At 39.6% G+C, this 64561-nt stretch overlaps 4 protein-coding genes and 1 non-coding gene across 5 annotated transcripts; 4 read left to right on the forward strand and 1 right to left on the reverse strand.

Moving 5' to 3' along the window:
* Positions 1–30872: 30872 nt before the first annotated feature.
* On the forward strand, positions 30873–31439 carry LOC147487860 (uncharacterized). The gene has a single exon (XM_086574157.1). The coding sequence runs from the start codon at positions 30873–30875 to the stop codon at positions 31437–31439; it is 567 nt and encodes a 188-aa protein (XP_086430283.1).
* A 6003-nt stretch (positions 31440–37442) lies between these two features.
* Positions 37443–38426, reverse strand: LOC147487861 (uncharacterized). The gene is made up of 2 exons (XM_086574159.1): positions 37634–38426; positions 37443–37591 (listed from the first exon to the last, which is right to left on the reverse strand). Exons 1-2 carry the CDS (start codon positions 38424–38426, stop codon positions 37443–37445), a joined length of 942 nt encoding a protein of 313 aa, XP_086430285.1.
* A 14741-nt stretch (positions 38427–53167) lies between these two features.
* On the forward strand, positions 53168–53271 carry LOC147487862 (small nucleolar RNA R71). Its single transcript, XR_015203414.1, has one exon. It is a non-coding gene; the product is annotated as a small nucleolar RNA R71 (small nucleolar RNA).
* A 6656-nt stretch (positions 53272–59927) lies between these two features.
* LOC147487863 (uncharacterized) lies at positions 59928–60668 on the forward strand. Its single transcript, XM_086574160.1, has one exon. The coding sequence runs from the start codon at positions 59928–59930 to the stop codon at positions 60666–60668; it is 741 nt and encodes a 246-aa protein (XP_086430286.1).
* A 2975-nt stretch (positions 60669–63643) lies between these two features.
* Positions 63644–64039, forward strand: LOC147487864 (uncharacterized). Its single transcript, XM_086574161.1, has one exon. It carries the CDS (start codon positions 63644–63646, stop codon positions 64037–64039), a length of 396 nt encoding a protein of 131 aa, XP_086430287.1.
* The last annotated feature ends 522 nt before the right edge of the window (positions 64040–64561 follow it).

The raw sequence follows: 64561 nt of genomic DNA on the forward strand, positions 1-64561 counted from the left end.
TGCTGGTGACATTTTCCTCGCTTTAGGCGAGGGGCGTCGCCGATATGACATTCCCGAGTTTTAGTCGCTAGTCTTAAAGAGCCCAAAGCATGAGGCGTAAGTATCTTCTTATGCCTGTTTTGGTAAGCCGAATCATGCGTAGTTGTTTACCTGTATTCTGTGCACAATTCACAGATTGGAAAAGGGTTGAAGTCATGAGACCCACCAATTGGGTGGTTCGTTCATTGCGAATAATGATTTGGCCGGGATGGCAGGTGCAGCCTCATTTGGTCGCCCCGTACATCCCATCAGACATAATAACACTTAACAGGTTAGCATTAGTAGATGATAAATGGGCGAGCTTGGCAAGTTATAATGAATTTGGCGGGGATCGCGAAGGAACCTCATCTCTTTAATGAGGAGGAGAATGCTTAAGCGGGAGATAAGGTAAGTTTTTAGTTTTGTTATTGTCTGCTTATGTCCCAAGCAATTTAATTCTATTAACCCCATAATGGGTGGAACTCTTATAGAGTTGCGACAATATTTTTTTTTTCTATATTAGTATGTTCTAACCTTGTTTTGTAGATGTTCCAGAATTTCACGCGTTTCCATGGTATTTTTTCTACCCTCTTTATTTAAATGCTTTGAGGACAAAGCATGTTTCTTGTTTGGGGGGCATAGAAACACGTGTAATTAAGGCATCTGCTAGGATATAGATATGTATAATATGCATTTGTTTTCAAGTTAAAAATTTTAAAAAAATATAAATAAATAAGTTTATGCTATACACTTAGGAATATTGGTATTGTTTTCTTTCTCTATGCTCTTAACAATCTAGAAGTCTCACGTAGCTTTTGCATCAGAATAATTGTTAGAAACTTAGGTTAATATGTAGGTAATAATCTTTGCATCTATCTATAAATATATTACATGAGTATCTATGACTGTTAGCAGTAAGTTTCTGAAATCTAGGTGACCAACCTCTTTTTGTGTGTTTAGATGGTGTATGGATGATGTAGATAGATGACGATCGTTGAACAAAAGAGAAGCGTATCAAAACCTAATTATCCCTCACTAAGTAAAGGATGAGTAGGGTATCGTTCCACTTTTAAGTGTATGTTATGTGAAGAACGAGATTTGGAAAGGGGTTTGAGGATTAAAACTAATGTTGTAGAGATTGTAGATTCTAATGCTAAACTAAGCTAAACTAACTAAACTATTGAGAATTTATAAAGAGAATTCAAGAGATTAGAATCCACCAATACTTTTAATCTATGACCTTACGCTTCATGGTTGTTCTTACAAGTAGACTACAATTAGGCAATCGGCGAGTGCGATGCCCTTTGGATGAAACATCGTTAACAATTAACTTCTACTTAAGGTTGTTCTTATGTTTATGCTATTAATATCTTCTTTCCTTTTATGTAAGCTCGGGCAGCCATTCAATGTATTACCAAGAGCAACATCAAGGAGTACTTCCTAATAAAGGCAGCCATTCAATGAATCACCACTTAAGGCAAAACACAAAGAATACTTCCACTAGGCAGCCACTCCACTGAGCTACCCTTCTAAAGGCAACACAAAGAATACTTCCCTAACTCTAAAGAATTACACTACTAGAAGAAAAGTAAAGAACACTAGCATGATATTAATATTGCAAAACATAAACCCTATTCTATACTTCCATCCCACGGGTGTGGGCAATGGAACTAATAACTACAAACATAAAGAACTAACTTTGATTGAAGAGCACCATGAACCGGAAGAATCATTAAACCTTAAGACTGGCTTCATCTCCTCCCTTGAAGGAGAAGATTAGCCTTCCATATAGAAGGAAGAACCACGAAGAGCGAGAAGAAGAAGAGTTAAAGAACATAAGACTAGAAAGACTAATTTATTAAGACCCGGCTAGTTAAAACCGATCTTTTTATTATTAATCTCTCTGCGCCTTAAGTTAGGAGACAAGAATATAAGTGAATTGGCCAATTACATGAGGCACTTAGGTCCTCTATTTATAGGGGTTACAATGAGTTCTAGAAGCATTCTAAACCGTCATTTGTTTCCTAATACAAATAGGTTTCTTTTCGAGTCCGACCGTCTTCAAAACCGAGAAGGAATTGGCTACGATTAATACGATTCATGCGTCTGGACGCATTATCCATCGTCCCGGACTTAATCAATGCATCACGGGAATTTCGATCTATCGTCCGGGGCGCGATCAATGCATCTGGGCCTTTCGATCCATCGTCCCATAATAAGATTTTTTTTCTCTTACGCTCTATCCTTCTATCCTCTTTTTGCGGGCTTTGGTCCAAACAACGAATCCTTTGGCCTTGGGCTTCCAAATAGACTTTAAAATAGGTCCAAGTCACATATTTAATAGCTCCGATTCCTTGGCCTTCTCTATGATTGTCCACGGACCTCCCATGTGATCATTAATGCTCGAATTGCCGTTTTACCCCATTTTTTTCTCTAATATTCTACAAAACTCTCTTTTTTCACTGTAGAATCTTAAAACACAACTTATAAACACTATTAGTCCACTAAGATGGCTAAACAAGAGGCATAATCGAGGGTTAAATAGCACTTTTGAGCACTTATCACAACTCCCAACTAGCCTTTTGCTAGTCTCTTAGCAAATAAGATAAAAATAGATAAGTGATCAAAATCATATCCTAATAACAAAAATAAAATCCTAACTCACTTTTCGCGAGCATCAGCGATTGCATTTACCATATGCAACAAGGCTTTAAACCTTTAAGTTCCCCAAAAAGGGCCGAGTTATAGTCTCGTGAGGGTTTTCAGGTGATATACCCACAAAATCAATCAATAGCATGTTTAAGAATGATAGTATTTATCCGAGAGAAATTCCTTACCCACTTAGTGCTTACTGATGATAGGCGGTCTCCATTGCTAACTACATTTACGCAAAGACTCATAGATTATGATGGGAGATAGTTAAAATTGACAAAATTCTCAATCAAGGCTTATGTGTGTACTTAGTCAATCTCCTATACTCTCCTATCCAAGAAGCGGAATCCCTAGTTTACCATAGGTAGATAATCTCGACTTTCAATCCTCGCGGTCATACTACCGAGGAAAAGAAATCGAGGAAGATGGTCTACTATTTTTACCTCATGTATGTGGGGAAAAGAATAATGTATATGAACATCCCACATACTACCTTGAAAAACAGACTTGAATAAAATTAGTCTCATGGAAAGAATGTCAATCACATATGAAGTGTCGGGTCCTTCACTTTAGCATCCTCTCACCTATTCTAGACTTAGGTACCATCTTGTAATGATAAGTCATGGGTTGTAACTTGGCTTGGGTATTGGTTTATGAAGGAAAGGTAAAAATGATTCTAAGGTTGTTTCGAAAACACTAAGGGTTTTGCTTCTTTCTTTGGAAGATTTCTTCAAATTCTGTATTGCGGAGAAAATTCTTCCTTTATCTTAGCTTTTCCATTTTTTTTTTTTTTTTTTTTTTTTTTTTTTAACTTAGTGGTATATCCTTGATTAGTACTGGATATGCTTGTTTTCCACTAGCTTCTTTCACTTTGAACAGAATGATGGGATTCATTGTATCTCTCTGGTATTTCCTTGTAATCTTCTTTTTTGGTCTTTCTTCCTCCTTGTGCCCCCTCGTATTCTCGAAACATATGGGTATGGGTGATAAAGATTTTGGCTATACTTCTTGTCATGAGTTGGGTGAAGGGTGAATGGTAGATGGTTTTATGAAAGAAAATGGCTTATTGTAAGGCTCAAAAGGGTTTAACATGATGGTCCTACTAGGTGGGATAAAAGGTGAATGGGTTCACTACTTGACTTATCGATTATGATACTCATTTTGAATAGACTACAAGACCTAATGGCTATCTCCCCAGTTGATGTCACTTAGTGATTAACCAAATTAAAGAATAATGAGACTATATTACAAGCGACATAAAAGCTGAAGATGATGAGTCACTAAGACTCGGATTTTTCGTAAGAACTCTCCAAAAAATGAGTATAAAGCTCAAGTCTCACGGGCTAAGTCTAAAAATTCTACTTTCAGTTTACTAGGGGTTTAAATCTCTCTTCTAGCAAAAGTACACAAAACTGACCAAGTATTATGGTGGTGCCTTGATAAAGAATTCTATCAATAAGAACTATGTCGAGGCATAATAAATAGTCTAAGTGGTAATGAAATCAATAATATAAACTATCTATCAAACTCATTAAGCGATTATAGAATCTATATCCCGGACTCATTATTAAAATTCATTTTTTCTCATCTTCTTGATATAGAAACAAAAATATTTTTGTTTTTGAAAACTAATTTTTCGAAATTCATTTCTCAAGTACACCCTCCCCTACTTATGCATGCATTGACCTCGATGTATAAAGAAGTAAATGAAATGGATGAGAAAAGGTAGGATATTACCATTGATGCGAAGAATCGAATTAGTTCAAGAAACAAATTTTTAGGTCTTTTCGTCGGATCCCCAAGACATAATGTGAGTCTTTTAAAAGTCGGATCCTCAAGACTAGAATTCCCATTCCAAAACTGATCTCTCAACAACATGCTTACTTCTATAGACATTTTATACCGATTCTACTAGAGTTATGAGACTTTGACTCCGTGACTTTGCAGCTCCTCTCGATGGGACAAAGTTATGAAAATCGAGGGGGCGGCTATCGGTGGCACTTATCTTAATGAGATCCTAAAGGAGTCAAGCTTACGACACTTGGCTTCCTCATGCAAAAAACTTAAACTAGATAGAGTAACAGGTTCAATAAGACATAGAATGTAATCTTTAAGGTGTGTAGGTAACTTACCCCGATTTTCGCTCAGCGGTGAATGCGATAAACCCGGATCCTTGAGAAAAATGGCCTCCACGTCTCCGATTGGGTAACTCGAGGAAAAGGCTTTAGTCGATGAGCATTGACTTTGAAGCGAGTCCTTCTCTTTATGTCTTCTACTTCCAATAGCTCAAAAGGTGTGACATGTCTTACTATAAGCGGTCCGATCCATCTAGATCTCGGCTTTCGGGGAAAATTTCTAGGCGAGTTGTAGACCGGAACCTTACGTCGGGGTTCAAATTCTCTTGAGAATTCTTCTATCATATAATGCTTTAGTCTTATCCTTGTAAATCCTCGACTTATCATAAAGCATCACTTCTCGATTCCTCTAATTCAGCGATCGAAGCTTCCTCCTTTCTCTGCTTGATCTAGGTTGAAATTCATCTCTTTCACCTTGATAGGCTTTATGTTCTAACTCAGCGAGGTAGATGACACGCTTTTCCATATACCAAGCGATAGAGGCGACATCCCTATGGGTGTTTTGAATCTTTGATGCGTATGCCCGTAGTGCATCTTGGAGTCCTAAGAGACCGATCTTTCCTAGATGGATTTCTTGTCTTCTCGAATACTCTTGATTTCCCTATTGAAACTTACCTTGACCATTAGTCGAGGATGATATGGTAAAAGCTAGCTTGTGAATTACTCCATACTTTGCCATAAGATTCCCAAATACGCGATTCTGAAGTGAGAGCCGTTATCGATGATGGCTCGGTGTTCCAAATCTTGGTAGAATGTTCTTGCCCCGAGAAAGTCCACGGCGACTTTATGATCGGTGATCTTCGTAGGGCTGCTTCAATCCATTTTGAAACATAGTCCACAGCAAGTAGAATGTAAGGTGTAACCAAAAGAAGGAGGAAATGGTCCCATGAAAATCTATACCCCATACATCAAAGATTTAAGAGATAAGGATCGGTTGTTGAGGCCACTCGAACCTTTCGAGGTTTTACCGAGAAATTGGCATCTCGGACATGCTTTGCAATAAATATTTGCATCTTTAAAAGAGTAGGCCAATAGAATCTAGCTTGTAATACCTTGTCTGCGATGCGTTCGCGGGCCAAAGTGTCCTCCGAAATTTTGATCATAATGAGAATGATAGAATGGATTCTGTTCCAATTGCAGGATGCATCTTGAATAATTTGATCGAACACTTCTTGAATAAGTATGGATCATCCCAAAAATAATATCGGCCTTTGGTAGAATAAATCTTTTTCTTGCTTGCTCCAATGTGATGGTACCTTGCCGGTCACAAGATAATTTGCAATGTAGGTACGTACCATGGCACTTACGATATCTTGAACAATTTGTTCATCGGGAAAAGTCTCACGCATTTGTAAATTGTCTTCCGTATTCTCCACTAGCAATCTAGAAAGGTGATCGACAAGCGACATTCTCGTTCCTTTCTTATCCGCGTATCTCCAAATCAAATTCTTGTAAAAGTAGTATCCATCGGATCAATCTTGGCTTGGCATCACCTTAGCGAGTAAATGGCCTTAAAGGCGGCATGGTGATTATAGACAATCACCTTTGAACCTATCGGATATTGTCGAAATTTGTCAAGAGAATAGGCGGCGGCTAAGAGTTCCTTTCGATTGGTAGAATAATTAATCGAGCTCCATTTAGAGTCTTGCTAGCATAGTAGATTGCATATGGCACTTTCTTGTCTCTTTGTCCTAGAGCGGCTCCTATTGCATAATCGGATGCATCACACATGATTTCAAATGGCTGGCTCAATCGGGCGCCTGAATGATTGGTCTTTGAAGTTAGTCTTCCTTTAACTTCATAAAGCTTCAACACATGATGTATCAAAATCAAAGACAATATCTTTCCCTAACAGATGTGTGGCGGTCTTGCAATTATTTGAAATCTTTGATCATCGGCGGTAGAATCAGCGTGACTGATAAGAGAAAACTATAGTTTTAACCTTAATAATCATCTTGTTAGACCAATTATGTAATAGAAGTAAGAGTTAATCTGATTACGTGTTTTTATGCATTTTAGGGCTTTAAAGTCCATTATCTTGTGAGAAATGTGCCCACTTTAAGCGAGATAAAGGGAGCAAAAGTGAAACCAGAACTTCGAATGCCATATCTTTGGACTCAGACCTCGGATTGAGGCCTACTGCTTATGTCAAAGCGACCGGCTCGGAAAAGAGCTTTGCAATAAGTCCAAGCCTTGACCCAATCAGAGGAGCAGAAGTGGACGAAAAGTCACCAGGGGAAGCTAACTGCAGCTGAAGAGGCCTTTTTTGAATTTGAAAGAATTGGGTTTTGGGCGATTCTCATGGCCCAACCCATGGCTCCAAGCCCATGCACGAATTTTTGGATCTGGATGTATAAAACAAAAGCTTAGATCTTTGTTAATGGTAGCTAGTTAGACCTAAATTAAGATATAGAATTTTAGATCTAGTTTTATTAATTAAATTAAGTTTTAGTTCCATTTAAATTCTTGTTTTAGATTAAATCCTTGAATCATTGTTCTTGATTAGATTAGATAAATAAAATAGTATTTTTATCAAGTTCGAAATTGTCATTTCCATTTTAGATCTAAATTCAATTCTTGTCATTGTTTTATTCGGCCATTAAATTAGATTCATTGTTGCTAAATTAAGTAATTACTCGATTTCTCACATTATGTTTAGTTTAGATTCAATGGTAAATGTTAGATTGATGACTCAAGGCTAAACCTCCATTAGAGGGTTGATGAAGCCTTGATGAAACTATAGTTGTTTAGTATAGAAACGTTGTAGCATCTATTCCCTCTAGAAGGTAAGCGTTTAAGCCATGAGAATGGGTGGGCGACCTCTCACATATAGTTAGTACTTGGTAGAAAATGCCATGAACACTAGGGATTAGACTTCGAATTCTTGCCGTGAAAGCGTAAGAATCGAGATACCACAAATCTGTACTAGGTCAAATTAAAGTTGGATTCGAGGTGGATTCAATTCCCTCTAATTCCTTTATCTAGAGTCAAACATAGTATTTCCATAGCATTTGTAGTTAATTTCTAGTAATCATCTTAATTAAGTATAGTAGTATAATATTTAATTAAAGCTCTCATTGACTTAAGAGTGACTAGTTAGACTTAGAAAACAATCCATGCTAGGGAACTAGGAGTGGAGCGAACTTAGGTACTCCATTTAGTGCAATTCGCATTGAGAGTAGAAGCTTTGATAATAGGCTTCATTATCTAAAAGTAGAAGTTTAGTTTACTTAATGTTTTGAATTCATCGTTTATCAAGTAGGTAAACTACTCATTTCTGATTATCAAATGGGCGCTTTTTAGTTGCACTTTAGCATTGTTTTCATAATATAATTAGTTATTTTAAGTAACATTTCACCCGCCCACCCTTGTTTGATTCATCGCGTGGTTGGCGTTTTCAGTTTTTGGAAAAATTCGCTGAAAAACGCAACGCCAGCGCCGTTAGGCGACCGCTATCTTCTTGGACTTCGTTTATACAGGAAGCGCCCAGCGCTTCAAAGGCGCGACCAGCTATCTTCTTGGACTTCGACTTACACCCCGCTTGGAAGCGACCAGCTATCTTACTTATTCGACTTTGCCTTGCTGGCCAGCCCCGCCTCCTCGAAATTCGGGATTTCCACGGTTTGATTTAAACCCGAATTGTCAAGTTTTTTGGTGTTCTAATCTCTTATTACCTTTGAACAGCATTACACAAGGCGCTATTCATAAAGCGAAGCAAGGGCTATCGGTATTCCTTTCTTCCATACCTCGCATTTCCTGGTTAGAGGTTTTCTACTAGTATATCGAGGTGTTTGGAGTGTTGCATGTTTAGTTAAAGCAACTTAGTCTTGCATGAGATTAAGGTGCAGTCGAACAAAACAACAAAGCGTAATTACACCCTGACAAACAAGTCTATCTAGTACACCACCCGACGACACCTCTAATCTACTATCACACACACCATACGACGACATAATGGCTGAAGAAGAGACTCCTCTCTCCGACTTCTACAAAGCTTTGGCGATAGCCCTAAGTCTTTGCATCGTTCTTAGCGGACTGACCAGGGATTTTTGAATCCCCAAATATATTTAATCATTACCCGTTTTTCATGGGTTAGGCCATGAAAAACCACTATCGGCTACATCGTAGGATTGAACAAGTCCTTACAACATTCCACCACCTACGGTTGAGTGCGAAACAAATTAAACTAAGAATATTTCCTTTCCACATTAGCCGATAAAGGGCGTCTTGATTAAGCGCCCAAGCGCTGAGATGCACGTGGACTAGGTGGGCTAAACTTGTTGTTGTTTATGGAACATTTTTACCGCTAAAAACGGATGAAATGCTTTCCAAGATTCATTTCTTCGAACCGGGAACCCTCATGAATCATTTTACGAGGCATGGAATCGTTTCACCGATCTCCTTATAGAGTGTCCACACCATAACCTAGCAAAGACCGTTAGTTAATTGCCTTTTCAAAGGACTTCAACATCACCATAAAGAAGTCTTGACATAATGATTTGGGGGTAGTTTCCTAAGTAAAGGAGCCTGAGGCTTACAAATTTTTAGAAGACCAAACTAAGCGGAATAATAATAATTGGGGGAGTGATGATATCCCCGCTCAAATGGATTCTTCTTCAACCGGTCAAGGCTCTAGTATGTTTGAGAATAAAACCGATCGAACTTAAAATTTTCGAATCTCTAACTAAAAAGTAGAGGCTATTTACGTTGACAAAAAGCTATCCCCCGTCATGAATGTAAACTCCAACCCATGTACTTTTCTGTTTGAGTCGAGGCACCACGACAATTATTGTCCTCTAGCTTATGAGCAACAACCACTAGAGCAAGATAATGTTTACTCATTAATAACTATCCTATTCTAGCCCCCGGGGAGGCGGCATCCCACTTGGTTGGAGAAATAATCAACAAGTAACACCTCCGAGTGTTTGATAATCAAAGCGTTAGGCAAAACAAACAATTATAACCAAGCTTCACTTTAGGCAGGGACAAGGACAAAGTCAAGGGGAATTATAATAATTATAACAACCAAAGCATGACCTAGGCAAGGTCGAAACACAAGGTCAAAATAATTATAATAATTATAATACCAATAGAGGTATCGTTCGGTTAATAATAACTATCCGCAACCCACCCATAAATAATCAGCGAGAGATAGTTCGGTCAGCACCACCGTGACTACTACACCTACCGACGGATCGTTAATTCCGCTTTATACAGGTTACCCGACAACTTTTCCAATCAATGACTAAATCAAACGAGCGGATCTTACAATCCATAAACGGGGCATACTGACGGTTAGCCCCGAAAGCCCAACCAAAGTGTTTCGAATCAAGCGATGCAAACCAAAAGCGGCAAACCACGACCTTTGAAGTAAAGCGGTAATTCTAGTACGGAAACTACAATACGTAAAGGTGACCTAAATGCCATCACCACTCCTCCGTTACGGAAGAGTGGTTGATAACTAAAGTAACTACGCTAGTTTACCCGTCGATACTCCTTACGGATATTGAACTAGATACGAAATAGAAGGCGAGGGCCTACCGGTAGAGGTACCGGTTAAACCCGCAACCAAAAGCGAAAGCCAAGGTTACCACGACAAGTAGAGCCATATCGCGAAATATAGAAGCCCGAAACCACCGTTCCCCCCTGCTTAGCCATGCTAACTAGGGATACAAACTTTGGGGAAATTAGGGGCGTTTTCAGAATCTAACGATAAACCTCCATTTTTCGAAGCTATTAAAAAACTTCCCTAACCAGCTAAGTTTCTTAAAGAGTTGTGCATTACTAGGCGTAGGCGAACATACCCCAAAGCGCCTTTTTAAAGCTGAGCAGTTCGACTTTATCCGAAATAATGGAATTATTAAGTCAAGGACCACTGGTCGTCCTCTTTGTAAAATGCACCTTAGGAGATTCCCACCACGGCTGACCGGCATTAGACACGAGGCAGTGTTAACTTACTCCCCTATTACTTATATAAACAAATGGGTCTGCGGAAATGCAACCTACAAAATAGCGTTGCAATTAATGCGGACGTCAATTAAGTATCCTAAAGGTGTAGTAGAAAGCGTGCTTGTTGGAGTTCGAGTTTCTACTATCCTGCTGATTTTGTTATCCCCGATCTGAAATTAAGCTAATGACTCTGTCTCTGCCCGTCATCTTAGGGCGCCCGCTTGGCAGAAGCTGCCAATGCGGCTTATAAATTATCAGCGATGGAAAGATGTCCTTATCTTTTGGCCATCTTTTACATACCGGGGTAAATGTTTTAAAATGATGAAAGCGATTACCCGATTAAAATTATAGATGGGGAGGTTAGCATGATTGAGAGTTTAGCTCAAGATTATTTTAACAACCGTTTCACGAAAACAATATGTACAAATTCCTTTCTTTTGGAACTTCTGGATTTTGTAAATGACTCCTCACTTAGAAGTCAACACCATCACGGAATCCACACCAATTGTAGACCGTCGGTTGCTCCATACACCGATTATGAAGATTTGCTGCACGGCGGGTATTCATTATGCAAAATGAGGACGGACCGAAATATCTATTGATTTTCCACCCACCCCGGTGCTTAAACCTCTTCCCGAATTAAAATATATACAACTTGATCCGATGGTAGTCATCCGGTAATTATATCTTCTTTGTTATCTAAAGATGAAGAGACATCTTTAATAAGGTGATTAGGGGAACATCGGTCTGCGATTGGTTGGTCCTTGCTTGGCATTAAGGGCATCGACCACAATGTCTGCACTCATCGTATCCATTTGGAGGATAACGCGAAGACTTCTCATGAACCTCGGCGTCGCTTAAACCCCCGCCATGAAAGAGGTGGTTAGGGAAGAAGTCTTGGCGATTACCTCGATCGGGAATTATATACCCAATCTCCAGATAGCGAATGGGTAAGTCCCATTCATGTAGTTCCTAAGAAATCGGGAGTTACCATGGTATCGTAACGGGAAGGGTGACTATGTTGTCACTCAAGGTCCTATGAAATGGAGAATCTGTATTGATTACAGACGCTTTAAATGCTATGACACCGAAAGGATCACTTTCCTTACCATTTATAGATCGATGCTTGAACGCCCGGGCGGGTCATGCCTTTTATTGTTTTCTCGGATGGCTACTCGGCTATTTTCAGATTATTATTGATATTGATGACCAAGAAAAGACAACCTTCACATGTCCCTTCGAACATATGCCTATAAACGAATGCCTTTTGGCCTTTGTAATGCTCCCCGTACCTTCCAAATGATGTATGCTTCATATATTTAGTGACATGGTAGAAGCTTTATGGAAGTTTTCATGGATGATTTTTTCTATCTATGGAGACTCCTTCACGCATCGTTTGTCTAACCTGCCTAAGGTTTTGACACGGTGTGAAGAAAAGAGCCTCGCTTTTTAAATTGGGAAAAGTGTCATTTCATGGTCAAAAGGGCATAGTACTAGGTCATATTGATCTAGTGATGGCATCGGCGTAGATAAAACCAAACTAGATAAGATAGCTTAATTCTACCTAAACCACGGACTGTCCATTGTGAGATTAGAGCCTTTCTAGGCCACGCAGGGTTTTATAGGCGGTTCATTAAAGATTTTTCAAAATAGCTAGGCCTTTAACTAACCCGCTTTTGAAGGATGCAATCTTTGATTTTAATTTTAACTATAAAACGGGCTTTTGAAACCTTAAAAGCCCCAACCACTTTACCTATTATACAGCCTCCCATTGGTCAAAACCTTTCGAACTCATGTGTGATGCTAGTGACTATGCAGTTTAGTGCGCCTTTGGGACGTAAACTAGATAATAAGTCCACTGTTATTTATTATGCTAGTAAAACTTTAAACGATGCTCAACGGAATTATACAACTACTTGAAAAAGAATTCTTAGTCTGCCATTTATGCTTTAGATAAATTTCGCCCTTATTTGGTTGGTTCTAAAAACTTTAGTTTACACGGACCATGCAGCCTTAGGTACCTTCTTGCAAAGAAGGATGCTAAGCGAGATTAATCCAATGGATTCTTCTCCCGCAAAGAGTTCACATTAGAAATAAAAAGGACAAAAGAGGGTCGAAAACGAAGTTGCCGACCACTTATCTAGACTTACAAATGACGATAGTAGTGATTCTCGAGTCCATACCGACTCTTTTCCCGATGACCATCTCAGATGCTATTTTTTTCATCACCATGGTATCGGACGGACATCGTGAAATTATTTAGCGGCTGATGTTATGCCTCATAATTGGTCAAGAAATGAACGTAAGAAGTTCTTGGCCGAGTCAAGTTATACTATTGGGATGAGCCCTACCTTTTAAGTATTGTCGCGGATCAGATTATTCGCCGTTGCATTCCCCAAAGGGGAATATAATGAAGTTCTATCCTTCCGCCATGACAAAGAGTGTGGTGGCCACTTTAAATGAATGAAAACAGCCGCTAAAAGTTCTTCAATGGATTTTATTGGCTACCCTTTTTAAGGATGCCCAAGTGCATTGCAAGGACGTGTATTCGCCGCCAACAACTTGGGCAATCAATCCGCAATATGATGCCTTTAAATCCAATCTTGATAGTAGAAATTTTTCGATGTTTGGGGTATTGATTTCATGGGCCCTTTCCTCGTTTCCCACGGTTATATTTATATTCTAGTTGTCGTGGACTACGGTCTAAAATGGATAGAGGCCCCAGCTTGTCGTAAGCAATGACCATAAGACCGTAGTATTTTTTTATTAAAGAATACATTTTCTTCAGTAGGTTTGGCATTCCTAAAGCCATCATTAGTGATGGGGAACACATTTTGGAAAATGAGTTGTTGCATCCCTAGTGAAAAAGTACCTGAGTTACACACAAAATAGCAACTCCTTATCATCCACAAACTAGCGGACAAGTAGAAGTTTCTAATAGGGAAATCAAAAGATTTTAGAAACAACAAGAAACCCGATAGGAAAGACCGGTCGGCGCCTATCGGATGCCTTTATGGGCATATAGAATCGCTTTCAAAACTCCTATAGGTATGTCTCCCTTTAGACTTGTATTTGGGAAACCATGTCATTTGTTCGATTGAATTAGAGCACCGCGGCTCGTGGGCTATAAAAAGCCTTAATTTCAATATTGATGAGGCGGGCCAAACGCAAGTTACAATTAAATGAGCTTGAAGAAATCCGCAATGCGATTCTTACGATCTCGCTGGGCAGGATTATAAAGCCAATATGAAACGTGTTCATGATAAGCATATCTTTGCAAAGAGTTTGTGGTCGGACAAAAGGTTTTGCTTTTTACAACTCCCCGCTTACATATTTTCCCGGGGAAACTAAAAACCGTTGGTGCGGTCCTTTTCTCGTTATCAAGTCACCCCACGGGGCAATTACCTTGGTAAATCCCAATGACAAAATTATCTTCAAGTTAATGGTCAACGGTTAAAACATTTTCACGGAACTTTTGTCCCACGATGTGGAGGAAGTCCTTTACAGGACCTCGCCTATGAGGACTCGACCGTGTCATTTGGTGTACTTAATTTCATTTCCATATACCGATAAGTACACCATTCAGTAACCGGCCCTCCTTATGGAGTGTGTGTGGCTGTAAGTACCGGATCCTAAGTCCACAGTTCACATAATTCCGTTTTCCACTTTTCGCATGTTTTTCTCGATTTTTGAGTCATGTTCCTCTATGGAGTGAATTATGTATTTATTGTTTTCGTGTTTCTTATAGTAAACAAATAAAAATAAATTAAAATTCATAAAAATCATAGACATAGCAATCCAACAAGTCTTGGGAATCGACTTTAAACGACCTGACGTTGTAAACAAATTTTGTGGTTAAAAATTTGTTTGGGGTGGGAAATCAGTCTTTCCATCCGGATTGCTCGAACTTTCTAGTTGTGTTGTTTAGGTCCATTAGTATAGTTCATTTTGGGTTGACGTTACCAAATTTAGTGTTCATTCGTTAAGCGATAACTTACGTCATGCACGCACTACGAGGCGTTTTCCACTATCTTATTCGTCACCCCCGGTTGGAATCGAGTGTTTTATGGATCATTGGATTGGAAATTCTCTCCTGATCATTTCCATATCTCATTCGCAAGAATCGGACCGATAACGGCGGAAATCTAGTTTGAAATTGCGTTAAAAATCGACAAAGTCGAAAAATACGAATTGGGCTTGGGCGACTCATTCACCGAAGGCCGCGCTAATCAGAGCGCGACCAGCTCAAACTCTGTAAGTTCAAAAATCAAAGAGCGACTGACTCTATATCAACAGCGCCAGCGCCCTCTTCCAAAACCAAATCGCGATCTTCTTCTTCTCCAAATTGCTTGACACAAAGTATAAATCCAAACCCTAGCGACCCAAATAAAAAATAAAAATAAAAAATAAAAAATAAATAAAAATAGAATACATTCAAATAGAAAGACCACCCAACCCCATTGTCAAACACCAACACAATCTCCAACCGTTTCCACCAACAAACCACCAACCAATTCGAGTTTTCGAACTCACCGCCGAACCTACCATAACCACCACTGTTGGTTTGGTTAGTTTTCATCAAACTCGCATCCACCACCATCTACAAACCCAAAATCAGTAAAAAACTTCAATGGCGAACGACGAGAATTCTGCCGAAAACGCGTTTGCTTCCGATAGCCAAGCCATTTTATGACGCTGAGATGTTTAAGCGAAAATTGGAACGGACTGTGGTATTCGACCAGGATTCCTACCACTATGATTTGGTGGAACAGTTTTATAAGAAACGAAGTGGAGGGAAATAGGATTTTCATTAGGATAGCAAGAACGCTGGAGGGAAGTTACGAGACAGTTGTTGGCTGAGCTATTAGGAATCACCCCCAGAACCAACCTAGATATTTACCAAACAGAAGCCCAAGATACCTGCGGTTCTGTTTTGATGAAAGATACGGTCATAGAGGGTGAATACAATACGATATCTCATTGCGTTCGCCCAGGCGACCACGAGAACCAATCAACTGGGCAACCAACCCGATTGGATTGGTAAGAACGCCCTCGAAAGACAAAGTCAAATTTGACATCGGACTTCAGTTATCGCGACGTTCTCTGAATTTGCAAACGAAGGAGTATGATTTCTGCATCCTTGATTTAATTTTGAATGTGATTAGAGGAGGGGAAAGAGCCCGGCGCTCTTCCCCGTATTGATCACTAAGATTATGCTCTCATTTAGAGCCGCCGCTAGATCTGTTCCTATTAAGATCAAATTGCCCTCTAATGCGAAAAGTATTTATAAGGAATGCATTCAAAAGACTTGGCCGTCCGCAGAGACGGAAGTTGAGTCGGATGATGAAAAGGAAGATATGACATGGTTGGTTGAGGATAATTTTGATAGTCATACTTCTAATTTAGAACGAATGATAATGCTGCAGACCGGTTTTGCGATCGCGTTATCGTGATCTGTGGAAGATATTAGACATAGACAGATTGTACTTCAAATAAGCAAACGGACCTTCGCACGGCGGTTGAAATGCTCGTGAAAGGGTCAGGATGATATCTTGTCTAACATGGAGGTTATCCACAATAACCACCAAGCCCAAAAGATGCCGCACTCAAGACCGAGATGGAAGCCGCGCTTGTTCAGGATAGAGATGCTTTCGACGCATGCCACTCGTGGATGAGTCCGCTCTCACCGAGTCCGAGAGGGCATGAGCGTCGTCGCCGCGAGCCAGATGGCTCAAGCCATTCGACACCACGCAGCCAGCTCCATCTCGGGACCATCTTCTTCACACGCCTAGGTGTGCACCATCGATTGTGTCCTTTTAATTACATTGTTTTTATTGTTTTGTTAGTGGAATTTTATTTCAGTAGTTAGATTTGAGTATTATGTTGTTTGTATTAGATTGCTTGGATTTCATATTATTTTAATATAATTTATTTTGATTATCTTTACGTGATAGTTGTCTTGGAGTAAAAGTTGAAAATTAGTCCCACACCGCATATCTATGATTTTTGTAGCGGTAGCATGATATGTAGGAGAGTTTAGAAGTTACTATTCTAAACCAAGTTTAAAAGATACCAGGGTTGTTAGGAAATCAAAGACATGGTTAGTTCCGTTTTTGGTTTGGCGGTTTCCTATTTCCGAAATTGCCTTAAAACAATTTGGCAACTTGCCGATTCGCTTTGGAAACCCGGAACCTATTTAAACTTCCATCATACTACACTCACAACCCACACTACACCCCACAATCATCTTTCACTTTTCACTCCGGCCTTTTTTCTAGTTTTTCTTGTTTTTTCTTAGAAACTCACTTTTTGCACCCTCTGGCGCTTCACGCTTCAAGCAGAGCGCCGACTCGCCTACTTTTATCAGAATCGAAAATTCACTAGGGAGACCACGCTTCAAGTAGAGCCAATTCGCCAAACACCGAAATCGAAAATTTCACTTTGCGCCAGCGCTTCAATCAGAGCGACCACTCAAAACTAGAAGTCCAAAACCAAATATAGCGACTTCGCTTATATGGCAGCGCCAGCGCCTCTTTAGTAAACACAGGAATTTTAGATTTTCCGGAGGTTCTTCCAGTTTTCGCGAGCTATTCTACAAAGTAGTTTTGAGATGACACCACCTATAGTCATTCTGAACAGTCTTTTTGAAGACTTGATGGGAACCTATACCTATGGAGCATCGTTCCGCGAAATGGATCTTGCAAAGTAGGATGGCGCATCTTCCGGTGAGTGATGCCGATTCTTTTTCACCTAAGCTAACTGAATTCTTCTATAATAATATTACTTTTTTTGTACCCAAGAAGGAGAACAAAAATTTTCCCTTACTATTGATGGTAAGACTATGGAATTCAATAAGCACTTGATAGCTTTGGTTTCGGATTGCCATTACCCGAATCTATATGCACGGGGGATATATGACCGGATAACTCATACCTATATGAATATGCCTATTTCCATGAGTATTATGGGGAGGGTATTTCGTATCATGGACCAAGACCAATATAACATCGCCTCGAAAGTAGCCTATCACCGAATGTAGGTAATAACCATGTTGTTCATCATGATGAACATTCTAGGGAACGGCAGGTTTATTCGCCAATAATACCGGTGACGCGTTTTCCTTGCTTTAGGTGAGGGACGCCGTAGGTATGACATTCCCCTCGAAGTTTTAGTTGCTACTCGTCGGTTTCCATACCTTGAGGCATAAGTACCTTCTTATGCCTGCCTTGGTTTGTCGCCTTTATCGCACTTGCCTACCAGATTCTCGTACGCAACACCGAGATTGGAAAAGGGTCGAAATCATGAGACCTACCAATCGTGGGTAAGATCATTCGAGCCATGACTTGGCGTCGGATGGCAAAAGCAACCACATTTGGTTGCTCCTTACACCCCATCGCACCCAAATAACACTAGAGAGGTTAGCATTAGTTGATGATACACGGCGTAAAGGCGTGGGCAAGTTGTTATGGCATGGCAGGATGCGAAAAGAACCTCATATAGAAGAGGAGGATGACGAGTAAATGCTTGGGGTGCAAGGTAAGTTTTAGTTAAAGTTAGTGTCCGCTTATGTCCCAAAATTTATTTGTTAACCCCATAATGGGTGGAACTCTTATAGTGTTAAGTCGGTTTTATTTCCTATATTAGTATGCTCTAACATTGTTTTGCAGATGTTTTACTGAATTTCCGCTTTCAACGGTATTTTTCCTACCCTCTTTATTTAAACGCTTTGAGGACAAAGCATGCTTTTTGTTTGGGGGCATAGAAAACGTGTAATTAAGACATCTGTTAGGATATAGATATGTATAATATGCACTTGTTTTCTAGTTAAAATTTCAAAATTCAAAAATATAAATAAAAAGTATGCTATACACTTAGGAATATTGGTATTGTTTTCTTTCTCCATGCTTTTAACAATCTAGAAGTCTCAATGAGTCTGCTGCATCGAGAATAATTGTTAGAAACTTAGGTTAATATGTATGTAATAATCTTTGCATCTATCTATAAATTTATTACATGAGTATCTATGATTGTTAGCGATAAGTTTCTTAAATCTAGGCTAGAGTACTTATTCTACAAATCCTGTGAGAATATAGCCTAAAGCCTTATATGAAGCTAAAACATTTGAGAAATGACACAAGGGAGAAGTAAAATGATAGAGAAATCACACGTCCACTTGCTTGATCACTAAACCATATCCTAAGCGAATTTAGGCGCTCTTTGGATCGATATAACCAGAAATTCAAACCTATGAATTACTTTTCGCTTAGTCGCCACTCGAGCCCCTTCTTTAGCCTTCCATAAACCACAATTCCTTTTACCCCCTTACAAAAACAAAACAAAATAAAAAAATCAACCTACCCAATTTAGAATAAGTCCGAGAATAGAATGAGGAAGAAAGAAAGAAGAGAAAAACACATTAAAAACAAAAATTAGTTAGTTGCTTCAAAATAAAGAAAAGAAGTTTCCATCCAAAGAGAAAAAAAAAAAAAAAAAAAAGAAAAAAAAAAAAATAAATAAATAAAAACTCCAAAAAATAGAATAAAAGGGAGTCAAAAGGCCAAAGAAAAGAAAAAATATGGCTAAGGATGGAAACAAAGTGTAGAAGCAAAAGTAAATAACAAGGTTTTCTCTAGTTACATAATATGAAGACTCTATTATCTCAGACTTGTTCTCTAGAATATCCATTTCCTTCCTTCTTAAACCATCTCCTAATCCCCTCGAACACCTAATAAAGACCTCTAGCTCAATTAGGAATAGGTTAGTGTGATAGTAAAGTGGCGGATGTGTTTGATCGACCCGGCTTTGTTTGTTGTCATTGAGATTGTAAGGTAAAGTGTGCCCAATCGCACAATCGGAGTAGCTTAAACTTGAGGGAAAATCAGAGTGGTTTTGTCTTGACATTTATGTGAGGACCTACTTAAGGACGCTTATTCGAAGTTTTGAAAACAAACCCGCTAAACATTTCATAGTATTACTCATTGTTATATGTTTATTGTAGATGATTGATTATTATGCATATATTAACTTAGGGTTTTTACTGTTATTCTTATGTAATTGCTATAGAGATGTATAGATAGTTGAGCATGAAGGGGAAAACAATAGTTTTATTTCTTAGTCGTTGTAAGATAGATGAAGTTTGTGAGTACCTTCACTGGAAAAAAAACTCTCAATGAGGTTATAACTTCGTCCACTAGGGAATTCCTAGTGGTTTAAGGCCTTGTTGCATATGGTCAATGCAATCGCACTCAGCTAAACGAGATTAGATAGAACTCCATTTTGGTCACTTATTCTAATTTCTCATATTTGCTTGAGGACAAGCAAAATGCTTGTTTTGGGTGGTTTTGATAAGAGCCCAAAACTGTAGTTTTAACCCCTTAATAATCATAATTGTTAGACCAATTATGTGAATAATAATAAGAGAGTAATACCGATTACGTGTTTTATGCATTTCAGGCTTCAAAGTCCATTATGCTTGTGATGTGCCAACTTTTAGCGAGATAAAGGAGCAAAAGTCGCCAGAACTTCCTAATGCCATATCTTTGGACTCAGACCTCGGATTGAGGCCTACCTTATGTCAAAACGACCAGCTCGGAAAGAGCTTTGCAATGGTCCAAGCCTTGACCCAATCAGGGGAGCAGAAGTGGACGAAAAGTCTGTGGAAGCTAACTGCAGCTGAAGAGGCCTTTTTGAATCGAAAGAATGGGTTTTGGGCCCGATTCTCCGCCCAACCCATGGCTCCAAGCCCATGCACGAATTTTGGATCTGGATGTATAAAAACAAAAGCTTAGATCTTTGTTAATGGTAGCTAGTTAGACCTAAATTAAGATATAGAATTTTAGATCTAGTTTTATTAATTAAATTAAGTTTTAGTTCCATTTAAATTCTTGTTTTAGATTAAATCCTTGAATCATTGTTCTTGATAGATTAGATAAATAAAATAGTATTTTTATCAAGTTCAAATTGTCATTTCCATTTTAGATCTAAATTCAATTCTTGTCATTGTTTTATTCCAGCCATTAAATTAGATTCATTATTGCTAAATTAAGTAATTCTCAATTTCTCACATTATGTTTAGTTTAGATTCAATGGTAAATGTTAGATTGATGACTCAAGGCTAAACCTCCATTAGAGGGGTTGATGAAGCCTTGATGAAACCTTAGTTGTTTAGTATAGAAACGCTTGTAGCATCTATTCCACTCTAGAAGGTCGCGTTTAGCCATGAGAATGGGTGGGCTTACCTCACATGCTAGTTAGTACTTGGTAGAAATGCCATGAACACTAGGGATTAGACTTCTCGAATTCTTGCCGCGGAAAACGTAAGAATCGAGATACCACAATCTGTACTAGGTCATTAAGTTGGATTCGAGGTGGATTCAATTCCCCTAATTCCTTTATCTAGAGTCAAACAATAGTATTTCCATAGCATTTGTAGTTAATTTCTAGTAATCATCTTAATTAAGTATCGTAGTATAATATTTCGTAAAGCTCTCATTGACTTAAGAGTGACTAGTTAGACTTAGAAAACAATCCATGCTAGGGAACTAGGAGGGAAACGAACTTCAGTACTCCATTTAGTGCAATTCGCATTTAGAGTAGAAGCTTTGATAATAGACTCGTATCTAAAAGTAGAAGTTTAGTTTACTTACGTTTTGAATTCATCGTTTATCACGTAGGTAAACTACTCATTTTACAGTTATCAAGAAGCAGCGCTAGAATTACAGGAAAAGAAAGCGAGGGAAGTTCTTAAGGAGCAAGCTAGGGAGGCACAAACAGCAAGAAGCGCTGAAGCCATAGATGCATCCAAAAATAGCGCAAGTGTGGAGCAACCAATGTCTAGTAGTATCCTAACTACTAGAATGGAAGGAAGCAAGATGAAAGGAGATGCACTTGAATATGAGAAAAAACGACATGAAGGGGCTGAGGGTAGAAACATAACATCTTCAGAAGTGGAGGTAATTGGTCCCATAAAAGGCAGTACCACGGTAGTACAGGGCATCAATGCTACTGGTCAAGGGGATGAAATACACCCACAGAAGGCTCGAGGACTGGAGGTTTCAAGTGTTGAAAGGGGCACCGAGATAATAGGATCTGAGAATGAAATGGGAACAGAGACGGCTACTACTGGAAAAGTGACTCTGGAACAGAACAATGAAAACAATGGAGAGACAAGGCGAAAGAGCACTTGGGCAGAAGTGATTGGTAAGAAATCAGCAGGTAAAGAGGAATTGCGATATGTACAGCCAACCATTGTCAATGGCAAACCAATAATCCATGTACAAAGCTCGCAATTCGCAGGTTTCAACAAAAAATTCGAAAACCTGGTTGTGGGGTCTTTTGTAGGGAAGAGGATGAACTACAACTATGTTAAGGAGATAGTGAGTAGGACATGGCGGTTGAAGAATTTTATCATGAAACCTTATGGTGATACTATGTTTACCTTTCAGTTTGAGAAGGATGATGATCGAAAAGCGGTTTTGGATATAGGTTCATTCCACATCGCAAGTAAACTGTTTGTTGTTAGGCCGTGGAGACTATTTGTCGAGGCAGAAACGCGAGAGTTGAGGACGATTCCTATATGGGTTGTGGTTAAGGGACTACCCATGGAAATGTGGAACAAAGATGGCTTCAGCCAAGTGGGAAGTGCTGTGGGAGTGCCCATGTTCACAGATCGACTAACAGAAAACATGGCCAGAACAACATACGCAAGAGTATGTATAGAGATTGATGCGGATTGCTCTTACCCCGAAAGCATACCAGTGGTTCTAGATCAAAGAAGGGCATACAAGGTGGATTTTGAATACAATTGGAAGCCACCTTGTTGTCAGATATGTAAGGTGTTTGGACACACAAAGCAGAACTGCCCGAAACATCCCAATACAGAAAAGTACAAGACTGAGATGGGAGGGAAAACAGTGTGGCTGAAAAAGGAACCAAAGGTGACTGAGATGCATAAAAGTTCAGAAAGTCAGAGTGAACAGAGAAAGAAAGAATGTATAGCAGAAAATAAGAAAGAGAGCATGGCAGATGTCCAAGAAGTGATGCAAGTAACAGATGAGGATGGATGGGAATCGCCAGGGAGAAAACACAGATGCAAAGCAAAGAGCAAGGAAGATGTGAACAGTTTAGAGGAAGAAGGAGTCCTGGGTTCAGAGAAGAATAAAGGCCAAAAAAACCGAGAAATAACAAATGAAAATACTGAAAGCAAAGAGAATAGCAGGAGTGGGTTACAAATGGTACAACAGGGGGATAATAGGTTTAAGAATCTTGTTGTTGAAGAGGAGGAAAAGGAAAACACAGCTGCAGAGCAAGAGATCAATGAGAATAAATACAAGAGACAGCAAAGGGGAATAGTGACCAGCAGCAGCAAAAGCAAAGAAAGGGCTAAGTCTAGTCCTTTGAACCTATCGACAACTCTTATATGATAAACCTCGCAAGCTGGAATGTGAGGGGCTTTAATAAAGCCTTCAAGCAAGTAGAGGTAAGAGAAATGGTGAGAAAGTTTGAAGTAGAACCCGATGGGCATTGTCGAAACCAGAGTCAAGAATAAGAATCGAGATAGAATCTTTAACAAAACATTCTCGAATGGAAAATGGAGGGTAATGAGAATGGGAATGATGTGAGTAATATATGGGTATCTTTGGAACCCAAGAGTATCGCGAGGCTAAGTTGGTACAGAAAACCGAAAGATATCACTATGGAAGTGGATACAATAGGCGGGTGAAGAATTCATAATCCGCAAAGAGTCTATGGCAAAGATGATAGAGGTATGAGAAGACAACTGTGGAGGAACATTATAGATCTATCATGTACTATCCAGAAGCCGTGGGTAATCTTAGGAGACTTTAATTCAATCCTAAATGCGCAAGAGAAGATAGGAGGAGCAGAGACACGGATGTTTCATTTTGCAGACCTATTAGAATGTGTCAATGCCGCAGGCTTAGTTGATATCAAGAGTAGAGGAAACTATCTAACATGGAGTAATAGGCAAGATAGTAGGATAAGTTGCAAACTGGATCGAGTTATGGCCAATGCAGAATGGATTGGAACATATGGGGATCATGAGGCTGAGTTTATGAATCCTGGAGTTGTGTCAGACCATTCATCCATGGTAGTTACGACAACAGCCCAAAAAAATCAGAAACACAAAGCTTTCAAGTTCTTCAATTTCTGGTATAATGAGAGGGGTTTCATGAACACAGTAGAGGAAGCTTGGAACAATGCGGAACAATGCAGTGGGAAACCCGATGTTTATATTCATGAAGAAGTTAAAGTCGACAAAGGCCGCACTCAAGCGGGGAACAAATGAGAGAGGGGGAATGTGGTGAGCGAGTAACCGAGACTAAAGAAAACTATGGATAAAATACAAACGAATCGCAAAAAATCAGCCGTTGGATGGGGTACTAATCAGAAAGGAAAGAGAAGCTATAACAAAACATGTACAAGCAATAAACACAGAGGAGGACATGGTCAGGCAAAAATCAAGAGATCAGGAGATAGTGTTGGGGGATAACAATACGAAATATTTCTTTAAATCCATGCAAGTGAGAAGAATTGTTAATAAGATTTCGTCTTTGAAAGATGATAATGGAAATGTGATAATGGATGCAAGAGCAATTGGAGATGAGTGCGTCAACTTCTATGAAGCACTATACAGCCCTATTAACATGCCTACAGTGGATTTCAGTGTTTTCCAAGGAATAGAACCACGCTAGCAGATTGATAGGATAGAGTGACACGGGATGAGATTATAGAGGCCCTTGCTGATATTGGTAATGATAAGGCTCCGGGAAGTGATGGTTTTAGCGCATTCTTTTACAAATGCACATGGAGAATTATTGGAGAGGATTTTATAAGAGCTGTAAGGAATTTCTTCCACTCTAATCAGATGCTAAAAAAGGTAAATACAACATGTGTTACCCTAATACCCAAAATTCAAATTCCTACTTCTTTAGGAGATTACAGACCTATAGCATGCTGTGGAGTTATGTATAAATGTATTACGAAGGTTATGACAAAAAGAATGAAATATCTGATGCCGAAAGTGGTTAATTCTAACCAATCGGCTTTTATCACCGGGAGAAGTATCCAAGATAACATTCTGTTATCTCATGAAATAATGCATAATTACCACCGAGATCACACCCCGGCAAGATGTGCAGTGAAAGTGGATTTAAGAAAGGCTTATGACACAGTAAGATGGGAAGCAGTGGAATATGCTATGAGAAGAGCGGGAATACCAGAAAGGTTTATTACTTGGGTTATAGCTTGTGTGGAAACAGCATCATACTCAATAATGATTAATGGATCTGCTTATGGGTATTTCAGAGGTAAACGTGGGATAAGACAGGGAGATCCAATATCACCATACCTCTTTGTATTGGTTATGGATTTGTTTTCGGATATTATGCTGCAGAGTGTGACGAATGGAATGTATAAGTTACATCAGAAGTGCATAGACCCAGTGATCACCCACTTGTCTTTTGCAGATGATCTCATGGCATTTTTGCAAGGGGATGTGCAAAGTGCAAATGCTCTTAAGCATAACTTAGAATCATTCAGGAAGGGGACTGGGCTAGAGGTTAATGTACAAAAGAGCAATATTTTCCTAGCAGGGGTGGATGAGGCTACAAGCAATGAGATTGAGCAAGTTTTGGAATCCAAAGAGGAGTGCTGCCAGTGAGATATCTGGGATTACCCCTAATTACTACAAGGTTAAGATCGACTGATTGTTGCCCACTAATACTTAAAGTGACGAAGAGAATTCAGGGTTGGAAAGGGAAGTACTCTCTCATATGGGGAAGATTGCAGTTGATCAAGGCTGTGTTGAACAACTTGAGTGACTATTGGTTGGCATCGCTAACTATTCCTCAGAAAACAATAGAAGACGTCAACAGATTATGTAGGATTTTTTTGTGGACGAGACCAGATTGTACACAATCACATGCATTGATTGGTTGGGATGATGTCTGCTACCCTTATGAGGAGGGAGGGTTGGGAATCAGAAATCTCGACATAGTAAACCAAGCCGCGACAATGAAACATATCTAGAAGATAGTAACAAAGTCAGATAATCTATGGGTGACGTGGTGTATAAAAACTTGATTAAGGATAAAAGCTTTTGGGTACTAAAGACTCCGCAAGACTGTTCATGGAGCTGGCAGAACATTCTCAAAGCAAGAACATTCTCAAAGAAGCTGCTATAGTGATGCACCAAATTGGTGATGGAACAGACACGAGTTTCTGGAATGACCCCTGGAATGCAAATGGGATACTGAGAGAAAAGTTTCCACAAGGCCTTATATATAGCAGCTTCTGTCATGTGCAAAACAAGGTATCAGATTTTATAGTTTCAGGGAAATGGACCATACCGCAACACATAAAGGAACATTTAACTGAGATTATAGGCGATATAGATGAGGTGGAAATTATGGGAAATGATGACAAGATAGTATGGACAGCGGCAAACAATGGAGAATATAGTTTGAAAGAAACGTATGAGAGTTTGAGAAGTATACGACAGAATGTGCCGTGGGGAAACTGGTTTGGTTCTCGAACAGAATTCCTCGACATTCGTTTATAAGCTGGATGGCTTTGAGAGGGGGGTTAAAGACACTGAAGAAACTCAAAGAATGGAAGAAAGTACAAACTGATGAATGTGTACTCTGCTGGCAAGGTAATGCGAACAGAGCATCATCTATTTCCGCGGATGTAACTTTGCGAACACAGTGTGGACTCGAATACTACAGAGAATGAGGTTCAGCAGAAATGTAGCGGTGACGTGGGAAGAAGAAGTACAATGGGTTGACAAAGTGACGAGAGGAAAGGGATGTATACAAGATGGAGTTCGTCTATTATGGAATGCGTTCATATATGGAGTCTGGAAAGCAAGAAATGACCGTATATTTCAGAACAAACATCCTGATGCAAACCAAGTCGCTGAAATGGCGATTAATGAGGCAAGAACTAAACTCATGGGTATGAAAATCAAAATGCAGCAGGGGCCAGAGGCGCAGCGATTCATGGAAGTGTGGAACATAGATGTCGATGTTAAAGTGGAGAAACGAGAGTATTGCAAATGGGTTAGAGCTGGAAATGATATTCATAATCTGAATACAGATGGAACCTTGCAAGGACAAGAGGGGGGATGGGCAGCAGTGATAAGAACTGCTAATGGAGAAGTGCTTGCAGCAATGAGTCCACGCGGCAAAGCAAGATATCAGACAATTGCTTTGATCGAACTTCAGGCTGTAGAGAATGGAATTCATATGGCAACGAGAATGGGGATAAGGAAGATTGAAGTCCAAACTGATTCGACGAATGTGATATCTTTCTTGAACAGCGGCAGCAAGCATCCATGGATGGCAGAGAAGATGATCAGAAGGATTCAAGTAATGAAGGAAGAATTCGAACATTTCAAAATTCTACATGTCTACAGGGAAACCAATAGACTAGCAGATGTGCTGGCACAGAACATTCCTAATCTTAGTTATATAGAATTAGTTCCTAGTTCTTTTAGCGAGGGAAAATCATTTTTGAAGATGCTAGTAGTAAACAGTATCTAAGATTGCAATAATTTATTCTTTTTTTATCCTCTATGAGGAAGGGGTAGGGGACCTCTTAATTAAAAAACCCCGCTTGCCAACCAAAAAAAAAAAAAAAAAAAAAGGTATAGAGACGGAGGAGCATCTGTTTCACAGCTGCCAATTTGCGAACACTGTTTGGAGAAATCTACTTCTGAGAATGGGATTTTACCATGCAATCGAGCAAACATGGCAAGGTGAGATTATATGGATCCAAACTATAACAAGAGGTAAGGGTTGTGAGCAAGATGGGAACAGACTTATGTGGAATGCCTTTATGTATCGGATATGGAGGACAAGGAATGATCGCATTTTTCAAAACAAAAATACAGATGCACTAAAGGTGGTCGCTGAAGTGTTGGAAGATGTCAAAACCAAACTGATAGGAATGAACATTCGAATGGAACCAGGACCACGTGGGCAGAACTTTATGGACAAATGGAATATTGATGTTGGCGCGAAACAGAGGATACAAAAGTACTGCAGATGGATGCGAGCAGCCACAGAGATATGCAACCTTAACACAGATGGGACGCTGCAAGGCATTAAAGGTGGATGGGCAGCTGCATTACGCAATGATCAGGGGGAAGTCACAGCTGCAAGTCATGGAAAATCGAACCTGAAGGACATCGCACTGATAGAACTTCAAGCAACAGAAAAGGCTGGAGATGGCAGTGCGAAATGGCATCACAAAGATTGAGGTACAAACTGACTCTACAAATGTAATTTCGTTCTTGAACAAGCACAACAAGCATCCATGGGCAGCGGAAACTATGATCAGAAGGATTCAAAGAATGCAAGAGAAGTTTGAGGTTTTTAAAATAACTCATGTATACAGGGAAACAAATAGATTAGCTGATGCATTAGCAAAAAATATACCAAATGTTAGCTATATAGAGCTAGTCCCTAGTTCCTTTTCGGAAGATGTAAAGAAAATTGTTTATGAAGATGCTAGTGGAAAACAATATGTCAGAATGTAACAAACTTTATCATTATTTAATGAAAAGGGGTAGGGGACCTCTCTAAAAACCTCGCTTACCAATAAAAAAAAAAAAAACTCATGCTCTTATAACTTTTTCCGGATACAGCCCTATTCTGGAACTAATACATCAAAAGGTGTGTTATAGAGCCAAAAGGAGACAAAAGGACCCTAAAAGGGACATCGTGGAATAACTGGGGAAAAGTGCCTAAAAGTCAAATTGTCAAAAGTCAACGGTCAACGATCAAAGCCATAGTCAACGATAAAAGTGAACTCAAGGGCCCAAAAACTCAAAAGCACAGGAAACAGTCTAAGACTTCAAGGATCAATGTCTAAACCCTTTGTAAGACAAGGACTAAGCGTCTAAACCCTAAACCCTAGCCTAGATCATATAAGTTAGATCTAAGATGAACAACTTCCAAACCATATAACCCTACTTTATACACCGACAGAATACAAAATACTTGACTAAATGCATCTACGTGGGAGTTTGTATTTGGATGAATCTAAAGCACTTGATTGATTGAATGTATGCGAAACACTTAATGGAATACAGTAACGTGTGAGCTTGCATTAGAATGAATGAAAAACACTCGATTGATTGAATGAACGTACCTACAAGCGAGCTTGTGTTAGAAAGAATGCAAAACACAAGATTGAATGCACCTACGTGTGAGCTTGCAATATAATAGGGGTATTTTCGTAACTTTACAAAAAGTTATGGAAAAACAGAAAAAAACAAAAGGTTTGAGTGAGATATCGAGAGCAAAACCAAGTACACCAACTGGTAGTAGTGATATAGGATCATCAGGAGAGTCAGATTCAGAGATTGAAAGTTTTGAGAATCAGTTTAAAGCAAAGTTTGGAGAGGGATCGATAGAAAGATATCGAAGGAAGCTGTTAGAGGCTATTGAAGAAGAACGCAAGGGTAATGAAGAATTACCATAAAGTTTTACCACAAGTAAAACTAGATCAGAACTGATAAAAGAGGCCCAAGAACTAATAGAAGCGGGAGCAGAATTTCAAAATGCAGAACAAGACAGAAGTGAAGTCTTAGCAGAACACCGAGATCCAAAAATCACGGAAGAACTCACGAAAGGATCAAAGAGGATAGCTGGAGTAGACGAGGATGGAGGCTTCATCTTCAAACATGTTACTACAGGGGCGAATGATGAGATATCCAGAGAAGCAGATCCAGATATTTCGGATCTGAGTGGAATAATCACAAGAGGATTGGAAGATGACTCAGATCCAAAAAAATAGGAAAAGACGGTGGAAGATCAAAAAGCTGGTATAGAAAGTCTGAATAAGAATGAAAATAGCAAGGATACACTGGTAGTAGCTGATAGTAAGGAGAAACATCTACACAAAGAATATTGGGCGGAGATGCTAGGGAGGAAATCAGTAGGGTAGGAATCACTTTCGTTTGTCCCACCCACAATGGTAGAGGGGAAACCAGTTATTCATGTGAAGAGTTCACACTATGCAAACCTGAATAAAAAATATGAAGATTTGGTGGTTGGGCATTTTGTTGGCAGAAGGCTAGGATACACATATGTGAAAGAAACGGTAACATGAACCTGGAACAGCAAGAAGTTCATCATGAACACACATGGAGACAATATGTTTACATTTCGATTTGAGAGGGAGGAAGATAGACAGGCAGTACTGGATATGGGTTGCTTCCACATTGCAAGCCAGCTATTTGTGAATTCGGTCATGGAAATTATTTGTAGAGACAAAAGCATATGAGTTGAAAACAATCCCAATATGGGCAATCATCAAAAGGCTACCAATGGAGATGTGGAATACATAGGGATTCAGTAAAGTGGCAAGTGCAATTGGGAACCCGATTTTTGTAGACAGGTTAACTGAACAGAAAACAAGAACCACATATGCTAGCGTATGTGTAGAAATTGATACACATTGCAAGTATCCAGATGGGGTACCCCTAGTCATTGATGAGAGAAGAAGGTTGGGAATAGAATTTGAGTATAACTGGAGGCTTGCGAGATGCTCACACTGTGAAGTGTTTGGGCACAATGATTCTAAATGCCCAAAAAATGCGAAGCTAGCAAAAGATCCCAGAAATACAGTATGGTTAAAAAAGGAAACAAAATCGGAGGAGAAAACAGTAGAAACAAAATAGACGAGGGATGAGATTCAAGAAGTTCATCAGGTTGACAGTGAGAAGGAATGGGAGTCACCGAGCAAAAGACATAGGGTCAGAGTAAGGTTGAACACAGATAAGAAAGAAGAGGAGAAAGGAGTGAGTATACAAGAGGAAAATGAGAAGGAGATACATAAGGATAGTGTAACAACAAAAATGGCAGTGCAAGGGGAAAAACATATAAACAAGATGAGTACTGACAAGGGAAAAGGGACCGAACATAACCAGAGCAAGGCAAGTACAGAAATCATGGGGGGCAGGCAGGTCAAACAGATCAAGCCAGGAAGGTCTGCTATAAAGGGTAGTTCAAGCCACAACAGCCATAACAAGGAGGTGACTCAAAACAGATTTAGTCACCTGAGTTCCGCGAATTCTCATAATCTTTAATGATGATAAACCTTGGGTGCTGGAATATGAGGGGAATAAATAGAGGGTTTAAGCAAGGGGAAGTTAGAAATCTGATTAAGAAGTACAAGCTAGCAGTAATGGGGATTGTAGAGACGAAAGTACAAGAGAACAATGTGAGCGGGGTTATGAACAAATGTTGCCCAGGATGGTTAGTTGAACACAATTATGAATCAAGTGATTTGGGTAAGATTTGGTTGTGTTGGGAACCAAGTGAATGCAATATAATCATCAGAGAAAGGGATATGCAGCAAATCACAGCTGAGGTAACGCTAAACAATGGAAAAAAATTCACAGTAACAATCATATATGCAAGTACTGATGAGAGACATCGAAGGGTATTGTGGGACAAGCTGGTGGATATGTCATTCAGAGTAATGAGCCCTTGGATACTCATGGGGAATTTTAACTCAATTCTAAATTCACAGGAAAGAGTGGGTGGAACTCCAACGAGACCTCACCACTTTGCAGAACTACAGAACTGTGTTAATATGGCCGGATTAGTTAACATGAAGTTTAAGGGGAGCTTTCTAACATGGAACAATAAATAGAAGATGGAGAAAGTTAGATAGAGTGATGGTCAATGCAGAATGGATGAATGAATATGCGGAGGTAGAAACAGAGTTCCTCACACCAGGAACAACCTCAGACCACTCGCCAATGGTCACTTATATGACTAACCAGAAGACACAGAGTAAGAAGTCATTTCGCTTCTTCAACTTCTGGGTAAAGGAGGAGGGATTCATGGATGTAGTACAAGATGCATGGGATACAGAAGTGGTAGGGAACCCAATGCTCATATTCACAAAGAAACTAAGAATGGTGAAACATGGACTGATTGAGTGGAATAGAAAGATTGGAAATGTGAAAACAAGGGTACAAGAGGCTAAGATAGAGATGGAGGAAATACAAGTTAAGATGCAAGCAGAGCCTATGAGTACAGAATTGAGAATAGCTGAAAGGAGAGTTGCATGTAAATATGTAAAGGCAGCAAAAAGCGAGGAGGGATGCTACAAGCAGAAATCGAGGGACCAAGTTATATGTCTGGGGGGATGACAACACTAAATACTTCTTTGATTCTGTAAAGGCAAGAAGAGCAAGGAACAAGATAACATGCATACTGGATGAACATGGGCAGATGGTTGAGGATATGGATAGCATTGGGGATGAATGTGTGAAGTTCTACAAAAACTTATATGCACCAGAGAATGTAGAATAACTGAATTTTACACAATTTGAGAACATAAGGCCTAGGCAGACGTAGAGTGAAGAAACAAAGATGAGACATGAAGCACAAGTGAGAAGAGATGAAATCATAGAAGCTTTAGCAGATATTGAAGTTGATAAGGCTCCAGGTAATGATGGTTTCTCATCTCTGTTCTTTAAAGCGACATGGAGAATTACTGGCAACGAATTTGTGAAGGCAATGCAAAATTTCTTCAGATCGTCCAGAATGCTAAGAGAGGTAAATGTAACTTGTATCACCTTGGTGCCTAAGATTCCATCTCCATTGTCGTTAGGTGATTACAGGCCCATATCATGCTGTAATGTATTATACAAATGCATTACAAAGATCATGACTCGGAGAATGAGAGGATTTATGAAGGAGGTGGTGGCTCAGAATCAATCTGCATTTATTCCGGGAAGAAGTATTCAAGACAATATACTATTGTCTCATGAATTAGTACGCAACTACCACAGAAATACTAAAACTCCGAGGTGTGCTGCGAAAATCGATCTGAAGAAGGCTTATGACTCAGTTAGATGGGAGGCAGTTGAATATTTGCTGAGAAGAATAGGGGTACCAGAGAGGTTCATGGGGTGGATTACAAAATGCATAAGTATGCCAACTTTTGCTATCATGGTGAATGGTACCCCATTTGGATATTTTAGAAGCAAGAGAGGTATTAGACAAGGTGACCCCATGTCACCTTATCTATTTGTGCTGGTGATGGAGTTATTCTCAGACCTGATGCTACAATCTGTAAGAGATGGCAAATTTACACTACACCATAAATGTAATGACCCTATTATCACTCACTTGTCATTTGCAGATGACCTCATGGCTTTTATGCACGGAGATGTAAAGACAGCTCAAACCCTAAATGATAACTTGAGGGGTTTCAAGAAGTGTTCTGGGCTTGAAGTGAACATATAGAAAAGCCAGATATTCTTTGCTGGAATGGAGGAAAATCTATGCACAAGAGTCAGGGATATTATTCAATTCTCAAGAGGGGAATTACCTGTAAAATATTTGGGACTACCACTGATTACTACAAGACTCTCTTATGCAAACTGTTTGCCGTTGGTGGATAAGGTGGAGAAACGAATTCAAAGCTGGAGGGGAAAAAGTTTATCTTATGCAGGACGGCTACAGCTTATCAAAGCTGTATTGAATAATCTGAGTATATATTGGATTTCTTCCTTTGTGCTTCCACAAAGCATAATAGAAGAGGTTCAAAGGCTGTTTAGAAACTTCTTATGGACAGGGCCAGATTGCACGACATCACATGCTCTCATTGGATGGAGATCATTATGTTATCCGTTATGCGTATGAGGACTCGCTATAAGAGATATGGAAACAATAAACAAGGCAGCAAATCTGAAACACATTTGGAATATTCTAAGCAAGAAGGAGACATTATGGTTTCAATGGGTAAGCAAGCATCTCATCAAGAACAAGAACTTCTGGGAAATGAAAACACCTAATGATTGTTCCTATAGCTGGTGAGAGATAATGAAGGGAAGGAAGGATGCAGAATATATAGCAAGGTATCAAGTGGGAGATGGGAGGCAAATTAACTTGTGGACGGACCCATGGCATCCATTAGGGGTACTCAAAGCTTATTACTCACAAGCTTTTGCCTATAACTCAGTTGCGAATCCTAAAGCAAAGCTGGCAAATATAATGGAGAGTGGAGAATGGCAGGTACCACAAGCCTTAAGAACACACATGCCTGAGATCATTCAAGAAATGGAAGAGGCAGTTAGCATACATGGAGGAGAAGATCAAGTTATTTGGTCGGTCACTACAGAAGGAAACTTCAGACTGAAAGAAACATATCATTGCATCAGAGAGAAAGAACTGAAGATAAATTGGAGCCACCTGGTCTGGTACAAACACAAAATACCAAGACACTCATTTATAACGTGGATGTTGCTTTGAAAGATGGATTGAAAACACTTGTAAAGTGAAGAAACAGAGAGTAGTGGACTTGACTTTGTGTGTAATGTGCTTGGCATGAAGAGGAGACCGAAAGACATATTTTTTGAGTGTGTATTAAAAGCAATATACTTGGAACGGTACTAAGAAGAGCTTTGGATATACAAGATCACGATCGAAACATGGGAAGAGGAACTAGACCGATACTACTAGAAACTTGTAGAGGAACAGCTGAAAGCAAGATACACTCAAGATGGTTACTGAATCGTTCTTCTTAGCATAGGCATATGGCAAAAGAAATGTCTTAATATTCCAAAATGTGCACAAGCTGGTGCAAATGGTGTAGTGGACATGAATATCAGCGATACAAAGTTTGGTTTAACTTCGAACAAAGAAAATGGAGGTCGGGTACGAGAGAGAAAAGTATATGGACCTGTGGAATGTTCATGTGGACCCAATTGGGCCCAAGATAACTAAATGCAAGTGGGAAAAGGGCGGACCAGAAATATGTATCTTGAATTCTGATGGTACACTACAGGGAAATCAAGGGGGATGGGCATCAGTTATAAGAACAAATAAGGGGCAAGTGGTTGTGGCAGCAAAAGGAAAGGCGATATCTGGCAGAAGATAGCACTAATTGAGCTACAAGGACTTTGGCAAGGACTGAAGCTAGTGAAGCAGAAAAGAATCAGAAGATTGGAAGCACGAACAGATTCAACAAATGTTGTTTCTTTCGTAAAAACAAGAAATCAACACCCGTGGCAAGCAAGGTACATGATGGAGGACATTTGCAAAATGATTGAGTAGCTTGAGTATTTTAATATTAGGCATGTATATAGAGAATGTAATAGACTAGCAGATGCGCTAGCTAGTAATGTGCCTAGTGAAGTATTCATAGAGGTCATCCCTAGCTCATTCTCAGAAGATATGAAAAAAATTGTATTTCAGGATGCTAATGGGAAATACTATATTAGATTGTAATGAAGCTATTGAGTTTTATGAAAAGGGGTAGGGGACCTCTATAACAACCTCGCTTGCTGATCAAAAAAAAAAACAAGCTTGCAATATAATAAAAGCAAAACACTGGATTGAATGATTGATTGTAGAAAACTCATGTTCTTATCGCCTTTTCCTGATACAGCCCTATTCTGGAACTAATACATCAAAAGACGTGTTATAGAGCCAAAAGGACCCTAAAAGGGACATCATTGAACAACTGGGAAAAAGTGCCAAACAGTAAAACTGTCAAAAGTCAACGGTCAAAGATCAAAGCCACAGTCAACGATTAAAAGGAACTCAAGGGGCCAAAAACTCAAAAACACAGGAAACACTCCAAGGCTTCAAGGATCAATGACTAAACCCTTTGTAAGACAAGGACTAAGCCTCTAAACTCTAAACCCTAGCCTAGATCATATAAGTTAGATCTAAGATGAACAACTTCGAAACCCTATAACCCCACTTTATACACCGACAGAATACAAAACACTTGACTAAATGCATCTACGTGGGAGTTTGCATTAGAATGAATGCAAAACACTTGATTGATTGAATGTATGCAAAACACTTAATGGAATACACTTACGTTTGAGCTTGCATTAGAATGAAAATGCTTCTCAGGTGGTGTGTAGAATACTAACAGATGTTAGAACGAAGCTCCACTCTATGGAGATAAAGATGATTGAAGGAGCTGAGAAGGAACAATTCAGCGAAATGTGGAATGTCAGTATGAGGTCCCGAGTGAAGAAGATGAAGTACTGTGAATGGCCCAGAGCTGAAGAGGGAATAGAAAAGTTAAATACGGACGGTACTATACAGGGGTCTGTAGGTGGATGGGCTGCGGTTTTGAGAAATGAACAGGGTCAAGTCCGGTTAGCAAGTAAAGGCAAGTCCAATAAGCGGACCATAGACTTAATAGAGTTACAAGGTGTTGAACAAGGGCTGAAAATGGCAATTTTGCAGGGAATCAGGAAGATAAGAGTGCAAACGGATTCAGAAAATGTTATTGAGTTCTTTAAAGCTGGAACGAAATACCCATGGCAAGCAGAACAGATGATGAGGAGCATTAACCAGATGAGAGAGGAACTAGAAGTATTCAGTATTATTCATGTATATCGAGAAGCTAATAAACATGCAAATGCACTAGCAAGTAATATTCCAACTGCTAGCTATATAGAAGTAGTACCTAGTTCATTTTCGGAGGATGTAAAAAAAATAATATATGATGATGTAGTAGGCAAACTATACATACGAATGTAACAAGCTAATTATTCTTTTTTAATGAAAAGGGGTAGGGGACCTCTATAACAACCTCGCTTGCCCATCAAAAAAAAAAACACTCGATTGATTGAATGAACGTACCTACAAGCGAGCTTGCCTTAGAAAGAATCCAAAACACAAGATTGAATGCACCTACGTGTGAGCTTGCACTATAATGAATGCAAAACACCGGATTGATTGATTGACTGTAGAAAACTCTTGTTCTCATTGCTTTTTCCAGATACAGCCCTATTCTGGAACTAATACATCAAACGGCGTGTTCAAAAGGACCCTAAAAGGGACATCATGGAACAATTGGGAAAAAGTGCCAAAAAGTAAAACTGTCAAAAGTCAACGATCAAAGCCATAGTCAACGATAAAAGTGAACCCAAGAGATCAAAAACTCAAAAGCACAGGAAACACTCCAAGGCAACAAGGATCAATGACTAAACCCTTTGTAAGAAAAGGACTAAGCCTCTAAACCCTAGCCTAGATCATATAAGTTAGATCTAAGATGAACAACATCCAAACCATATAACCCCACTTTATACACCGACAGAATGCAAAATACTTTACTAAATGCATCTACGTGTGAGTTTGCTTAAGGATGAATGCAAAACACTTGATTGATTGAATGTATGCGAAACACTTGATGGAATACACTTTTTTTTTTATCGGTAAGCGAGGTTGTTAACGGGGTCCCCTATCCCTTTATTAAAAATAATAAGTAAAGACAAAACGGGCGTTACAATCTCTCATACTCTTTCCCCATTTCATCATCATATATAATTTCTTACATCATGGGAAAAAGAAACTTAGCCTGATCATTTCTGGATCGGCTGTATTGGTACTTGCTAGGCATCAGCTGACAAACGCTGACCCCATTCCGCTATCTCTCTGGAAACCCCCGCATATTTGCTGCCAACCATAATTGTGCCCTTGTTGGGTACAAGTGTTGCCTTCACTGGTTCCTGCCCCTCTCCTTTCCAGTCACTGTACCCGATGTCTCAGTAGTCACAGTTTTCTATACTGCCTTTGCCCTGATCATATGCCTCTTAGGTGGCGTTTCCCAGCCATCCTTCCCAATCTCAGTTGTACTCACCTATTCCTGATTCATCGACGACTGAGACATCCTCTATTGGATCATTTCAACCCCTACACCCATTGTCATAACAGTCCCTGGCTCTTTTTCTTCACTGCTTTTCTCGGCCTCTTTTTCCACGGAGTTAACAAGATCTAATACTTCTTTCGGAATTTCCCCTTTCTCAGCTCCTTCCTTTTCATCTAGTATCCCATGTTCAACATCTTTTTTCTTAAGCTAAATACCCTTTCTAGGATCTGAAACCACCTTACCATTCTTAGTACATTTTTGTGCAGAGTGCCCAAAGGTGTCACAACAAGCACACCATGCTGGTCTCCAATTGTACTCAAATGTAACATTAAATTTTCTCCTCTCATCAATCACTATAGTAACTCCTTCCAGATAAGAACACTCTGTATTAATTTCAACACACACCCTCGCATAAGAAGTTCTTGATTTGCTCTCAGCGAGTCTATCCACAAAAAGTGGATTACCAATGATACTACCAATCTTGCTAAACCCTTCCTTGTTCCACATTACTAATGGCAAATATTTTACAATCACCCAAATAGGTAGTGTCTTTAAATCATTCATTTCATTCTCAACAAACAACTTCCAAGGCCTAATGACAAATAACTGGCTAGCAATATGAAAACATCCAATTTCAAGCACATCCCGCCTATCCTCTTCCTTGTCAAACTGGAACATAAACATCTTATCACCATATAAGTTCATCTTGAAGTTCTTCATGTTCCAAGTCTTAGACACTGTTTCTTTAACATAATTGTACCCCAATCTTCTTCCTACAAACTGCCCGACAACAAGATGTTCATACTTCTTGCACTCATTCAAAAATTGGTCACTCTGAACATGAATAACAGGTTTACCATCCACCAAAGTTGGTGGCACAAAATCTAATATTTCACTTCCAACCGAGTTGCTTCCGAGCATCTCTGCCCATGTCTTCTTTATGGTGCTTCCTTCATGAATTGGTTGATGCTCTGCAGTGTTTGTTGCAGTCCTTACTTTCCTCTTCATGGCTACTGGTAATTCAGCTGGTTTCGTCTTTTTGACTTCAACCCCTCGCCTTTGCACTACTCGAGTATCAAGGGATGGATGAGTAATGACATTTTTGATGTTCTGCGTGGCTATTGCTACTTAATTCCTCTTCTGCAAGCCAGCCCCTCGACTTTGCATCACTTCAGAGGATGGATCATCGTCACTGCTGCCACATCGACTAATCAGCTCACCCGTAGGTTGATTGAGTGTTGTTTGGGAACCACTCTTTTCTTCTGCCTCATTTCCACATGACTCAGTTTCAATTCCCAATCGAGTTTGTATCATTCGATATTCAAACTCGAGATCTTTCCTTTGTCCCGTAGTCATGCCTATACAAGTGCCTAGTGAATTAAAGTTCTGTTCATCTCCGATTTGTTGAACAGTTGCGTCTTCTTCCACTTCTGGTAGATCTACGTCCTTCACACCTTCGTTCTCTTTTGATACACCTTCTGCCATCTGCTCATCGCCCTTGGAGACAAAATCCAGCGCCTCTTCCTTTATCGCGCGGCCCTTATGATTTGCCCAACTTCCATCAGATTTGATTTGGTCGAGCCTCCTCCTAAATCTCTCCAGCGAACCTTCTCCATACTTCCTGATGAGCATAGATTTGTAATAATCGATATCTTCATCTTCACATGAATGAGTATTGCTCTCGATCTCTTCTTCCTCAGCAAATCCAGTCGGTGTGTGAGGACTAGCGGCGGCAGCAAACCTAGTTTCAATTGATTTTCGCATGTTTTTCTATTTTTTTCCGGTAAAAGACTAAAATGCCCCTAAAACATAATATCGCCCCTTAGAGGCCAACATTAACAAAAAATGATGATGGAATACACTTACGTGTTAGCTTGCATTAGAATGAATGAAAAACACTCAATTGATTGAATAAAGGTACCTATAAGCGAGCTTGCGTTAGATAGAATGCAAAACACAAGATTGAATGCACCTACGTGTGAGCTTGTAATATAATGAATGCAAAACACTGGATTGATTGATTGATTGTAGAAAACTCATATTCTTATCGTTTTTTCCTGATACAGCCCTATTCTGGAACTAATACATCAAAAGGCGTGTTATAGAGGCAAAAGGAGACAAAAGGACCCTAAAAGGGACATCATGGACATCATGGAGTAAAGTGCCTTCTAGCTTAGTTGGTAAAACCTTTGGGTGATGATATCAGAGGTCTGGTGTTCGAACCCCACTACACACTATTGAGTTACTGATCTCTTTAAAAACAGGCTTGCCCACACATTTAAGTTGCAGGTGTCGACTAGCAAAGTCGGTAAAACCTTTGGGTGATGATACCAGAGGTCGGGGGCTCGAATCCCGCCAGCATCAAAAGAGTTAGTGATCTCATTTAAAACAGGCTTACCAAAAAAAAAAAAAAAAAAAAAAAAAAAAGGGACATCATGGAACAACTGGGAAAAAGTGCCAAAAAGTAAAACTGTCAACGATCAAAGCCATAGTCAACGATAATAAAAGTGAACTCAAGGGCCCAAAAACTCAAAAGCATAGGAAATACTCCAAGGGTTCAAGGATCAATGACTAAACCCTTTGTAAGACAAGGACTAAGCCTCTAAACCCTAGCCTAGATCATATAAGCTAGATCTAAGATGAACAACTTCGAAACGCTATAACCCCACTTTATACACCGACAGAATAAAAAACACTTGACTAAATGCATCTACGTGGGAGTTTGCTTTAGAATGAATGCAAAACACTTGATTGATTGAATGTATGCGAAACACTTTATGGAATACACTTACGTGTGAGCTTGCATTAGAATGAATGAAAAACACTCGATTGATTGAATGAACGTACCTACAAGCGAGTTAGCGTTAGAAAGAATGCAAAACACAAGATTGAATGCACCTACGTGTGAGCTTGCACTATAATGAATGCAAAACAATGGATTCATTGATAGATTATAGAAAACTCATGTTCTTATCGCTTTTTCCGGATACGGCCCTATTATGGATTTAATATATCAAAAGGCGTGCTATAAAGCCAAAAGGAGACAAAGAGGACCCATAAAGGGACATCACGGAATAACTGGGGAAAAGTGCCAAAAAGTCAAATTGTCAAAAGTCAACAGTCAACGATCAAAGCCATAGTCCACGATAAAAGTAAACTCAAGGGCCCAAAAACTTAAAAGAACCGGAACCACTCCAAGGCTTCAAGGATCAATGACCCTTTATAAGACATGGACTAAACCTCTAAACCCTAAACCCTAGCCTAGATCATATAAGTTAGATATAAGATGAACCACTTCCAAAGCATATAAACCTACTTTATACACAGACAGAATACAAAATACTTGACTAAACGCATCTACGTGGGAGTTTGCGTTAGGATGAATGGAAAGCACTTGATTGTTTGAATGTATGCGAAACACTTGATGGAATACACTAACGTGTGAGCTTATATTAGAATGAATGAAAAACACTCGATTGATTGAATGAACGTACCCACAAGCGAGCTTGCGTTAGAAAGAATGCAAAACACAAGATTTAATGCACCTACTTGTGAGATTGCATTATAATGAATGCAAAACACCGGATTGATTGCTTGATTGTAAAAAACCCATGTTCTTATCGTGTTTTCCGGATACAGCCCTATTCTGCAACAAATATATCAAAAGGGGTGTTATAGAGCCGAAAGGAGACAAAAGGACCCTAAAAGGGACATCACGGAATAACTGGGGAAAAGTGCAAAAAAGTCAAATTGTCAAAATTCAACGGTCAACGATTAAAGTGAACTCAAGGGCCCAAAAACTCAAAAGCACAGGAAACACTCCAAGGTTTCAAGGATCAATGACTAAACCATTTGTAAGACAAGGACTAAGCCTCTAAACCCTAAACCCTAGCCTAGATCATATAAGTTAGATATAAGATGAACAACTTCCAAACCATATAACCCCACTTTATACACCGACATAATACAAAATACTTGACTAAATTCAGCTACGTGGGAGTTTGCATTAGGATGAATGCAAAGCACTTGATTGAATGAATGTATGCGAAACACTTGATGGAATACACTAACGTGTGAGCTTGCATTAGAATGAATGAAAAACACTCGATTGATTGAATGAACGTACCTACAAGCGAGCTTGCATTAGAAAGAATACAAAACAAAAGATTGAATGCACCTACGTGTGAGCTTGCAATATAATGAAAGCAAAACACCGGATTGATTGATTGATTGTAGAAAACCCATGTTCTTATCGCCTTTTCTTGATACAGCCCTATTCTAGAACTAATACATCAAAAGGCGTGTTATAGAGCCAAAAGGAGACAAAATGAACCTAAAAGGGACATCGTGGAACAACTGGGAAAAAGTGCCAAAATGTAAAACTGTCAAAAGTCAATGGTCAACGATCAAAGCCATAGTCAACGATAAAAAGGAACTCAAGGGTCCAAAATCTCAAAAGCACAGGAACCACTCCAAGGCTTCAAAGATCAAGGACTAAATCCTTTGTAAGACAAGGACTAAGCCTCTAAACCTAAACCCTAGCCTAGATCATATAACTTAGACCTAAGATGAACAACTTCGAAACCCTATAACCCCACTTTATACACCGACAGAATACAAAACACTTGACTAAATGCATGTTCGTGGGAGTTTGCATTAAAATGAATGCAAAACACTTGATTGATTGAATGTATGTGGAACAGTTGATGGAATACACTTATGTGTGAGCTTGCATTAGAATGAATGAAAAACATTCTATTGATTGAATGAACGTACCTACAAGCAAGCTTGCGTTAGAAAGAATGCAAAACACAAGATTGAATGCACCTATGTGTGAGCTTGCACTATAATGAATGCAAAACACCGGATTGATAAAAATGTGTAGGCAAGCCTGTTTTTAAAGAGATCAGTAACTCAATAGTGTGTCGCTGGTTTCAACCCGCACCTCGTATCATCACCCAAAGGTTTTACCAACTAAGCTAGAAGGCACTTACAAAATGTGTGGGCAGGCCTGTTTTTAAAGAGATCAGTAACTCAATTGTGTGTAGCGGAGTTCGAACCCCAGACCTCTAGTATCATCACCCAAAGGTTTTACCAAGTAAGCTAAAAGGCACTTAGGAGCTTTATATGAGCTTTATGGTTGTTATATATGATAGCATATATGAGCTTTATGGTTGTTAGTTGTTAATGGGGACCTCTAAGGGGTGATTTTTTACCTTAGGGGTAATTTAGTCTTTTTACAAATTATTAGAAAAAATATGCAAAAAAACCAAGAGATTAGGATTACAGAGTTCGAAAACCCTAGCACACCAGCCGGGAGTTTTGGAAAATCTTGTTCGAGTGAGTCTAATTAGAGGTGGATAGCTTTGGAAGTGAAATAAAAGCAAGATATGGTGAGGGGTCTGTTGAGAGATATAAAAGGAAGCTGCTGGAGGAGTTTGGAGTGAGTTTGAAAATGCGAGAAGAGCGGGAAGAATCACCGGAGAGTATTACACCATGTAAAACAAAAGATGATTTGCTGCGAGAGGCCACAAGACTGCTGGAGGCGGTAAAAGGAATTCAAAATCAGGAAGAAGGCAAAGAGTCGGTACAGCACAAAAGTTCAGAAAAGATTGCGACTGAAATCCAAAGAGCTGGGCACCGAGTGGTCTCGAGAATTACTGGAGTGGGGGAAGAAGGTAAGTTCATCTTCACGAGAGTAACTCATGATGGTTGCGAGGAGAGAAACAATATGTTAGATCCGAAAATTTCGGATCTGAATGTAACAGAAGGTAACGCAACTCAGAATCATGAAGTAACTAAGGATGTACAGAAAGATGAAGGCTTGGAGAAGGCAAGTACTAGGGGAATGAAGGAAGCCAGTCTAAATGAAAGTAATAATGGAACAATAACTTTAGAAGGACAAGAGAACATGATAAACATAAAATGTATAGTCTACCTACGAAATGAACTACGAATCCACAACGTAAGTAAACTAAACTTAATGATACTCTTAGTTTATCAAAGATTTATTTCTACTCTCAACCAATTGAGATATAGTGGAGTAGACAAGTTAAGTTCCACTCCTAGTGCTCTAGCATGGATGTTTTCTAATCTAACTAGTCGTTTTTAAGTCTATGAGAGTTTCTGAAGGGAATTATACTACGATGCAACTACCCACAAGATGCAACTAGTTAGGTTATCTAATACTAAGGGAATGCTACGTTGATTCTATGATAAGGAGTTAGAGGGAGATTGATTCCACCTTAACTCAACTTAATCCACTAACGACGATAAATCGTCAGAATCCGAATTGAATCGCTTCGAGAACAATTGGTTATTCCTAATCCCTAATTATACATGGCATTTCTACCAATTCATAACTAGCATGTGAACAATTAAACACATTCTCATGGTGAACTAATCATTTCTAGAGTGGAATAGAAAATCGGCGACTCTACGATAATCGGAATCAAGCTTTCATCAAGGCTTCACAACCCCTCTAATGGAGGTTTAGCCTTGAATCATTCATAATCATTTCCATTTATATTAAAACTAAACATAATATAAAGCATTGAAATTTATTTAATTAAACAATAATGAAATCTAATTTAATGACTAAATTGAACTAAGGACATAAATTGAAATTAGATCTAGAATTGGAATTGACAAAATCGAAATGGATAAAGAATACTACTTTATTGATCTAATCAAATGAAGAACAAGATTCAAGGTTTAATCTAATGAAATGAATTAGATATTGAAACTATACTTAATCAAAAACAATTAAATAAAACTAGATCTAGAAGCTATTTTAATGGCTACTTTCTATTCTAAGCTAACTATTTTTTCTAACTACTGGCTACCATTATCTATCTACCATTAACAAAGACTTAAGCTTTTGTTTTATACATCCAGATCAAAATTCGTGCATGGGCTTGGAGCCATGGGTTGGGCAGAATCGGGCCCAAAACCAATTCTTCGATCCAAAAGGCCTCTTCAGCTGCAGTTGACTTCCACAGACTTTTCGTCCACTTCTGCTCCTCTGATTGGGTCAAGGCTTGGACCATTGCAAAGCTCTTTCCGAGCGGTCGTTTTGACATAAGGTATGCCCAATTCGAGGTCTGAGTCCAAAGATCTCACTTTTTGGAAGTTCTGGCGACTTTTGCTCCTTTATCTCGCTAAAGTGGTACATTTACGCACATAATGGACTTTGAAACCGAAAATGCATAAAAGCAGCGTGTCGGTGTTAACTCTTACTTATTATTCACATAATTGGTCTAACAAGATGATTATTAAGGGGTTAAAACTACAGTTTTGGGCTCTTATCAAACCACCCCAAAACGACATTTTTGCTTGTCCTCGAGCAAAGATGAGAAATTAGAATAAGTGACCAAAATGGAGTTCTACCTAATCTCGTTTATTTGAGTGCGATTGCATTGACCATATGCAACAAGGCCTTAAACCACTAGGAATTCCCTAGTGGGCGAGTTATAGCCTCGTGAGAGTTTTCCAGATGAAGGTACTCCTGACAAACTTCATCTATACTACAACGACTAAGAAATAAAACTATTGTTTCCTTATTCATGCTCAACTATCTATACATCTCTCTAGCAATTATATAAGAATAACCAGTCAAAACCCTAAGTTAATATATGCATAATAATCAATCATCTACAATAAACATATATCTGATGAGTAGTACTGTCAAATGTTTAGCGGGTTTGTTTAGAGAACTTCGGAATAAGCGTCCTTAAATAGGTTCTCACAATAATAGTCAAGAAACAACACTCTGATTTTTGCACTCAAGTTTAAGCTACTCCGATTAATGCGATGGGCACACTTTACCTTACAATCTCAATGACAACAAGGAAGCTTGGGGTCAATCAAACACATCTGCCACTTACTATCACACTAACCTATTCCTAATTGAGCTAGAGGTCTTTATTAGGTGTTACGGGGATTAGGAGATGGTTTAAGAAGGAAGGAAATGGATATTCAAAAGGACAAGTCTGAGATAATAGAGTCTTCGTATTATGTAACTTAGAGAAAACCTTGTTATTTTCTTTTGCTTCTATACTTTGTTTCCATCCTTAGCCATATTTTTCTTTTTTCTTTTCTTTGGCTTTTGACTCCTTTTTATTCTATTTTTTTTTGGAGTTTTTTTTTTTTTTTTTTTTTTTTATTTCTATTTTTCTTTTCTTTGGATGGAAACTTCTTTTCTTTATTTTCTGAAGCAAGTAACAATTTTTGTTTACACAGGTTTTTCTCTTCTTCTTTCTTCACTCATTCTATTCTCAGACTTATTCTAAATTGGGTAGGTTGATTTATTCTCTTTTTTTTATTTTGTTTTTGTTTTGTAACAAGGTAAAGGAATTGTGGTGTATGGAAGGCTAAAGAACAGGCTCAGAGTGGTGACTAGCGGAAAATAATTCATAGGTTTGAATTTATGGCTATATCGATCCAAAGAGCGGCCTAAATTCTCACTTAGGATATGGTTTAGTGATCAAGCAAGTGGACGTGTGATTTCTCTATCCGTTTTACTTCTCCCTTGTGTCATTTCTCAAATGTTTAAACATATAAGGCTTTAGGCTATATTCTCACAGGATTTGTAGAATAAGTACTCTAGCCTAGATTTGAAAACTTCTCGCTAACAATCATAGATACTCACATAATATATTTATAGATAGATGCAAAGATTATTACCTCGATTAACCTAAGTTTCTAACAATTATTACGATGCAACAACTATGTGAGACTTCTAGATTGTTAAGAGCATGGAGAAAGAAAACAATACCAATATTCCTAAGTGTATAGCATAAACTTATTTATTTATATTTTTAAATTTTTGAAATTTTAACTTCGAAAACAAATGCATATTATATATATCTATATCCTAACAGATGTCTTAATTACCGCGTGATTCTATGCCCCAAACAGAAGCATGCTTTGTCCTCAAAGCATTGTAAATAAAGAGGGTAGGAAAAAATACCATTGAAGCCAGCGTGAAATTCGAAACATCTACAAAACAATGTTAGAGCATTACTAATATAGGAAATAAAAGCGACACAACTCTATAAGAGTTCCACCCATTATGGGGTTAACATAATTAAATTGCTTGGGACATAGCGGACACTAACAAAACTAAAACTTACCTCCACTCCCGTTGTTATTAAGTCATCTTCGTCATCCTCTACTTCTATAAAGAAGTGGGTTCCTTCCAGCGATCTGCCATGCTATGATAATTTGCCGGGCTTCACGCCATTTATCATCTATGGTTGCTAACCTATTAAGTGCCACTTGGTCTGATGGGGTGTAGGGTGCAACTGGTGAGGTTGTATCCGCCACCCATGCCAAGTCATTTACATTCGGATAATACTATTGGTGGGTCGCGCGTGTCTACCTTAATCCAATCCGTGAAACGTGTACAAAAAAGCAGGGAAAGAAACATAGCATAATCGTGAAATTAGAACGGGCATAAGAAGGTACTTATGCCTCATAGTATAGGCTCGTGCTAAACTAGACATCAAAGTCACGGGAAGGTCATAGAACCGGGTCCATTGGCTAAAAAACAAGGAAAAGCGCTGCAAGTGGCGTCATTCCACGAAAGAAAAGCGCCATTCCCCTAAAATGTTTAGCATTATCCAAAACATAACAGTTCCTATGTTCATGGACCCGGGCTACCAAGAACAGCGTTATAGTCCCCTTGGTCCTCAATCTGAGGAAAATGCCTGCCCCATAAGCCTCGTGCAAAGACTCATAGGTGTAGACATGCATATTATCGACCCAATAGCACCATGGGTCTTGTATCTCAGCCGGGCATAGCAAGTCCAAGAACAAAGGCTAGCAAGAACACGTAATCTCCATTGGTTCATCGTCAATGTTGATGGAGAACACTTGTTCTCCATCCGGTCTCTCAAAGAAAATGCAGTTATTATAAAAATAAGATGCAAGTCTTTGGAGAATAAAGTTCAGCCCGGTCTTACCATAAGAGGTTCCCGACCAACATATGTGATCACCTCTGAAACCAAGCACCGTAAAGTAATGCTTTGGAACAAATCTTGAAAAGATTCGGTATCAATATTAGAGATGTCATCTCTAAATTACGCTTTGGAATAGCTGCGAATGATCCGGAAACTACGCGTGGCTGGAAAATTTCTAGTCCGAGTCGAGTCGTGGCGCTAAAACTTAGAGCGCGGTATCTTTTGTATTTTGGAATTCCGGTAACTTAGCGGCGGGTTCTGGCTTCGACTAGGACTAGGCGCTTCTTTGTATTTTTTGATTTCCAAACTTAGCGCTGGTCGCTCGACTAGAAGCGTAGCGGCGCTCGACCAAATTTTTCTCGACAGAATTGTAGGCGTGGCCTTCAACTAGAAGGGCGGGCGCTCCGAAGCTGCGAAATGCGAAAATGAAGTCGAAACGTGGGAATCGCGGGTTTGAAGGGTGAGTGATGGAGTTTAGGTGTAATGTGAGTTGTGAGGATAGATTGTATCAAGTTTATATAGGCTTAAAGTTGCTTTCGAATGGATCGGAAAGTTGCCAAAACTAATTTGGCGGTTTTCGGAATCCTAAAATCTCCAAACTTCAAAACGGAAACAACTCATATCACGGATTCTAATTCAAACCCAATATCTCTTATTTGGATATTATGACTGAATGTACCTATTTAATCTAGATTTCATCCTACAATGATTCTCAATCATAGATATGCCTATCTGACCATATTTTCACCTTACTCATGATGAAATTCTAACACTAGGGTTTTATAAAAATAAAAGCGTGAAATGATCAAACCACCCCAAACAAGTTTGGAAGGTGGGATTAATATGAAACAAGCACACAAACTGAAAATAACCCCTTATATTAAAATTTTCATTCGGAGTATCACTACAAAATCCACATTACTGAAATAAAAATTACATTACAATAAAGACAACAAAAGTAAATAAAACAACAACTACTAAACATAAATAACTACCACTATCACTCCTCATCCTCTCTAAACACCTCGCCAGCGGTGGTGGCGGGCACCTGAACTTCAGTGGTGGCTCACGGGCTCGAGAAGGTCCGGCCAGCGGTCGATCGCCCTTCGCGGCGACGCTCATGCCTAGTAGCTGTGTCCTCGAGGCGGATGCGTATGAGGTGGGAAGCGTGCTAGCATCTCTACTCTAAACGGCGGGGCTTCCATCTCGACCCTCGCCTGCTCCCCATCTCATCCTCCCTCCGGGTCGCGGAGCTCGAAGTTGTGGTGAATGGTGGCTGTCGAGTCCGGAGGTCTGCGAGAGAGTGTTGAGTGAACGATGCCCTATGTAGCATAGTCATGCGCTTCGGCATCGACCAACACCTCGGAAGGCATCCGTATCAAAGCAGGTGCCATCCTCCTCATCCTCCTCCGACTCATCCTCATCTACCCTCTTTCGTCCTCCTCCTCGGCTGTTCCCTATCCTCGGGCAATTTCCAGACTTGTTGGACACACTCCTATAGATCACGCGGGTTCCGTGCGGGGTAATGTAAATCCTCCGAGGCCGGGAGTTGCCTTCATCTTCAACATGATCTTAGTGATAAGCCGCGGAAAGAGGTGCCAACGACCGTCGAACCTCCCGATCATGTTCAGCAAAAAACCGGGATACAGAAATCGTACTTCCGCTCTGGGTATCCATAGGGCGATGGAGGCAGGTCGGACCGATGTCACCGACCTTGTCGCACCTAGGACATTCGACCAATCCAGCAGGTCAGTAGCCCGGTTGGTTGGTCCTTAGAAACTTTGGCACACAATGGGAGTTTGGATTGTAGCTCCCATTGATGGCGATGCATTGTCAGCGGCTCAACCCGTCAAACCGAGGCTCTGTAAAAGCGGCATCAGATTGATTCTAGGCGGAATGCCTAGAATCTCCGACCAACGACCCGTAGTCAACTCCCTCCTCTTCTTCTTCACCAAAACAAAAATCCGACTCCCCTCCAACTCCGGTGTTGTAGAACCGTCGACCAAGTCTTCATGGTAGAAGTCTTGGAAAGTACCGAGACTATTCCAGTCTCTACTAGCCATTTCACACCGTAAAAGCGGTAGCGAAATGGTCGGCGAAAATCTGCTCCGGTATAATCTGGCGTTGAGCCATCTAGTTTGATTCACGGTTTGGGGTTTGTAGAGGGTGTGGTAGTGGTGGTTTTACTTGACCGACTTGAAGAACAGTGGAGGTGGTGGAGTTTGTTTTGATTTGTGTTTGCAAACAAAAATGGGTTGGGATATGATTTTTGGCGTGGGTTTATGGTATTATTTTTTAATTTTTATTTTTCTAGGTTTTGAGCTTGTTAATGGCGGTGGAAGATGGAAGAACGATGAACTGTTGCTAAAGAAGGTAAGAGCGCGAGCGCGCCTTTCTCCATGGGCGGTGGTGGGCGACTTGGGCTGAAGCCCAAATCGAAATTTTCGATTTTTCGATTTTTTTTCGCGAATTTCAAATCAAAATTCCCGCTTCGTTACCGGTCCGATTTTTGCGAATGAGATATGGAAATGATCAGGAGAGAATTTCCTATCCAATGATCCATAAAACACTCTATTCCGACTTCGGATGACATATGAGATAGTGGAAAACGCCTCGAAGTGCGTGCATGGCGTAAAGTTATCGCGAAACGAATGAACTCTAAATTAATAGATCATGTCAATCCGAATCGTAATACAATAAAACGGCCTAAGCAACTCTAGTGGGACATAAAACATTTAGTACGGAAACACGAACACCCCACCCCCAAACAAATTTTTTACAACGAAGCTTAGAAAATTTGTTTTTAGCGATGGGTCTTTTAAAGTCGATTCGAGACTTCATAGATTACTATGTTTATTTTATTATTTTTTTTTTTTTTAGTTTAGAAGGAAAAACAATAAGCAATAAAGACATAATTCACACCATAGAAAACATGACTCAAAAAATCCGAAAAAACATGCAAGAGTGGAAAACGTGAACTATGTGAACCGTGGACTTAGGATCCGGTACTTACAGCCACACACTCCATAGGGAGGGCCCGGTTACCTTAATGGTGCACTCACCAATATATTGGAATGAGAGGAAATGCACCAACACAGAAATTTGAGTCGTTTATAGTCAGATACTCAAGACTTTATTTAAGACATATGTATGAACATGCAGTTGATCATATATCAACAACCGAAATAGTTGTGGATCATTCCATAAATAAATATCACAGCAAACATATCCAAATACAATGAAACACCAAGATTTCCTACGACACAGCCTAGTGGAATCCAAACGAAGTTGGGTAACCCTATTGTGTAACCTATCATGCACCTTCTTTTTCATTTTTGAATGCGTGGGTGTTTTAGTAAATAAGTATGGAAAAGTGAATGGTTGTGGAGAATAAGGTGGATATGGAAAAGTTGTAGAAAGACAGCTTGTACACAATGAGGATTTGGTTTTAGCACCGAACTCATTCATTGTGTGTGTAGGGACTGTCTCAATTCTGAAAATGAAGGTGTCAAATAGTTTGTCCTTCTGAAGTATCTGTTTGCTAGGAGGATTTAAAAATTATAGAGCCTGAAGAAACAACGGGGATCGAAAAGTGCAAACTTCGGGTTCCTTTGAAAGGGTGGAAGGAGGGAATCGAGGTGGATGTTGTGCTAGTTAGTTCTTGATAGGGTGAATTGTCACCTACTCGAAGAAACTCATCAAATTCCTCATCTAGATTGGTCATATCCACATTACTATGGTAGTCCTCTACATCTTTGAGAAAGTCATCTATCCCGTCCTCATCAATAACATGTGTATCGACTAGTGTAGGAATGAAAATGTTGGAGTCTGACTTTCCAAAGGAAAGAATTTTGGGCATATGACTATCAGGGAACGTGTTGTTGAAATAATCTCGAGCAAAGCTCTCGATCATGCTAACCTCTCCATCCATAGACGAATCGGGTAACTGCGTCCTTGTTTTAAAAACATTGACTTCAACAGCAAGATGGCCAAAAGACATGGACATTGAACCATCACGGCAATTAATGAGCGCATTGGCAGTTGCCAAGAACGGACGCCCTAAAATGATCGGGACAGAGTCGTTAGCGACTTCTGTATCGAGAACTACAAAATCAGCCGGATAGTAGAAATCCTGCACTTTTACAAGCACATTTTCGACTACACCCTTAGGGTACTTAATAGACCGATCAGCTAATTGCAACGTCATTTTAGTGGGTTGCATTTTGTCTAGACCGATTTGTCTATACAAATAAAATGGGAGTAAGTTAACACTAGCCCCCAGGTCTAATAAAGCGGTCGTCGTATAGGAATCTCCTAAGGTGCATTGTGCAATGGGGACGACCCGGGGTCCTTGTATTAACAATTCCATTATGTTCGGATAAAGGTTGGGAATTGTCTTGTTAAAAAGGCGTCTTTTGGTATATTGGTCTTACGCCTAGTAGTACACAATTCCTTAAGAAACTTAGCATGATGTGGTAGCTTTTTAATAGCTTCGAGGAAGGGAAGGTTTATAGTTAGATTCTTAAAACATCCCTAATCTCCTCATAATTTGTATCCTTAGTTAACATGGCTAATTTTTGGGAAGCGGTGGTTTACGTCTATATTTAGCAATGGTATCACCCGGATGTTTAACCGTGGCTTTTAGTTTCTTAGGTTGTGTTTATAACCGGACCTCTACGGTGGTAGGCTCTTCTATTTCTATTTCAATTATCTAGTAATATAGCAGGTGTAGGGGCTACTGGTGGGGTAACTATAGGCATAGTTACCTTGTTATCAACCACTCTGCCAGAACGGAGAGTGGTGATTGCATTTATCTCACCTACATTTTCATATTCATTACTAGTATTATCCGTTACCTCAAAGGCTGTGTTTGTTGTTTTAGGATTAGGTATTATGTTACACGGAAACACACCTTTGGTTTGGGCTTTATCTTGAGCCAACTGTTGGGTTAAATTAGTTACGGATTGTAGAAGCTGTTGGTTGGATTGAGCCATGGTTTGGAAAAGTTTTTGGCTCACTTGTATAAAGGTGTCAAGACGATCCGGCTGTGTGGGTGTAGTGGTCACGGGTGGTGTTACTGGAACTATTTCCCGTGAATTATTTATTGGTGGATTTTGATAGTTATTATTTACCGGAACGATACCTCTATTAGCATTATAATTATTATAATTACCTTGACCTTGTGCTTGACCTTGTCGAGGTTGCACTTGGTTGTTATAATTATTAAAATTACCCTGACCCCGTCCTTGTCTTGGTGGGGCTTGGTTAAAGCTCTGCGTTGGCCTAACATATTGATGATTGTACCCTTGAGGTGTGACGTTTTGGTTATTTCTCCAACCGAAGTTGGGATTTTGTCTCCAAGGGGCGTTAGGTTCACTATTAATGGAACAAGCCTGTTCATAGGCTATAGGACAGTGGGATTAGGGATGGTCGGGGCTCCAACAGAAACTACATGGATTTGAATTTACATTCATAACGGGGATTGGCTTTTGTTGTACAGAAATGGCATCTACCTTTTTTGTGAGGGATTCAATTAGAGTTTTAAGCTCAGGATCTGATTTAACCTCAAACATACTGGTAGCCTTAACTGTGGAAGAAGAACTAGCGGAGCGGGAGTAATCGTCACTACCCCCCCAATTATTATTACGCTTAGTTTGGTCCTCTAAAAATTTATAAGCCTCCGAGGCTCCTTTGTTTAAGAAACTACCCCCATTCATTATGTCAAGGACTTCTTTATGGTGATGTTGAAGTCCTTTGAAAAAGGCACGAACTAACGTGTCTTTCGCTAAGTTATGATGTGGACACTCTATAAGCAGATCGGTGAAACGATTCCAAGCCTCTGAAAATGTTTCATGAGGATTTTGTCGAAAGAAATGAATCTTAGAAAGCATCTCATCCGTCTTTAGGGGTGGGTAAAAATGTTCCATAAACAGCTGAACAAGTTTAGCCCACGAGTCCACGTAATTAAAAAGCGCTTAACCAAGACGCCTTTATCGGCTAAGGTGAAGGGGAATACCCTTAATTTAATTTGTTCAACCAACCGTAGGATGGTGGAATGTTGTTAGGACTTGTTCAATCCTACGATATCTTTGGTAAGGTTTTCATGGTCTAAACCATGAAAAACGGGTAACAAATTAAAAATATTTGGAGGGATTCTCAAATCCCCACCGGGTTTGCTAGAACGATGCAAGATTTGGGGCTATCGCCAAGGCTTTGTAGAAGTCCGAGAGGAGTCTCTCTTTCTTCCCCATTATATCAGGTGGTGTGTGTGGAATAGTAGCTAGAGGTGTAGTGTGTGGTATACTAGATAGACTTGATTGTTGATGTTGTTGTGTATTTACGTTTGGTGTTTTGTATGCGACCGCATCTTAATCTCATGCAAGACTAAGTCGAGCTTAACTACACATGCAACACTCCAAACAATTCGATATACTAGTATAAACCTCTAACAGGAGAGACGCGAGGTGTGGAAGAAAGGAATACCCTGATTCGGCCCTTGCTTCGCTTTATGAATAGCGTCTTGTGTGCACGCGTTCGGTGTTTATAAGAGAATAGAACACCGAAACTTGACAACTCGAAGTTCAAATCAAACCGCGGGAAATCCCGAATTTCGAGAAGGGCGCTGGCGCTCTTAGTATGCTACTTTCAAGGCAAAGTCGAAGCTCCAGTAAGATAGCGCTGGTCGCTCTCTTTTTGCGCCTTGCCTTCAGTGTATAAACGAAGTCCAAGAAGATAGCTGGTCGCTCTCTTTGAAGCATGCTGGCGCTTCGGTCGTTTTTCGCGAATTTTTCCAAAACTGAAACGGCAACCACGGTATGAATCAAACAAGGGTGGGTGGGTGAAATGGGACTTAAAAATTACTAATTCTATTATGAAAACAATGATAAAGTGCAACTAAGATGGCAGCGGCGCCATTTGATAAAAGTAAAATGAATAGTCTACCTACGAAATGAACTAGGAATCCACAACGTAAGTAAACTAAACTTTCTGATGCTATAAGTTTATCAAATCTTTATTTCTACTCTCAACCAATTGAGATATAGTGGAGTAGACAAGTTCGTTCCACTCCTAGTGCTCTAGCATGGATGTTTTCTAATCTAACTAGTCGTTTTTAAGTCTATGAGAGTTTTACGAAGGGAATTATACTACGATGCAACTACCCACAAGATGCAACTAGTCGGTTATCGGAATACTAAGGGAATGCTACGTTGATTCTATGATAAGGAGTTAGAGGGAGATTGATTCCACCTTAACTCAACTTAATCCACTAACGACGAAAATCGTCGAATCCGAATTGAACCGCTTCGCAGAACAATTGGTTATTCCTAATCCCTAATTATACATGGCATTTCTACCAATTCATAACTAGCATGTGAACAATTAAACCCATTCTCATGGTGAACTAATCATTTCTAGAGTGGAATAGAAAATACGGCGACTCTAACGATAATCGAATCAAGCTTTCATCAAGGCTTCACAACCCCTCTAATGGAGGTTTAGCCTTGAATCATTCATAATCATTTCCATTTATATTAAAACTAAACATAATATAAAGCATTGAAATTTATTTAATTAAACAATAATGAAATCTAATTTAATGACTAAATTGAACTAAGGACATAAATTGAAATTAGATCTAGAATTGGAATTGACAAAATCGAAATGGATAAAGAATACTACTTTATTGATCTAATCAAATGAAGAACAAGATTCAAGGTTTAATCTAATGAAATGAATTAGATATTGAAACTATACTTAATCAAAAACAATTAAATAAAACTAGATCTAGAAGCTATTTTAATGGCTACTTTCTATTCTAAGCTAACTATTATTTTCTAACTACTGGCTACCATTATCTATCTACCATTAACAAAGACTTAAGCTTTTGTTTTTATACATCCAGATCCAAAATTCGTGCATGGGCTTGGAGCCATGGGTTGGGCCAGAGAATCAGGCCCAAAACCCAATTCTTTCAGTCTAAAAAGGCCTCTTCAGCTGCAGTTGACTTCCACAGACTTTTCGTCCACTTCTGCTCCTCTGATTGGGTCAAGGCTTGGACCATTGCAAAGCTCTTTCCGAGCCGGTCGTTTTGACATAAGGTATGCCCAATTCCGAGGTCTGAGTCCAAAGATACGGCTTTCGGAAGTTCTGCTGACTTTTGCTCCTTTATCTCGCTAAAGTGGTACATTTCTGCACATAATGGACTTTGAAACCTGAAATGCATAAAAACGCGTAATCAGTGTTAACTCTTACTTATTATTCACATAATTGGTCTAACAGTATGATTATTAAGGGGTTAAAACTACAGTTTTGGGCTCTTATCAGAACACAGAGAAGAAATCATCATGGGTGGATGTGCTGGGCAGGACGAACGTGGGGAAGAAGAACTTGAAGTATGTGCAGCCAACCATTGTCAAAGGTAAGCCAATACTTCATGTTGAATCATCAAAGTTTGCTCACCTATACAAAACGTATGAGATGCTTGTAGTAGGGAGCTTTTTCGTGAAAAGGCCACACTTTGGGTATGTAAAAGATATAGTATGTAGAACATGGAAACTGAAGAAAGGATTTACTATGCTGCCTTATGGAGACACTATGTACACTTTTAAATTTGATGATGAAGAGGATAGAAGGAAAGTACTTGATATTGGATCCTTTCACATCGCAAGTCAGCTTGTCGTCATAAGACCATGGAAGCTGTTCATGGAGGATGATGACGCGGTGTTACAGACTATACCAATTTGGGTGATAATGAAGAGATACCCAATGGAGCGGTGGGATGAAGATGGGTTTAGCCAGGTGGGAAGTGTCATAGGGAATCCTCTATTCACTGATAAGCCAACAGAAGATCGCAAAAGAACAACTTATGCCCGAGTTTGCGTGGAGATAAAAGCTAATTGCACCTATCCAAAAGATTTAATTGTTGTAATAGACAGAAGGAGAGCTATTATTATTATTATTTATTTTTTTTTAATAAAGGACTAAGCCTCTATTAATGGTGGCAAAGCTAGGGTGATTTTTTCATCTAAGGGGCATTTAGGTCTTTTTACCATAAATTAGGAAAACACATGCGAAAATCACAAGATTTTAGGGCTGCACCAGCCGTGAACCCTAGCACACTAACTAGGGTTTGTGAGGAAGAAGATGATTCAGCTGATGACGATGACATAGAGAACTATATGAGGCTGAAATATGGGGAAGAATCTTTGGAAAAATTCCAAAGACATCTTATGGGAAACGTTGCTGTTAAGAGCAATGACCAACAAGCTATTAAGGCTAAGAATGAAGTTAATGGATCAAGCCACCATGGAAACATGAGTTCGCAAGACCTAAAACTCAGATCCGAAATATTAGGATCTGAAAAGGGAGAGTCCTATACGGAGTGAAGCAACTATGGTGTCGCACTTGGATGCTAGCAAGGATGACCAGGTAGAATATATCCAGAATAAACTCAACGAAGTCTTTGGAGTGGGTGACAACGAAGAGATAACAGAGAGTTTTACATTTAACAAAACTGAAGAAGAACTTATCCAAGAAGCAAAGGATTTGTTAGGCGCTGCTGAAACAACCTAGAATCAGAAAGCTTTACTACTCCTGGGTTTGGGGTTGAGAACGCCATAGTGCAACAAGCTGGAGACAGTAAGACGCATGGTGTTCGTGCTGGCAGGGGAGAAGGACTCGAGGCTGTTGAAGGTAATAAAGATGGAAACTTTAAGAGGCCAGACGTACCGAAGATGATCGAGGCAAATTTTTATGGTCGGGAAAAAAAGTCTAACAGTTCTGAAACAAGCTTCGTGGGAACAAAGAATGAGGATTACGAAAGTGAATCGTCAAACACAGTGAGTGTGAAGAAGGCTTCTGGAGCAGCAGTAGTGGGAGTAAAGTTGAATGCGAATGAGGATGCGTACGATCAGCAGCCATTTACTACTGGAAATGCGGAGAAGATGATGAACAATGAAAAAAAAATCACGAACGACACTTTCTCTGAAGATCGAATGATAGAAATTTGTGGGGATGGAACCGAGAGAATGACTCATTCATCCCTACATACTTGCGTGGTGAAGTGTTGAGGATTTGGAATTGAGAAGTCGAGGCCAGCAGCAAGTATGGAAGCTTCAACACTTTATTCTCAAGTGGGAGGCAGTGATACTGTTATACATGCTTGTGGAAATATAGCAGCAGGAAACCCAACAGCAGAGACTGGTGCAAAGACAGCAGAGCAACAGCCAAGCTTGGGAGAGAAGACTATTACGGCTAGAAGCGAGAAGACGATGAACAGTGAAAAATCCATGAACGACACATTCTCTAAAGCTCGAATGATGAACAATCGAGGGAATGGAAGCACACCAACAGCCATGATGAACAGAGAAAAAGGATTGGATGATTCATCCCTTGATACTCGAGTAAGCGGGAAGGAAGTTTTTGAATATCGAGAGGTGCATAGTCAAGGTGGAAGCGTTACTGTGGCATCGTGTGGAACTGTAGTAGTAGGAAACATCACTGAAGAGATTGTTGCACATACTCCAGATCAGCAACCAAGCATGGTGGATGCAAATCTGGGTTCGAGAGGAGAAGAAACAACCCCAAATACTTCGGGTAACAAAGGAACGTGGGCTGAAATGCTCGGGAGGAAGTCTGTAGGTAAGGAAACTTTGTATTATGTTCCTCCTACTATTATTAATGGCAAACCAGTAATTCATGTTAAGAGTTCCCAATTCGCGAGCTTGAACAAGAAGTATGAGAATATGGTGGTTGGGCATTTTGTTGGGAGAAGGCTAGGGTATAGTTATGTCAAAGATGTGGTGAGAAGGACTTGGAATATCAAGAACTTCACCATGAACACATATGGTGATAACATGTACACTTTTCAATTTGAAAAGGAGGAAGAGAGACAAGCAGTTCTTGATATGGGGTGTTTTCATATTGCAAGTCAACTCTTTGTGATTAGACCATGGAAATTGTTTGTTGAGGTAGAATCGCATGATTTGAAAACAATCCCTATATGGGTGATCATAAAAAATCTACCTATGGAAATGTGGAACAAGGAGGGATTTAGTGACATAACTAGTGTGATTGGAACTCCATTGTTTGTTGATAGATTAACTGAGCAAAAATCAAGAACTGCATATGCTAGGGTGTGTGTGGAGATAGACACAAAATGCACGTATCCAAATGGAGTCCCTCTTGTGATTGATGAGAGGAGAAGGTTGGGAGTGGAATTTGAATACAATTGAAAGCCAACAAGGTGTACATGTTGTGATGTGTTTGGGCACAATGATACTAAGTGTCCTAAGAACATGAAGCGGCCTAAAGATGTGAAAAGCTCAGTATGGGTGAAGAAGGATAGTAAAGAGCCCGAGGAAACCAGCGAAGAAAAAGATCCAGGGACTGAAACAGGGCACGCGCTAGTGGTTGAAGGGGTTGAAATGGTCCAAGAGGGGATGACTCAGCCATGGGTGAATCAAGAACAGGTGAATACAACTAAGATTGGGAAGGATGGCTCGGAAACACCACCTAGGAGGCATATGATCAGGGCAAGGGCAATACGTAAGACCGTGGATCTGGCCAAACATCGGGTACAAAGATGGGCGGAAAGGAGAGGGTGCAGGATCAGAGAGATAGCGGAATGGGGGAAGAACACCCGAAAGGGCAAGCTAGTGCTTTGCTCAGTTATAGAAAAGTTAGCTGAAGAGTAGCAAGTACCACTACAGCTTATCCATATGCAATGATTAGGCCAAGTACCTTTCCTCATGATGTAAGAAATTATATATGATGATGTAATGGGGAAAGAGTATGAGAGATTGTAATTTCCTTTTTTTTCTGTTCTTTTATTTTTAATAAAGGGATAGGGGACCCCGTTAACAACCTCGCTTACCGATCAAAAAAAAAAAAAAAAAAAAAAAAAAAGCTATTAGGATAGACTTTGAGTATAATTGGAAGCCCCCTTGTTGCACTCACTGCCATATTTTTGGACATACTCTAAGTAATTGTGGCAAGGTAGTTGTGAAGAAACAGAAAATGCAAGCAAAAACTCAAATATGGATAAAGAAGGAAAAGGCTACAGAAGAGATGAAGGAGAAAAGGACAGAAGAGGGAAAAGAGAAGAGAGAGGTGGAACCAGAGATCCAGGAAGTGCATAACTTGGATGAGGAAGAAGGCTGGCAAAAACCAGGGAAAAAACACAGCAGCAAAGATCGAGTAAAAAGGGATGGCAGAGAAGAAGATGCCATAGGAAGTAAGAATGAGAATATAGGGGATAAGAAAGTTGAAGAACTCAAAGGAGATGAACCTAAGGAGCATGGCAATTCTGATGAGAGGAATGAGGAGGGAAACACGAAAACACACAGTATCGAAGCAACAGTAAAAGAGGATAGCGAACAGAGTAAGTGCAGCAAAAGGTTCACGGTGATACTTACAGCAGTAAAGGGAAAGAATGAGGCTACAATACCAGGAACGTCAAAACAAGGAAACCGCTTTTTTCCTTGGTAATAGATCAGAACTCTCATCAATGATAAGTCTTGGATGCTGGAATATGAGGGGATTCAGAATGGGGTTTAAACACTATGAAGTAAAAGAGATTATAATGAAATATGAATTAGGCATAATGGGTCTGCTGGAGACAAGGGTTAAGGAGGAGAATATGGAGGCAGTTATTTCGAAAGTGTGTAATGGATGGGCATGTGAGAACAATTACAGTGAAGATGCGTTGGGCAGAATTTGGGTGTTATGGAATACACAAATGGTCACTATGCATTTGGTAATGAAAGACATGCAAAGTATTACAATGGAGGCAACTACAAACAATGGTAAGAGGTTTCTCATTACTGTGGTATATGCTATGAACGATATGAACACTAGAAGGGAGGTGTGGAATAAGATAGTCAACATGTCGGACACAACACTACCATGGATAGTGATTGGAGATTATAACTATATTCTAAATTCTAAAGAAAGAGTTGGCGGGGCTGTAACAAGACCGATACACTTTCAAGACCTGTTAGAATGTGTTACAATGGCTAGGTTGGTGGACTTGCGGTTTAAAGGGCATTACTTCACATGGAATAATAAACAGAGAATAAGGTTATGGAGAAAGCTGGATCGGGTATTACTAAATGCTGAGTGGATCAATGAATTTGGGGACTCTGAGGCAGAATTCTTGAACCCAGGAGCCACATCAGACCATACACCAATGGTGGTCTATTTAAGAGCACAGAGAAACCAAAAGAAAAAAACATTCAGATTTTTTAACTTTTGGGTTGAAGAAGACGGGTTTAAGGAAACAGTTTAAAAAGTTTGGGCAATGGAGGCTGTAGGAAACCCAATGTACACTTTCATGAGGAAGGTGAAGCAAACAAAAGCAGAGTTGATTAGGTGGAATAAAGACCGAGTGGGGAAAGTACAAACCAGAAAGGAAGTCACAAAGAGTTACATGGACATGGTACAAACACAACTACAAGGGGATCCGATAAATCAAGAACTAATCACAGAGGAAAGGATAGCAGTAAGAGAGCATGTAAAAGCAGCCATATCAGACGAGTCTATGCATAAGCAAAAATCAAGAGATAAAGTCATAGTGTTGGGGGACAATAACACAGAGTATTTCTTTAAGTCTATGAAGGCGAGAAGAAGCACTAATAGAATTACTTGCTTGACAGATGGGAATGGTAATGCACTGGAAGACCTAAATGAGATAGGGGAGGAATGTGTGGAATACTATAATAAGCTATTTAGCCCATCAGATCTGCCAGAGATTAATTTCAATGAGATTGGAAGTATTCAGCTGAGGGAAAGAGTAAAGCAAGAGGAGCAGGATCAGTTACAAGCTGATGTGAAAAGAGATGAGATTGTTGAAGCACTGGCAAATATAGACAATGACAAAGCCCCAGGCATTGATGGGTTCAGCTCTCTATTCTTTAAGGCATGTTGGAGGATTGTGGGTGATGATTTTGTGAAAGCAATCAAAAACTTCTTCAGGGCTGGATGCATGCTAGCTGAGGTAAATACCACATGCATTACATTAGTACCAAAGATGCAATGCCCTGTGTCTTTGAGTGATTACAGACCTATAGCATGTTGCTCTGTAGTGTACAAATGTATCACTAAGATTATCACAGGGAGAATGAAAAACTTTTTCCCAAGAGTTATTCATAATAATCAGTCAGCATTCATTACTGGAAGGAGCATACAAGACAATATCCTCCCCTCTCATGAGTTAGTCTACAATTATCATACTGATAATGGGCCTCCAAGATGCATGGCAAAGATTGACTTGAGAAAGGCATATGACAGTGTGAGATGGGAAGCAGTACTCTTTGCTTTAAAGAGAATTGGGGTACCATAAAAGTTTATGTGCTAGATCAAAGAATGTATGGGGACAGCTAGCTATTCCATACTGTTGAATGGAGCACCTTATGGGCACTTCAAAAGAACAAGAGGTATAAGACAAGGGGACCCCATGTCACCTTACCTCTTTGTGCTTGTGATGGATTTGTTTACTGATATCATGAGGCAAAGTGTAGAGGATTGAAGGTACAAATTACATTATAGATGTCATGATCCTATTATCACTCACATCTCATTTGCAGATGATTTACTAGCCTTCATACATGGGGAAGAAGATACAGCTGTATGTCTAAAGCAAAATTTGGCTGAATTTAAGCAATTGTCGGGGCTAGAAGTGAATGAGAACAAAAGTCAAATATACTTTGCTGGAATGGATCAGGCACTCTGCAGTGTAATTCAGAATACACTGCAATTCCCAGTAGGAGAATTACCAGTGAAGTATTTGGGGCTGCCGCTAATATCAAAAAGGCTATCATCAGTAGATTGCTCACCTTTATATGACAAAGTGGATAGAAGAATACAAAGTTGGAAGGGCAAATCATTATCATATGCGGGCAGGTTGTAATTGGTTAAGTCTGTCATCAACAATCTAAGCATATATTGGACCGCGTCGTTCAAGCTGCCATTGAAAACCATTGAGGACATCAACAGGTTATGTAAAAATTTCCTATGGAAAGGGCCAGATTTGATGACTGCACATGCTCTAATCAGTTGGGAGGATGTATGCCACCCCTATGAAGAGGGTGGGCCCGATATAAGAGACCTAAGTACGGTGAACAAAGCAAAGAACACCGGCACCTTAAGCGGATAGTCGAATAAGAAAAAAACCGGTGAACTGGGTAAAGAATAACTTAATCAAGCAAAATGAATTCTGGCACATGAAAGCACCTGATCATTGCTCCTGGAGTTGGCGCAACATCCTAAAGGTAAGAACTGATGCTACAGAGTTTATTTTATACCAAATAGGGGATGGCAAGAATACAAAGATGTGGAACGAACCATGGCACCCATCGGGATTACTGAGAGAAAAGTTCCCTTCACCGCTTCGATATAGATCGACCTGTAATCTAAACTCAACAGTGTCATGCCTGATAGAAGATGGAAGATGGGAGGTACCGCAGAACATCAAAAGGTATTTGAATGAAATTGCGCGCGAAATGGAAGAGAAGGTTTAGATCTAAGGTGGAGAAGACGAAATTATTTGGACTGAATCGCGAACTGGTGAATACACTCTAAAAGATACTTATGAGAGTATGAGATTAGTAAGGCAACCTACAGCATGGCATGGGTTAGTATCGTTCACTAATAAAATTCCAAGACACTCATTCATTGGGTGGATGGCGTTTCACGATGGACTGAAAACGAGAGAGAAGATGAAACAATGGAAGGTGGTGGTATCTAATACCTGTGTTCTCTGCTGGAAGAGTGTGGAAAACACACAACACATTTTCTTTGAATGTGTGTACGCTCATAAAATATGGAAAGCGCTGATGAGGCTGGCTGGGTATGAGAGAAAGAAGCCAATAACATGGCAAAGTGAAGTGAACTGGCTTGTGCACAAAGTAGCAGGGAGAGGATGCAAGCAAGACGCATTAAGGTTGGTAACATAAATGCATATTTGTACTGGGTGTGGCAGGAAAGGAATGGGAGAATATTCAAGCATGAGGCGAGGTATACTGATCAGATGGTGGTGCTAGTCATGAAGGACGTGAGAACAAAACTCAGTTCTATTGAATATAAGATGGTGGCAAAGGTCGAGAGAGATGAGTTCATGCAAAGATGGAATATGCATATCAAAACAGAACAAGGAATAAAGCAGAAATGTAAATGGGAAAAAGCTGGACCAGAAACAGTGATCCTCAACATACGCTACAAGGGGATCAAGGAGGCTGGGCAACAACTCTGAGAGATGATAAAGGTATGGTGTTAGCGGCAGCAAAAGGAAAGTCAGGGTTCACAACAATTGCGTCTATTGAGCTACAAGGACTGCAACAGGGATTGAAGCTGGCGAAAATGCACAATGTGAGGAAAATCAAGGCACAAACAGATTCCACAAACGTTTTCAGCTTTCTAAAAGGCAATAAGGACCAACCATGGAGGATAAGGAAACTACTTGAAGACATAGGGAAACAGAGTAACACTTTTGAGAATTTCTCTATAGTCCATGTGTTTAGAGAATGTAATAGGTTAGCAGATAGCATTGCATCAAATATTGCTTATGTTTTATTTATTGAACTCACCCCTAGCTCTTTTTATGAAGATATAAAGAAAATTGTTTTTGAAGATGCTAATGGGAAAAAGTACATAAGATTGTAATAACTCTTTTTTTCTGATTCTCCTCTATGAGGAAGGGCTCTTAATTAAAAAACCCCGCTTACCAACCAAAAAAAAAAACACCGGATTGATTGATTGATTGTAGAAAACTCATGTTCTTATCGCTTTTTTCGATTACAGCCTTATTCTGGAACTAATACATCAAAAGGCGTGTTATAGAGCCAAAAGGAGACAAAAGGACCCTAAAAAGGACATCACAAAATAACTGGGGAAAAGTGCTAAAAGGGACAAAAGGACCCTTTTTCCCAGTTGTTCCATGATGTCCCTTTTAGGGTCCTTTTGTCTCCTTTTGGCTTTATAACAAGCCTTTTGATGTATTAGTTCCAGAATAGGGATGTATACGGAAAAAGCGATAAGAACATGAGTTTTCTACAATTAATCAATCAATCCGGTGTTTTGCATTCATTATAGTGCAAGCTCACACATAGGTGCATTCAATCTTGTGTTTTGCATTCTTTCTAACGTAAGCTCGCTTGTAGGTACGCTCATTCAATCAATCGAGTG

The sequence above is a fragment of the Coptis chinensis genome, chromosome 7, assembly GCF_015680905.1.
Source record: "Coptis chinensis isolate HL-2020 chromosome 7, ASM1568090v1, whole genome shotgun sequence".
In the NCBI taxonomy this organism is placed as follows: domain Eukaryota; kingdom Viridiplantae; phylum Streptophyta; class Magnoliopsida; order Ranunculales; family Ranunculaceae; genus Coptis; species Coptis chinensis.

Excerpts from the sequence above, each read along its gene's own strand:
- LOC147487860 (XM_086574157.1), top strand. The coding sequence starts at position 30,873 with ATGATAAACCTTGGGTGCTGGAATATGAGGGGAATAAATAGAGGGTTT.
- LOC147487861 (XM_086574159.1), bottom strand. The coding sequence starts at position 38,426 with ATGAAGAGGAAAGTAAGGACTGCAACAAACACTGCAGAGCATCAACCA. Across the intron at positions 37,592-37,633 it reads GGTTTCAGATCCTAGAAAGG|ATGAAAAGGAAGGAGCTGAG; the intron begins GTATTTAGCTTA and ends ATGGGATACTAG.
- LOC147487863 (XM_086574160.1), top strand. The coding sequence starts at position 59,928 with ATGGGGTTTAAACACTATGAAGTAAAAGAGATTATAATGAAATATGAA.
- LOC147487864 (XM_086574161.1), top strand. The coding sequence starts at position 63,644 with ATGGTGTTAGCGGCAGCAAAAGGAAAGTCAGGGTTCACAACAATTGCG.